Here is a 60021-nt window from a genome sequence, read left to right on the forward strand (position 1 = left end):
AGTCCCTTCTAAACGGGAGGTTCCAACTTTCCAAGTAAGAGAGGACTATTTTACTGATTTAGTAATAGCTCACTCAAAAACAAAAAAAAAGAACATGGAAATTTAGGATCATAATTTCACACACTCTACATCCCCACCTGTGGCCCTAGCAGGGTTTTCTCACGTTCACGCTGTCCTTCATTGTGCCAGAGACTTTTGGGTCTGAGCTTCACCCTTTGTCAGCTCACCCAGCATGGCAGTATCCCAGACTGTAGCTCCGTTTTATCTAAAATAGCCCATGAGCATCAAAGGATCTACAGGGAAAGGAATGATCTTAGGTCACTAAAAATGGAAGAGTCCATAAAACAGATAAACAACAAGGACCTACGGTGTAGCACAGGGAACTATACTCAACACCTTGTAATAATATATATAGTGGGAAAGAATCAGTAAAGAAAAAATATACATGTATGTTATGTGTATAACTGAATCACTTTGGTACACCTGAAACTAATTTTGTAAATGAACTACACTTCAATGCAAAATTCAAAAAGCAATAAAAAAAAAAAAAGCCCAAGAGTCAGAAGAGGTGGCATTTAAGGACTCCATTCGCCTCTCACCAAAGCTACTGAGAGTCACAGTTCTCAGCCCTGGCAGGAAGTGATCACACATACAGTTAGTTCCCAGATGGGGACCACACCAGGAATTCAGGTGACTGCAGCTGTGTTTTATTGAAAGAAGCAGTGAAGTGGGTAACATGGGCCCCAACTCAGAAGCCACTCCTCGCCCCCTAAACCATGCATGGGCAAGCCTTAGGCCAGGGAAACTTGTGTGCATGCTGGATAGTTGCCCTCAGGGCAAGTAAGCAAGAGGGGAGAGAAAGATGCCTTGGTGATGAGGTGGGGTATGTCGCTGCTCAGGCCTCAGGTGGGCATCTACACAAAAGCATCCAAGTGCACTGGCACGGACACGTTCCCCTCACAGGCCACAATGATGCGCTTCTGCAGCTTGGTAGTCTTGTATACACAGTTGGGGTACCTGGAGCTGCCTGTCTGGCGGCAGTCCGTGATGTTCATGGTGGAGTTGCTCTGGTGGCAATTGTACTGCCCATTTTTGCAGGTGATGTTTTTCTCAGAGCAGATGGCCTTGACGTCTTCCAGGGACTCATGCACAAAGGTGTTCACCGGCTTGCACCATCCACGTGTCATCTTCCGACGCTTCATCATTTGGTTGCAGTAGTTGGTGTTGTTGCCGGGGGAGTTGCCGCTGTCCATGTGCTGCCGCTGGAACTTCTTGGCGGCCGATTCCCTGCCCAGGGAAGGCTGGACCCACCCCAGCACCAGCAGTAGGGACAGGAACAGGAACAGGAACTTCAGAACCATGGTCGCCTCACACTCCTGGAGGAGCCGACCCGGGAAAAGAGGGGTGGGGGGTAAATCATCACCAGAGAACCCCAGCTGCCAACTGTAGCCTCCCTGGCATATCGTCTCCCACAGGTTAACCAGAAAGATGTCCCTCTTCCAGCAAGTTCTTCCAAGTGATGAGACACTCACATATACAATTCTTCATTAGCATGTGACTCCCACTCCTTACACAGAGGCCATCCTCCCTTCTGGGTAGTGACCCCAGAAATGACCGAAAACCCTAGCAGTCCTGTCTTTGAATGCAGAAGTATTTTTCTTTTAAAATACACTGGAAAAATAAAGCAGCTTTCTCACATTTGTACCCAGTGCTTACATGGCTCATTAGAAGATTCATTTGAATAAACCATTAAATAAATGAGCCAAATTTTGAATAAGCCAAATTGTATACCTGAGATATCACCCAGTATTCATCCAGGACCAGGGCTGACAGAGCCCTGCTGTCCTGCAACACAAGGGAAACTCTGCCCCACTGCCTGACGCTGGCACATAAAGGGAAGCCATTGTATCCCAGAGGAAGGCGCTCTCCTCCCCCAAGCTTTGGGGGGCTGCTCCTTCTCTAGCCCCATGGGTCCGCGGCAGCCTGCATGCCCCATCCATGACCCCAGCTGTGCCCCAACTGATGTTTGCCTGCCCCAAGCTTTCTCAGGCTGCCCTCACCCACTCTGCTTCCCTCCTCTCCAACCCTCAAGCAGAAGCAGCACCTGAGACCACCTCTTGGTTTGCTTACCTGGGTCTCTAGCTCGGTCTCTGAGAGAGAGCGTGGAAGGCAGTGTCTGCAACACCCAATCCTGGGAGTGTGGACTTTATACAGACTGAAAAGGGGCTTGGCTTCTGAGAAGGGAGGGGTGGGAGGAGCATCTTGGCCCCGGTCCACAGGCTAGCAAGGACAACGTGTGGAAGGGGTGGGGAATTACACAGGCCACCCTCTTTTCAGGGCTGCTACACAGAGTAAGCCTTTGCCTATGAGAGCCTTTCTTTCCAAAGGAAGCAGAGAAAGCCCCTATAGCAGTGATGCCCGAACCTCACCCGAGCCCTACTTGTCTCCTTGGGAGCCACTTTCACCAAGTAGCCCTTGGAGGTTAGCAAAGGGCGCGTGTGGTCAAGGGAGAGGGAGGGGAATGGACCTGCTCTCTCTCCTGCCTGGAGCTGCTTAGGCCAGAATTCCACATCTCTCCCGGGGAAACCAGGGAGAGGCAGCCAGCTGCTCCCTGCTGGAAGGCGTCCCAAATCTGGAGAAGAAATGGGAGAGTACCTGAATCCCAAGAAGAAGGACACCCCTGCATGACTTAACCCCTTTTGGCCACTTCGAAAGTCCTGGGCTGTTAGAGGAGGGTGTGTAGCTTTTCTCATCTACAGTGACCTCTCACTCTGCAAGTCAGAGTGGAGTAGAGGAACTAAAGTGAAACCAAAATGCAAAATCCCCTTTAGACACTATATAGACAGCATCATATTTCTTACAAGTAGAATTTCCTCCAGGAAAGAGCCCTGTATTTGCTGGAGGACAATTTTATTTTTATTTATTTTAAAAAATACCATTGATTTACAATATTGTGTTAGTTTCAGGTGTATAGCAAAATGACTCAGATATATACAAATTTTAATCCCTTGGGAGTGAGAATTGTCAAAATATCTCTCCATGCTCTAGGTTTACACCATCTCAGGCCAAATTCTTGCTTAGCATCTTAAGAGCTGGGCAAGTCTCCTCTTCTCTAAAATGGGGATGATAATAATATGGTCCTCTTTAATCTATTGTTAAGGCAAAGTAAGGTAAGATGCAGAGGGCTAGGAGCAGTGCTTAGAAAGCATCAATAAATGTTAGTTCTTAATATTGTTCACATGGGGTGAGGTTAACTTCCTCCCAAAGACTGTTTAAATAACACTTGGTGATCTCTGATTTGCTTTCTCCAGGAGGTGGAGTCAAGTAACTACCAGGCTTTTGTTCTGCTAAAATCCAGAGCTAAAAAGAGCAGGCAGTTTGAAAGCCCAGGAGAGGGAATGGGAGGGGGAAGAGAGAAGAGAGGTAACTTGGTGGGAAGAAGAGAATTCTTTAAGGGAACATTTTTAGTTGGCTTTTTTTTTTTGGTGGGTGGAGATACTTGGGATTATTTATTTATTTTCAGTGAAGGTGCTGGGAATTAAACTCAGGACCTGCTGCAAGCTAAGCACCCACTCTACCACTGAGCTATACCCTCCCCACTAAGGCAGAATTTTAAAATTGCTTTGCCACATGATATACAAGAAATCTTTGGTAAAGTTGACACTATTTGCTCATGTGCATAAATTTGGAAAAAGTGATGCCGAGGAAGTCGTGGTGTGTTAGTTCCATGTTTCCCTACATTGCAAACCTCCGACACTCCACCCAGGTATTTTTGTCTCATAGTCTTTAGATGATACTCATACCCTCCTGAGTAGTGTTGGAAGGAAAACTTTTCATCTCCCTACTTGTTGCCGAGTCCAAACTCGTTCGGCTCACCGCAGGACAGGCCAGTAAATCGGGAGACGAGGTGTTGGGCAAGGAATAGCAATTTTATTCGGAAAGCCGGCAGACCAAGAGGATGGCAGACTAATGTCTTGGAGAACCATCCTGCTCTAGTCAGAAAACAGGCTCCTTTTATAAAAAAAATAAGGGAGGGGGAGGAAAAATAAGGGACGGGGGTGGTTGATCATTGTAATCTTCTTGCTGCAGGCATTCTTTGTTCTTGCAGGCATCCCCATGGGCTAGGTCCTGGTGTCCCTGTAAATCTCCAACAAAACAAAGCTTATTCTCTACTACATACTTATGCTCAGGTCGAGGGTCCTGCAAATTAACTGACAAAAGACAGGTTAACAGAAGAACTGACAAAATTTATTCATATGCACATGAAGGAGCGCAAAAGAAGTGATTCCCTCAACAAATTAATAGAGGAAAGATGGAAGTGGCATGGGATCGGGACAGATACAGATGGTATAGGAAATAAATGTGTTTGTTTTTCTTTTTTTTTAAGGAAAGATAAATGAGCTTTTAGGGGAATAAACAGGATGTAAAATAGTTTGTGATAAGGTATGTCTATTCAAGTGCAAGTGGTCTGTTTTCTTCCTGAATGTAAAACTCCCCCGAGAGGCGATTTATAGCAGCTTTGCTCTCAGAAGACCTTGCTTTTATTCAGATAAGGGAAGCTCTGAGAAAGAATCTTTGGCATCTGCTGAGGCTCAAATATCTTCCGTTTAAAATAACCTTCATATCAAATCTATGGTTCTGAGTGGGTACCCACAGTGGCCAATTTTGAACTTGTTCATTCATTCATTTAAGAGGGAAATACAGAGATAAATTACAGGGCCTGCCCTCAAGGTGCCTGATGGGATGGTTTGTCAGGTGAGTCCCACCAAGTTGTTGGGTTTGGCTGCACACAAGTAGTGATTCTTTTGGCACCTTTCCATTGCCAGAATTCCAAGGAGTTGGTCCAACAAGATTTCAGAATCACAGTTCAAATATGAACATGACTTCTGTCACCCAAATACGATTCTTCAATAGCTTACCCCCTCCTAGGCTTCCCGAACTATACCAAGTCATTTTACCTATTTGTGCGTGGCAAACTGGACAGGCCCTTGGGGTTTTCATTCAGCTTCATGGAAACCCATCAAAAACACATCCTTCCTATACCCTTACCCTTGATTTCCTTTCCTTTGGGCAGGAGCTCCAGCTTCAAAACTTCTTGAAGCTTCTGATTCAGGAAAACACATGTGGGGTATAAGAAGGGCTGAGTCCCAGATCTCAGCTGAGCTGCTGGGACATGCCCTGCCAAGTATGTGTCAGCATTTTTTAGTAGTAAAGTATTTTTAATTGAGACAGATCCCTTTCTTTAGAAACAATGCTGTCCACACTTTATTTATAACTGCCAAGATCAGGAAGCATCCTAAGTGCACATCAATAAATGAATGGATAAAGAAGATGTAGCATATATATGTAATGGAATACAACTCACCCATGAGAAGGATATTTTGCAATTTGCAGACTTTCATTCACTTTTCTTTTTCACTGCAAAACCCAGAATTTTCTAACTGACACAAACATATCCATTGCATCAAAAACAACAAAATACCTAGAAATAAATTAACCAAGGAGGTTACCTGTACTCTGAAAACTGTAAAACATTGATGAATGAAATTGAAGATGATATAAAGAAATGGAAAGATGTCTTGTGCTCTTGGATTGGAAGAATCAACATTAACAAAATGGCCGTACTATCCAGAGTAATCTAAATATTCAACGCAACCTCTGTCAAAATACTCACAACGTTTTACAAATCTGCTGGAAATTCTGATACCATCAGTGAGGCCACAAGCAATCACAGCTGGTGACATTTCTACCTGCATGTAGATGGACAATTGACTGTAAACAAATCAACTGGTGATTTTGCTAGTGTCCCTCTCTCCCAGGGGGAAGAAATTATTAAAATTTCATTTCCAGACTCAAGATAATTCTAAATTTGAGCTCAGCCTCCTTTGTAAGGTGATGAGCCCAACTCTTAACACCTGGAAGAGAGTAGCAACAATCCAAACATATGATGTAAGGCCTTGGTTCCAACCTCAAGTTATGAACAACTCCCTTTTTCCTGGATCTCCATGTGTCCCCGCTGGATACTACTTCCTTTGGGATCAGGATGCATGGTCCTGTTTGCCGCAGACTAATACCTCATGAACGTTAGGAACAGTAATCCAAGATTTGCCTGTATACAGAGACCCTAACTCTATAAATCACCAAGGCTGGAAATTCCAATTTAGGTATCAAATCCATATGGGGCTATTCTGCAATATTCAAGAACAATATTTGGGGGATTGCTGGCTCAATTTTTATGTGAATAATCAGAGTAGTGTTCTCATCAGTGGGAATCATAAAATAGAAGACTTTAAGAAACCTACTAGTAACTCTGACAGAAGTTATGAATGATACCACGTCTGCCCTAGATGGAATACACGTCAGTCTCAGCTCATCGGTATGAGCAGTGATGGACAATCACATTGCTTTAGATTTCTTGTGGGCCAGTCATGGTGATGGCTATGGCATTGCTAATGTTTCTTGCAGCACTTGCCCATGAAATAGGCAAGTCTAACAGGCTATCCATTGCCCTAAAGAAGAAGACATTTGGATGTCTAAGGTTGATCCTCATGGTCTGTGGGATTTGTTCTGTTGGCCTGTGTTGGCCAGTTGGGCTTCCTGGTCTTGAAGTACCTCAGAGGGACTATTAATTATTCTTGTTTTAGTGAGAGTGGTCAACATTCTGGTCTGTTACATTTTAACCAGAATCTTAAATGCTTCTCCACATCCCCTCTCTCCTTAGATGAACACCATGATGATACAATACAAGGATCAGGAAGATCTTGCAATCTTGCAATCTAGACTATGATGTTAACCAAACTGTTTCTGGACACTGATGATCTGGAATTCTAGCTTTCCCTAAATTGGTCAACTTGTTGGAAGTGAGAGAATAAACAAAAAGAGGGTCAGAGCGATGAAATGGGTAAACAAACAACGGCCAGATTATACATGAAGGTAAACTTTGACCCCAAATCAGCAGCAATAAATTCAGAAAACCAACCCACTCTACAGAGCACACCAGCCCAGAAAGCCAAACAAGAACCCCCGTGGCAAAACAAGTTGGCTGCTGGCCTTTGGGTTAGCCAGGACGTGATGAATAACTGAAAGTTTCCCTAATTTTTGTCCCTAAAACCTCAAATTAGGACCAACTGGAGAACACCAAATATGCACGTCTAATCAATCACAAAGTTGTCTGGCTTCTGGGCAGCCCACCTCCAGCTCCATGCGAACAGCCTCCACTCAGGGCACACCTTCTGAAGGCCTCCCGTTTTTCTACCATGGAGCTTTCCTAATTCCTCACAACTGAGTCTTTGCCAAACACAAGTGATACTGGTTGACTTCCTTCTATAGTAAGTTTACTGAATAAATGGAGTTTCTTTGTTCCCACCTGAGTGGTTTTCTTCATTTCCACATGATTTTGACAAAGCAAGGAAGACTTTAGGTAGAGGGTGAGGCTGTTTTACAAGGAAGGTGCAGAAACTCTCAAGGACGTTCTGTCATTAGGCTGACACCAAAGGCTCAACACAGCCCCTACAAACACACACACACACACACACACACAGACATACACACACAGAGAACAGTGTCCCAGGGTTCCTTGTCAAACTCAGAACAAAAGGAAGCAGAAGAAAATTAGAACAGGAAAGGATAGAAACATGGAGGCAGCAAAAGGGGTTGACCAGTGATCGAAAGGGGAGGCAACAAGGGAAGGATGGAGGACGTATCCAAAGAGATATCTGAAGCCAGTGCTGCCCCTGACCCCTCCCACCGTGGTTCCCCACAACCCAGGTAACCACAGAGGTGAGGTAAAGGAACCGCTGTGATGACATCCTACAACGCATCTTTCCCACATGTGAGTCTAAGCCTAATATGTAAGATTAGTTTTTTAAATGATTGATTGTATGGAGAGTGGGAAGGACAGGGATGGAGGTTAAGCTGAGATGATGACCAGCACTTCTCCCACCACTAGCTCTTCCTGTCTTTTAGAAAGCTCAGTCCTGGCCGCAGGCTCCTCTTCCCTGACTCTCTGAACTCAGGCCACTCCCTGGTGAACACTGATCAATAAGGTCATAGCGCGGAGCTGGGCAACTGCAGGGAGGAAGGCAGAGTCAGAGAACTATTTTTTTTTTGATTAAAGTATAGGTGGTTTACAATTTGTGTTAATTTCTGGAGATCACTATCTTCAGTTCCCTTCATCTGGGGGCTTTTCCTCTCCCCTCCCTCCCTTTGTCTCAGACACTGAAAGTTTTTGGACATACCCACTTGTGAGTTGATTCTCAGACAATCGTGTGGAGGAAGTAGTCTGCGGGTATTTGCGGGCACAGGAAGGGCAGGGGTGTAACTTCTGCAAAGCCTTATTCTGCCTTCAGGTCTCAGTTCCTCTATCTGAGCTTCCTCCCCTTCTCATCTCCTCCACACATCTGTGCAGAAGCTCCTTCTTCCCTCTCTTCTTTTATCTTTAAAAATCCAGAACTATTTGGAATTCAGTCAAATTAAATATATATTTTAAGACTTATTCCAAATACAGAATATAATTTTTTAAAATCTTCTTATTGAAGAACTTCAAGAAAAAAGGTGGATATAGATGTATTCTTTTTTAGAATAGAGGGATACATTTCCTGACACCCCAAAAACTCTCCAAGGAAACTGTGCATGAGCATCTGCATGGAGGGGATATTGTGTGGGGAGATACCCAGAACCAGGCAGGTGAGAAACAACGGGAAGATGAGTCCAGCAGGTATGAAGGCCTCTGGCATCCCAGGCCCTTGGGATGCTGGGCTGGTCCTCCTAGAGAGAGGACTGTGCAGGGCCAGGGAGAGGGGGGTTAGGCAGGTGTACTGACCCTGGCTAATTAACACCAAGGGGAAGGAAGTGCCCAGCTGATGGAAAGGCAGGGCATTTCTCTTATCTTACAGCTGGCTGCTTCATCTCCAAGGACAGACCCCAGTACCTCTTTCTTTGTTCCCACGCAAGTTTCTGCTATTTCCTGTTGAGCTCAGGGAAGACCTACAAATGAGAAAACAGAAAGGCTTTTGTACCCAGGAGGGCCCTGAAAGGTTCTGCTCAGGTTCAAGCAGATAATCATCATAATCCGACCTCTGCCAACCTCTCTAAACTCGTCTTCTGTCACTCACTTTACTTATTCTCTTAATAGCAATCTTACCGGCAGTTCCAGAAATAGGCGGGGCACATTCCAGCCGTGGAAACTTCAGTCCAGGAGATAAAAACAAGGAAAAGGAGGGCACGGTTTTCCCTCTCTTGCATTGGCCCGTTCTCTATTCTCAGGAGTGTTCCTTCTTTCACTATTGTATTTACTTCAGTAATCAAAGTCTTGCTTGTATCATGATTTCTGTCTCTCCTCAAAAATCTATTTTCCGGTACTAAGAACTGAGGTAATTTTTATTTCCCTTTTCCGGTAACAATTTCATTTTGCTATGTTTCGATTTTTAGACAGCAAGTCGATGGCTTTCATCAAATTCTAATAGAAGTTTATGTCCATGGGTCCAGTGGCTACCATAGAAATACCACACATATGCACCTAACCACAAATGATACCATTAAAACTAGTCAAAACTCATTTTACCAGCTAGGATTGGTGGTCCCAAAGTAATTTATATTAAAGTAGGGACACTCCAGCTGGCAAAATTTCAGCTTTCATTGGCCACCTGGTATAGCCCATATGTCAGGAGTTGGCATTATCTGGAACAAAGACATTGTTCGCAGGACTTATTTGAAGATAGATGTTTTCACAACATGCATCAAAATGATAATAGCTGCATGTATCCTGTTACACACAGTTTATTTCTGATCTAACACAGCACTGTGATCACATCCATGCTGCTGGTGCTGAGTGGTGTGCCAGGGGCGAAGGAAGAGGTGGCTTGCTGCACCATCTTTCCCTTTTGTTCTGTATCCTGAGAAAATGTCTATCCCACCTTGCATTGTGAATGTTACATGTTATAATCCTCAAATCCTTGCCCTCAAATATTGAAGAAATCTGCTTTTACCAGCCATAAAGTCATTTATACCTGAAGAAGGATTAATACAATGGTCACATTTAGGCTAAAGGATTGCTTAGTCCTATGCTCGCCCTTACAACGGTCAACTGACCTGACTGACCGGTTGCTACTCAGAGTTTCAGGCCCACTGTTAACACTAAAGCTATTGATCTGACTGTTTCTATTTTATTCCAGTAATCATGCTGTAATCATGCTTGGTCTCTGAGTCCATCTCCAGGGAGAAGGTCATAGAACTGCTGCCTTACAAAGCAGGCTAAATACCAAGAAGACCACGCCTTGGGTGCTTAGGAGATAAAGAGATGGAAAAAAGTGACAACCGCTGGCCTCTATAGAATGGGTCACCTGGAGGTATCATGACGCCATTCTAAGTCTTCTGATGAGAAAATGGTTCTGTTGATTGTGATCCATGCTTTATTGTTTGAGCTATGGCTTTATAACCACCCACCCCATCCCCAAGGTGGGTTCACAGTTTTGTAGGCACTAGCCTGCTGTGAGGCTGATCTTCCGACAACATACCGAAGATCAAAATCCCTAAATTTCCATTCCAGATGTGGGAGGTATGCTTTCCTGTTTGCTCCATATGGTCTTGTGAGTACCTGAAAGGAAATTTGCCCTACAGAGAAAATCTAACTCAATTAGAAGTGGGGAAGGGACAGTTCAGTGATAGAGTATATGTTAGCATGCATGAGGTCCTGGGTTCAACCCCAAGTACATCCACCCAATAAATGAGCCAAATTATACCCCCCTGCCCCACCCAAAGAGACCCTTCCCTCAAAGCCAGCAGGGAGCTCAAGTTAGAACTCAGTTAGAAGGAAGGAGGGAAAAACCTTGTGTAAATGTGTGGTTAGTGAAAGTCATCCTGCTTTGGAGAGCTGGAGCAAAGAGTAGAAGAATGAGACAGCAGATCTGAAGTCTTCTAGCCAAATTTACCCTTCAATTATACTTTGCTATATTTCTCGTTTAACAATAAAATGGAATAGTGAGTGCTAGTAAGGCCTGATCAAATTCAGGCTGGGAGAGCTGCTCTGTGCCTGGAGAGGGGACAGCTCAGGAGAGGATATTTGAGAATGTAACTAAACAAAAGTTCATGTATCTGATGCACAGTGAGGCCAAACACACTGAAAGATCGGAGTTTGAGCAGAGAATGGTTTATTGCAGAGCCAAGCAAGGCGGACAGGCAGCTCCTGCGCAAAAAACCCAACTTAATGATGATTTTCGGGGAAAAGATTTCATAGGGAAAATATGGGGTTCAGGTTCAGGGTGTGGGTCTTTCTTCTGATTGGTCGGAAGTTAGGTAACAGGGCAGTGTTCCAGGAATCTTGTGCTCAGCTTGAAGTTACCATCCTCCACCTGGGTGGGGGCCTTAGTTCCTGCAGAAGGACTCAAAGATATTGTTATATATTCCTTGAGGTGGAACCAGGTCCCTGTGGCAAGGCTGTGCTATTATTTCTTGACTCTTCCTCCCCTGTCTCTGCATTCCCTCCATTCCCTGATTAGCAACTGTTGAATCTGCCCTTTGGGTTCTGTGTGGCTAGGGGAGGGGGCAGACATACGGCAGCTCTCTATACTTTCTATTTAATTCTTCTTTACATCTGACATTGCTGTGAACAAATAAGTCTTTTAATCTTAAAACATTTTTTTAAGATTTTTCTAAGAAGGGCACAGAGGCTGAATGAAGTTAATTTTCTGCATCAAGAAATGGGGGACACACAAAGGATTTGTACAAGGAAGGTCCCCACAGGGTCCTGCTGTTTCAAGCACAGCCTAGAAAGATGGGTAAGCAGCCAAGCAGATGAGGTGAGAAAGGTATTCCAGAAAGAAGAAATAATACCTGTAAACATATCCAGTGTTAAAGAATAAATTTTTTAAGTTAAAACTGTGGCTCTCATGAAAGTTTTAAAAAATAAAGTCATGTCATCGAATAAACTGATAAATAAATCCATTTTATTCAACTCACTAACTTATGAGGAAATCAGTAAGATGCCAAAAACAGTTCAAATGTGATTTTGCTTTACGGAAAATGACAGTCTCTGCTGGACTAAGTACATTTGCACTGTTATTAACAGGATATACATGCATTGTTATCAGCTTTATACAAATTCATTTCTACCCTGCAAGTCAATCGAAGGTATAGGCCGGCACAGTGTCTGCTCATCCCCTGAGTGTCTGCTGGATAAATCCTCACACTCCACTGAGAGGACTCCCAGTAACCTCTTTTGTCCATTTCCAAGTCTTAGGAAATCTTTCCTGTCAGAAGATACAGAAAATTTAGGACTTGTTCAAAAAATAGAGGTCCTTATGACTGGTGTGAAAAGGACAGAGGGAGTCACAAGAAACAGTATGACCAAGCAATTGGACAAAAATGAAATGGTATCACATGCCCAAACTGACCAGTGGGCTAAGGGTTCGAGGCCATCTTGAGTGTCAGAAACTCCACATAAACAATAAAACAAAACTCACAAAAGAACTTGGAACTCATCACTTGGCATCAGCCTGTGACTCACTGTTCTGGGCACTCACTGGCCTGATGCCTGACACAGAAATACATCGGCAACCATGGGAGAGGGAGTGTTCTGAGGGGTCTGAATACGACTGATAATTCTTGTAAGAAGTAATTGCTAGATTAAAGAAACTAGTCTTCTGTTATTTCAGTGACAAGGGCTTGAGACTGTTACTTTTGCCGTCAGCAACATGTGAAGGTCTAGTGAATGAAGTAGACCAAGTAACAGGCCCGAGACCTCGTCCCCTCCCATCTGAGCCAGGATGTGCAGAAGACATAGATATGTCTACACAGAGACTCCAGAGTGGAGACACGGCAGATGCCCTGAACTTGCTTTAGAACTGCAGGGCTGGCACAAGGGCCAAGCCAATACCAGGGTCCATTCCCTACACAGGGAGCGTCTGATGGGATTCAGGACACATTGCTCCAGAATGTGGCAACTTGCCAGACTGAATATTTCAAGCTGAAGGAATTCAAGAGATGGCAGGTAGTGCAGCAAGCATTTTCCGACCTGCTGAAGCAGATCATAAGATCTTCATATGTGAGGAGCCCTCCCTATACCTAAGGGGCAAGGAGCATCCTTATCTCTGAGGACAGAATCTCAGTGAATAGGCCTTGCAAGTTTCTCCCAGTTCACTACACTTAGCTTGGACCCTTTATTCTTTCACTTCTTTCCATGACTTCCCTTTCCTTATAAAACCTGGCATTAAATGGCTCAGGTTTAACCACTTCTTTAGGAAGGTTCCTGTGTGACATTAAGCTTATGTGAAATAAATACATATGCTTTTCTGCTACTGATCTCTTTTGTTACAGGGGGCTGGCTGAGAATTTAGAAGGGTAGAAGGAAAAGATATTTTTCCTCTCTTACACCTCCAAGATTTGGGATAACATATGAGAGACAGATAACAGAGTTAGATTCTCCCATTCTTACCTTTTCCCATCTCTCCTACACCTAAGTCATTATAGCGACAGGAAATCACCTGCCTGATTTAAGACAAAGTGGAAGCTGTATCTCAGGAATCAGTTACAACCTCTGTCTTGAGAACTTGGAAATTGGGTGAAAATCAGTATCAGCCAAGAAGAACAGTTCTCAACTAAGAATGGGTAACAGAATCACTGTGCAGGTAACCAAACAAACATATGGAAAGACCTCAGTGCCCAAGACTCTGATACAGCAGGCCTGGGGTCTGGGCCTTTAAATGATTTCATGGTCAATTCAGATGTGAGGCCAAGGTTAGGAGGACCCCTAGCCAGGGATGCTGATGCTGTTTTCTGCTGCAGTGGCCTCGGGGTGCTATCAAGCTGTGGAACTGTAGGGAGAAGGACGTCTGTCCTAACACATAAGACTGCAGAAGAAGACGGGTGAGTGCTCGGCAGACACACATCTTATAAAAATATTATAAGATTAAAAGAGTTATTTGTTCAGAGCAATGTTAGATTCAGAGAAGTATTGAGTAGAAAGTACAGAGAGTTCCCATATGCCTGTCCCCCTCCCCTAGCCACACAGCACACACTTTTCCTATTATAACATTTTACGTTACTTTGGTACTTTTCTTATAATTGATGAACCAATATTAATACATTATTGATTAAAGTCTACAGTTTACAGTAGGATTTGTTATTCATTTTGGATAAGTATTGACAAGTGCATAGAGTCATTGTCTGAGAAGAGAAACATTTCCTCCACACACTGTGCAGGTCCCTGGCTGGCTCTGAAAATTAAATTAAGAAAGGCAGATCAATAGGAGGAAAGCACACATATTTTATTAAATGTGTACATGTCCGTGGGAGTGTTCAGACGAGAACGAAAATCGAAATAACTGGATAGAGCAGGAAGCTTTTATATCTTTTTAACTAGGAAACAATACATTTATGAAGACTTTTCATGACAAGGTGTGAGCTGGCCTTGAGACGAGTTAACCTCGTGGGACCCAAGGCCATGGCCAGAGCCTTGAGATAAGTTAAGGCTGTGTGACCCAAGACCACAATTACAGAGCATCTTTGTCGTATGCAGTAAATAATTGCTCCACGCGTGCGTCAATTATATAAGATTTAGAACAAAGAAAATAGAAGTACGCATGTGCTAGAGATATTCTGTAAGCCTAGTGAACAAAGAAACTCAGACCGCGCATGTGCTGACAGGAAACAGATAAAAGCAGGACAGGTGCATCATAGGCGCGCACCTCCCTGTGGCAACAAAGTGTTGTTAACCCCATGGTGTCTCCGGCTGAGGTCTGCCCGGCAGTATGGCAACTCCTCGTGCATTTTTTCGTTTGGGCCGCTCACCTCCTAAAACCACACATCAGCCTCCCTCGGCTGACACAAGGGGTTTGTTCTATGGGTAGGAAATGACTAAGAAGGAACTAGAAAGATAAGGGTTAGTTTGCTCTGGCGCCCTCTCTAGGCAGATAAGGGTCCATCTCCAGTGAAAGAATTAATTTTTTTGCCATTAGACAAAAAAGGAGATTTTTCTGTACTTAATGGTTCTTACTTGCCTTCAGTGCAAAATAATTTTTATGTCAAAGAGCCATATGCTGGGGTGATATAGTCTGGTTTCCTTTAGCATAAACATGGGCTATCTCTCCATTTATTAAGCTCAACTTTTGACTTATTTCATCCGAATTTTATCATTTTCCTCATATTAATCTTGTACATATTTTATTGGATTTATACCTAAATACTTCATTTTTTTTTGTTGCTAATGTCTTCGGTTTTTTTCTTTCAAATTCCTGTTATTCATTGCTGGGATATATGAAAGCAATCTATTTTTGTATATTAGCCTTGTATCCTGCAACTTTACTATAAACAAGCAGCTTTTATCCTAAAGATAATTGGAGCCATGAAAAGCAGGAGGCAAGAGTGTGTTCCACTGTTATCTTCATGCTCCAAGAATACCAATCTGGAAGGAATATGTCGGATAGATTGGAAGGAGAAGAGGTTAAAGGCAGGAAGTCCAAGTAGGAACCTTTTATGTGAGCCCTTTAGGAGACAATAAGATTCTGAATAAGGGGATTTTAGCACCAGTGGAAAGGTAAGTGCAGATGTACAAGGCAGATCTCCTACGTTTGCCCTTTCCGTTCATATGTGTGGTTCTCTTCACACAGCTTCCTCTTTGGGCTGCCCTTACCATCCTCTTCATCGAACTTCTAATTGATCCTCAAAACTCGGTTCCAGTGTTGTGCTCCTCTCTCCTGTCTCCTCACACTTCCTGAGGAGCTGCAGTTACCTCCATCACAGCTGCAACTGCTGCTTATGTTGATTAATACATAACCGGGGAGGTCAGAGTTCAGTGCCAGAGTGCATGGCTGCCACGCACGAGGTCCTGGCTGCAATCCACAGTACCTGCATGAAATACATAAATGAATAATGTAATTACCTCCCTCCCTACAAAAAAAATTTTACAAAGAAAGAATAAACAACGTTTAAAAATACATATGCATATGTGTGTGTGTGTATATATAGTGTATTTTTTCATTTGCCTCATTGTTTCTTTCATTAGATCCTGAGCTCCTGAATCTGAGTAGCCCAGTAACTGGCCCAAGAAACATACACATAAGTGAATAATTCAAATCTCTTGTTAAAACACACATTACCAAGTACAGGGCAGTTATTATATCAGATTTTTGTGTATATTTTCTCCTAAGGAACTGAAATCATAAAACTTCAAAAACTGAAACTTCATGTCTGGAAGGAAGCACCCACCCATATCAGGAAGTGATCAGGTCTTTAAAACTCTGTTTTGAGTCTCATCGTTTCTTAAGTAGCCTTATTCTTCCTGTGTCCACAGTGTTACGGATACTATGTTAAACAGCCAGTTGAAAAGGCTAGGAGTCTCATCCCCACTGTGCACAAGAAGTTCATCTTCCAAGCCCTGGGCTTCTCTCGCCTGGGGCTCAGAGCCCCTCCCCTGCTGCACGCGGGCAGCCCGGGCAAGCCTGGGGGAACAAGAGACAAGCCTCGGAGCCTGGGACTAAGCACCACTTCTGGCACCGTGGGAGCCCCAGCGTGGAGACCTGGTAAGAGGAGGAGCCCCAGGGCTGGGGAGAGTGGGCTGTGAAGGTGGCCGGGAGGTCCGGGTCAAACAGCTGGAGGTAAATATTTCAGGAGCAAAGAGGGAAGAGACAAGGTTTCTGACATGGGGACCATCAAACGCAGGAGTACAGGACAAAGAGAAGAGTGAGTTCTACCAATCAGGAAAGGTCATCTTTCCTCAAATGCCTCCTCACTGGGCTCCAGTTTCTTCACAGAACTGTGAGACTCAACTGAGAAAGAAGACGGTTTAAAAACCAAAAATTCATGAAATGTTAAGAGGCAGAATAAACATCTAAACGGTTATGAGTAATAATTTTGCTTCTATGGCTTTGTGAAAGAAAAGCCGGGCTGGGCTTACAAGCTAACTCACATCTAAGTGTAACAAGTGTCGTATTACTGATCTAAGTCCTACTGGGCTGACTCGCAAATCTAAGTTACTTAGTGTTGGTTTGCTGATTCTCTGTTCATGTTTTTTTTTAATTTTTTTTTTATTTTTGTGCTAGCCAGCTGGATTTTCAGAGAGACATATTGGGCCTTGAAATGTTGGTTTGCTGCCTCCCTGCCTCTACTTTTGTGATAATGATGCTGCTAAAGCTGTTCCATGCCTATTGGCCGAATACCCCAAGCTTGTAATTAACCGGATAAAACCTCACACGCACGTCTTGGAGATGCTCAGGGCTTTGGAGCAGAAGCCCCTCTGAGCCCGCTGGTGTAATAAATCTGAGTACTCCAACCCTCCGAGTGGTGCTTGTTTCTTGGCTGGCCTGTCATTTCTGTAACAGCTTCTCCTCTTCTTCTCTGTCACCATTATCTTCTCTCTTCTTACGCAGAAAAGATGGGCCCATGGCTTCTGGGACGCCTTCTCCTCGTGTTGCTGCTGGGACTGTGGTGGGCAGTGCCTCCCCTTTGTGCTTTGCCTGAGGGTCTCACCAGGGCTCGATGGTTTGAAATTCAGCACATACAGCCGAGGCCTCTCCAGTGTAACAAGGCGATGAGTGTTGTCAATAGTTACACCCAGCACTGTAAGCCTGAAAACACCTTTCTGCACACCTCCTTCCGGGATGTGGCTGCTGCCTGTGATCTGCCAAACATCACCTGTAAGAACGGCCAGAACAATTGCCACCAGGATCCGAAGCCCGTTCCCCTGACTCAGTGCAGCCTCACTGCGGGGAGGTACCCTGCCTGCCGCTACCGAGAGGCTGCCCAGTACAAGTGCTACATTGTGGCCTGCGACCCCCCTCAGAAGGGCGACCCTCCCTATGCGTTGGTTCCTGTGCACTTAGATAAGGTTGTCTGAGGTTTCCATCACTTTCGTTCTCACTTGGCACAAATTCTCTTTTGATGTTTTCTGATTTTTCTTTGCTTTTGCTGATTTTCCTGGCTCCCAGAGAAGGAAAAGGGAGGGCGTTGAAAGAATTAGAGTGACGAGGATATCAGACAGTTTTCTGCTTTGGAGCTCAGTGTTTTGAAGGCAGACAGAAGGGAAGAGGGCAAAGAAGGGTCCAGGCCTCCGTATTTTCAGCCTTAGAGCTTTGCTGCGTTACAGGAGAAAAGCAATTTTAATTACACGTGTACGTGTGGGATCCCTACAAACACATGAGACTCAAAAGACACGGGAAACCCGGGAGGGGCTCAGGGTCCATGTCTGCAGCGGCGTCCCGAGACCAGGCCTGGGGCCGGGAGGGTTGCCCTGGCTTAGAGACGCCACGATTCCCAGGGAAAATGAGCTAAGTAGACAACCCAGTACATGTCTCCTTCCCACAGGGTGTGGGAAAGGCAATTGAGTGTCAGGTCTGAGGACACTGCATTTCTCAAATGTCATACTGACCAGACGATGTGAGGCCACTCCTTCCGCTTTTCTTCCTGCCTTAGTTGGTACTTTACTTAGTTCCACTGGGGAAAAGAACTGTACAGTCAAAAAGAATTTTATTGATAAATTCAATACTGTGAATATTTTTGCTTAAGTCGTCTTCTTAACTTGTGAATTTTTTAAAATGCCATACTGTCTAGACAGGGCCAATAGAAACAGAATGGTGCGCTCCCCTCCCCAGCACGAAGACTAAAATTACAACGATTCAGAGATTAGCATGACCCCCTCACAAGGATGACACACAAATTCCTGAAGCCTTTCATATTTTGTGAAGTAAGTCAGACAGAGAAAGACAAACATCACATGATATCATTTATATGTGGAATCCAATATATGACCCAAATGAACCTATTTACAAAACAGAAAGACACTCACAGAGATAAAAAAACAAATTGTGGCTATGGGGGGAAGGTAGGGAGGGAGGGATAAATTGAGAGTTTGGCATTGGCTGATGGAAAATACTATGCATAAAATAAATTTAAAAAATCAGGTCCTACTGTATAGCATGGGGAACTGTATTCAATATCTTGTAATAACCTATAATGAAAAAGAATCTCTCTCTCTCTTTCTGTATATATATATATATATATATATGGAATAAATGGAATCACTATGCTGCAATCACTGTGCTGTACACAGGAAACTAACACAACATTATAAATCAAAAAAATAAAAATTAAAAAAAAAAGGAATATTAGTCAATCAATCAATCAACACAACCAGAAGAAGTGATGTGCACGTCTGAGGCAAGCCTACAGGGGTGCTGGGAGGCAGAAGCAGGGCCAAAGAGCCGCAGGGGAAGGCAGAAGCAGATGCTCGTGAGGAGGGGAAATCCAGAGAGCCTGACACTTCGTGATGGACTTTATAAAGGCCTTCCCTTGCCCTGTCTCATGCACTCGTGTCATTTTTAAAGTGATTTATTACTTTTCAAAAATTAAACAATGTAAACCAATACAAACTAATATATGGTGCTCAAATGAATAAATACTGTGTTCCACATGCTTACTCTTAGATAAATACAAAAACACTGGAGTCCATTATATTCCTCCCTCCACTCCCATTCCTCTTAACTCTTCTTAAATGAAATCATAAATTTAGAGTGTCTCCAGCCCTATTTGGACACTTTTACTTCATAAACATTATACAGTGTTTCCATGTGCAATTTAAAAATAAATTTATCCAAATGCCATTCTATGGTAGAAATCATTCTGCACCTTGATTTTTTTGTTCACTCAACAGTGTTTTTAAGACACATTAGTTTTAAAATGTGTCTTTCTTATTTTTTTATTTTTTCAGATGTATTATATTTTTCTTTGTATTAATAAACCATCATTTATTTATCAGTCGTCTCTTGATGGATATTTGGGATGTTCTCAAATTTTCACTCCAACCAGCAGTGTTGCAACGAATGTCTGTGTACATTTCTCTGTGTGCACATGTGGCAAAATTTTACCTCTGGGTGATTCCATGTCTATCATAGGTACACCAAGATGTGGAATTTCCAAGTCATACATATTTTTAATTTTGCTGTCTTGTTATATTTTCATCATACTTGGCAATTTAAAGAAAGACACACAGCAGAAGGGTTGTATGTTTCCGTTTTATTCAAGGTGTCACTGAGGACTAGAGCCTGGGAGACAGCCACTCAGGTAGCTCTGAGGTATGAGATAGCACACCATTGTTATGTAGCTTGTTCATAAGTAAATAAATGATGTAAAAACGCATAATCCAAATTCAGTCATACGGGAAAAAGTTTGATGTGTCCAAATTTAGAGACATTTCATAAATAAGACCCGCCAAGAAGCCAAGCATGGTGAGGCTTGTATGTACTGAGGTCTTTCATTGCACTTTGCCTGCTTTTCTGAGGTAAGCATACAACGTATAAAGTGAACCTGTAGCCTGCTCTTATGACAACAGTTATTTGGTGCGTACCAGAGGCTGGGGGATTTTACAGACAGCAGCTGTGTAAAGAAACGTGTGGGGGAAAGAACTGATGGTGTTTTATATCTCCAAGTGTCTTGGCTGACTGGAGGAATTGCAGGAGTACATGCTCTGTGAGGGCTGAATCAGCCCAGGGCGCCAGAGCGGGGACTGGGAGCAGCCTTTCATTCACAGTTAGAGAGGAAGCTCAAAGTGCAAATACTGGGGAGGGGGCACTTGGAAAGAAAGAACCTGATGGGGTGATCATTTACTGTGGTAATTGAAGGACTCATCTAAGGTGTGCATGGTGGATGCATTCTGATGTGGGGAAGGGCTGGGCTGGGGGACTACCGGCTGCTGGAATTGAAGGGAGAATTTACCACACAGAGAGGCAGGAGAAGACCAGCCCAGCAGGGGCAGAAGACACTGTGATTCTGTGGGTACACACAGAGCTGCGGGGCCACAGGGGAGCTGGGATGCTGCGATGTGTTTACTTGTCCACTGAGAATGCAGAATCTGGAAGCGTGTTTGGTATGAGGAAGCTTCTGAAAATTAACAATATACTTGTTTGAAGAATCACTGGATATGATCATTTGTGTCTTTAAGCAGGAACCCATCTTCCCATGTTAGCATCTCAATTGTAAGATTCACCTGCCTGGGTTAGTCTCCTGGAACAGGCTAGTACTCCTTTCCTTGTGGGGAACAATAGCTGCCTCAAGGAACAGACACCTCTGGTTTGTCCCCAGATGACCCTCCTTGACTGTGTGTGACCGTGTCTGGAATAAGCCTTGGCCTTTCCCCTCTGAGTGTCCTCCTTTCCAGAGCACTTCCCACCCACCGCCCGCCACCCACACCAGCTCCCTGGCTGTGCAGGTCTGCTCCTGGACCATCTGTCATCACCTATCAGTTTATTCCCCCCATGGAGGCACATTGTGGTCCCGTGGCCCACAAGGTGCAGGGACCCAGAAGCCAGAGCTGGTGAATGTGCAGAATAGATGCAGCAAAACTGCAAGTGTGTGTTCAAAAAAGCTCCACTAAAGTGTTTTCTTAGCACTAGCACGAGGGAAAATGAGCTCTGAGTTCGGGAACAGGGGGGAGATGAATGTAAGAAATATTCTGTCTTGAGGAAACAGATCTAGAAATTTAAAGTTTCCTTTTTTCCCCTCCTCCATCCTCACTGCTTGTAGGAGAGAGATCCCCATTGCCACAGAAATGCAGGGAGAGCTGGCCGACCCCTCTAACCTGCAGGCTTTCTTCCTCTTACTGAAGCCCCCAGGGCTAAGCATTCCCTTTACCTAAAAACACAGTCACTTTCAACCTTTACAAATGTAGTACGCAAAGACAAGGACAGAACTGGTCACACTGGATGGAAGTAGGACTTTCCTCTAACTCTATAATTTTGTCCCAAGGCAGATGCAAGTGCAATCAGAGGGTCATATGAAATGAGTACGTGATGACAGAAGTCGAGTCTAGTCTTTTCAGTGGATGTGAGGAAGGGTGGCTCAGAAGGGAGCTGAGTCACAGGCCAAGTCCACTGGGAACCTGTGAGAGCCCCCAGCGAGCTGAGGCAGAGCAAGCTGTGACTCCAGGGCCCACGGGGAAGGAAGGACACTGGGGAATATTCTCCCTGAATAGAATCTAGTCTCAGCCATGTCACTAAGTAGCAGTGACCATGAGCAGGTCACTTAACCTTTCTGAGATTCCGGTTGCTCCTCTATGAAAGTTGGGGAGGTTACACTAAGTCAGGGATGTCACTGGGTGGCACCTACTTTCTCAACTCCCCCCCCCGTGCCTTCAGGGAGGTACCGCTCCAGCACATCCTAGCGTAGACATTTTTCTCCAGCATGCTAGGCAGGCATTGCCCAGTGAGAGTCAGTACACAAGCTGAAATCTGCTTATCCTCCCTCCTTCTGATGATCCCTGAAGTTCCTGCTAAATGGAGGTTCCAACTTTCCAAGTAAGAGAGGACCATTTTTCGGTTTAGTAATAGCTCACTCAAAAAAACAAAAAATAAAAAAAGGAACATGGAAATTTAGGGTCATAATTTCACACACTCCACGTCTCCACCTGTGGCCCTAGCAGGGTTTTCTCAGGTTCACACTGTCCTTCCTTGTGCCAGAGATTTTTGTGTCTGAGCTTCACCCTTTGTCAGCTCACCCAGCATGGCAGTGTCCCAGACTGTAGCTCCCTTTTTATCTAAAATAACTCACGCCTTAAAACGATAATTGGGCATCAAGGGACCTACAGGGAAAGGAATGATCTCAGTTCACTAAAAAAACAAGAGTCCATAAAACAGATAAATGACAAGGACCTACGGTATAGCACAGGGAAGTATATTCAACACCTTGTAATAATATATATAGTGGGAAAGAATCTGTAACGAAAAAATATACATGTATGTTATGTACATAACTGAATCACTTTGCTGTACACTTCAAACTAACTTTGTAAATGAACTACACTTCAATGCAAAATTTAAAAAGCAACAAAAAATGCCCAAGAGTCAGAAGAGGTGGCATTTAAGGACTCCATTCGCCTCTCACCAAAGCTGCTGAGAGTCACGGTTCTCAGCCCTGGCAGGAAGTGATCACACATACAGTTAGTTCCCAGATGGGGACCGCATCAGGAATTCAGGTGACTGCAGCTGTGTTTTATTGAAAGAAGCAGTGAAGTGGGTAACATGGGCCCCAACTCACAAGCCACCCCTCTACCCCTAAACCACGCAGGGGCAATGTGAGGCCAGGGAAGCGTGTGTGCGTGCTGCGTAGTTGCTCTGAGGGCAAGGAAACAAGAAAGGAGAGACAGATGCCTTCATGATCAAATGGGATATCTTGCTGCTCCGGCCTCAGATGGACAGCTACACCGAAGCGTCGAAGTGGACTGGCACGTACGGTTTCCCCTCACAGGCTATGATGATGTGTTTCTGCAGATTGCTGGCCTTGTATGCACAGTTGGGGTACTTGGAACTGCCCGTTTCACGGCAGTCTGTGATGTGCATGGTGGATGTGCTCTGGTGGCAGTTGGTCTGCCCATTTTTGCAGGTGACGCTTTCCTGGGAGCAGACGGCCTGCACATCTTCCAGGGACTCATGAATAAAGGTGTTCACTGGCTTGCAATATCCACCTGTCATTTCACGACGCTTCATCATTTGGTTGCAGTAGTTGGAGTTGCTGCTGGAGGAGCCGTCGCTGTCCATGTGCTGCCGCTCAAACTTCTCGGCCGCCGTTTCCGAGCCCAGGGAAGGCTGGACCCACCCCAACACCACCAGCAGGAACAGGAGCTGGAACTTCTGAACCATGGTTGCCTCACACTCCTGGGGGAGCCTACCTGGGAAATGCGGTGGGAGGAAGCATCACCAGAGAACCCCAGCTCTCACCTGTAGCCTCCCTGGCTTACCACCTCCCACAGGTTAACCAGAAAGATATCCCTCTCCCAGTGAGTTCTTCCAAGTAATGAGACACTCACATATACAATTCTTCATGAGCATTTGACTCCCACTCCTTACACAGAGGCCATCCTCCCTTCTGGGTAGTGACCCCAGAAATGACCAAAAATCCTAGCAGTCCTAACTTTGAATACAGAAGTACTTTTGATATAATACATTTGAAAAATAAAACACCTTTCTTACTTTTGTACCCAGTGCTCATGTGGCTCATTAGAAGATGCTTTTGAATAAATCATGAAATAAATGAGCCAAATTTTGAATAAGCCAAATTGTATACCTGAGATACCACGCAGTATTCATCCAGGACCAGGGCTGACAGCCCCGCTGTCCTACAACACAAGGGAAACTCCGCCCCACTGCCTGATGCTGGCACATAAAGGGAAGCCACTGAATCCCAAAGGAAGAAGCTCTCCTTCCTCAAACTGGGGGACTTCTCCTTCCCTAGCCCCATGGGTCCGAGCAGCCTGCATGCCCCATGCATGACCCCAGCTGTGCCCCAGCTGATGTTTGCCTGTCTCAAGCTTTCTCGGGCTGCCCTCACCCACTCTGCTTCCCTCCTCTCCAACCCTCAAGCAGAAGCAGCACCTGAGACCACCTCTTGGTTTGCTTACCTGGGTCTCTAGCTCGGTCTCTGAGAGAGAGCGTGGAAGGCAGTGTCTGCAACACGCGATCCCGGGAGAGTGCACTTTATATACGGACTGAAAAGGGGCTTGGCTTCTGAGAAGAGAGGGGTGGGAGGAGCATCTTGGCCCCGGTCCACAGGAGAGCAAGGATAATGTGCGGAAGGGGTGGGGAATTACACAGGTCACCCTCTTTTCAGGGCTACTACACGGAGTGAGCCTTTGCCTATGAGAGCCTTTCTTTCCACAGGAAGCAGAGAAAGCCCCTATAGCAGTGATGCCCGAACCTCACCCGAGCCCTACTTGTCTCCTTGGGAGCCACTTTCACCAAGTAGCCCTTGGAGGTTAGCAAAGGGCGCGTGTGGTCAAGGGAGAGGGAGGGGAATGGACCTGCTCTCTCTCCCACCTGGAGCTGCTTAGGCAGGAATTCCACATCTCTCCCAGGGAAACCAGGGAGAGGCGGCCAGCTGCTCCCGGCTGGAAGGCGTCCCAGATCTGGAGAAGAAGCGGGAGAGTACAAGAACACAGAGAAGGACGCCTCTGCGTTCTAACCCAGTTCTGGCCACTTCAATGCTCCTGCGCTATTAGAGGAGAGTGTGTGGTTTTCGCATCTACAGTGACCTCTCACCCCACTAGTCAGAATGGAGTAGAGGAACTAAAGATAAGTCAAAATGCAAAATCCCCTTTAGAGAAGAAATGGAGAACATTATATTTCTTAGCAGTGTAATTCCCTCCAGTATAGAGCCTTTGTTTGCTGGAGGACAATTTTATTTTTATTTATTTTAAAAATACCATTGATTTACAATATTGTGTTAGTTTCAGGTGTATAGCAAAGTGATTCAGATATATGTATATATATTCAGATATGTGTGTGTGTGTGTGTGTGTGTGTGTGTATATATACACATAATTTTAATCCCCCTGGAGTGAGAATTATCAAAATATCTCTCCATGCTCTAGGTTTACACTCTCTCAGTCCAAATTCTGGTTTAGCATCTTAAGAGCTGGGCAAGTTTCCTCCTCTTTAAAATGGTTATGATAATAACATGGTCCTCTTAGATCTATTGCTAACACAAAGTAAGATAAGATGCAGAGGGCTTGGAGCAGTGCTTAGAAAGCATCCATAAATGTTAGTTCTTAATATTGTTCACATGGGGTGTGGTTAAGATCCTCCCAAACACCCTGTTTAAATAACACTTGGTGATCTCTGATTTGCTTTCTCCAGGAGGCGGAGTCAAGTAACTACCAGGCTTTTGTTCTGCTAAAATCCAGAGGTAAAAAGAGCAGGCAGTTTGAAAGCCCAGGAGCGGGAACGGGAGGGGAAAGAGAGAAGAGAGGTAACTTGGTGGGAAGAAGAGAATTCTATAAGGGGGAATTTAAAATTTTGGTTTTTTGGTGGGTGGAGGTACTTAGGTTTTTTTTTTTTTTCCCAGTGGAGGTGCTTGGGAATGACCCCAGGACCTGGTGCAGTTAAGCACCCACTCTACCACTGAGCTATACCCTCTCCACTAAGGGGGAAACTTAAAATTGTTTTGCCACATGATATTCAAAAAATCTTTGGTAAAGTCAACATTATTTCCTCATGCATATAAATTTGGAAGTGGAAGTGATGTTAAGGAAGGCGTGGTGTGGCATAATCCTTTAGTTTCATGTTCCCGTAGTTTGCCCACCACCTGACTCTCCACCCATGTTTTGTTTCTCTCTTAGTGTGTAGGTGGTATTCATATCCTCCTCAGTAGTGTTGCAAGGAAAACTTTTCATCTACCTACTTATGCTAAAGTCAAGGAGTCTGCAAATTAACTGACAAAAGACAGGTTAACAGAAGAACTGACAAAATTTATTCATATGCATATGGAGGAGCACAAAAGAAGTGGTTCCCTGAACAGCTAGGGATAAAGGCTTATACACCAGCTTAATAGGGGAAAGATGGAGGTGGCATGGGATTGGGACAAGTACAGACTATATGGTAAAAAAATGGCGCTTTTTTTTTTTTTTGAGAAAAGAAAAATGAGCTTTTAGGGAACTAATAAGATGTAAAATAGTTTGTGATAATGTGTGTCTATTCAAGTGCAAGCTGTCTGTTTTCTTCCTGACTATAAACCTCCCCTGAGAGGGGATTTATTTATAGCAGCTTTGCTCTCAGAAGATTCTGCATTTACTCAGATAAGGGAAGCTCCAAAAAAGCTTCTTTCAGCATCTGCTGAGGCTCAGATATCTTCCGTTTATAATAACCTTCATATCAAATCTGTGCATCTGAGTGGGTGCCCACAATGGCCAATTTTGAACTTGTTCATTCATTCATTCAACAGTGGAATGCAGAGGTAAATTACAGGGCCTGCCCTCAAGGTGCCTGATGGGATGGTTTGTCAGGTGAGTCCCACCAAGTTGTTGGGTTTGGCTGCACAAATGTAGTGATTCTTTTGGCACCTTTCCATTGCCAGAAGAATTCCAGGGAGTTGGTCCAACAAGATTTCAGAATCACAATTCAAATATGAACAAGACTTCTGTCACCCAAATACGGTTCTTCAATAGCTTACATCCTCCTAGGCTTCCCGAACTATACCAAGTCATTTTACCTATTTGTGCGTGGCAAACTGGACAAGCCCTTGGGGTTTTCATTCAACTTCATGGAAACCATCAAAAACCCGTCCTTACTATAGCCTTTCCCTTGACTTCATTTCCTTTGTGCAATAGCTGTTGCTGTAAAAATTTCTGAAATGTCTACTAAACTGGTTCTAGGTTCCTTGCTTGATTCATGGTTCCTCACGCAGTAAGACATTGCTACTGACTGAGAACACACGACACTTTCCAGCCCATCAACCAGTCCCTTATAGAACTCTCTTACTCTCTCCATCTCATGTATTGTTCACCACGGAAGCATCCTGAATCCTGCCCTTCTCCAGCTCAGTGCAGAAGAAGGGGAGCCTCAGGATCCATTTATCTCAGGTAAGGAACTTCTTGTCTCACTTAGATTTATTAGAGACTGCTATTGAGAACCCTGCCTAATTTTGTGTACTGATGGATCATACCTCAAAACTGAAATTGAAGGTTAAAAAGCAGGATATGCCATCACTAACCAAGCTCTTCAGAATATAGCCCTCTACCCGAGGTAGAATCAGCTGAGGTGGCAGAACTTAATAGCACTTACTCGAGCTTGTGAACTAGCCAAAGACCAGAGAGTAAACGAGTCAACGAGTCAACGTACATACACACAGCAGGTCTGCTTTTGGAACAGTATGTGATTTGAGGATGCTTTAGAAACAAGCATCATAATAGCAAGTAAAGGAACTTTTAGATGTATTCCTACTCCGTAGAGGGTGGTTACTATAAATACTGAAGCCACATTAAAAGAGAGAATATGGAAGGAAAAGGGTTGTTCTAGCAGACTATTATAGCAAATAAGCTGCTCTAACCAAGATTATGATTGTATCTAAACTTCAAGGAATAAATCTCTGGAAGGATTCAAATGGTCATTATAATATATCAAAATTCAGTCCCTGATTTTGGAAAAAGAAGAATGGAAAAATTCTACTTGCTTTCTTCACTCAAATAATCCCCAAAGCTCTCAAGACCACTGCTTGGAGGCACCAGATGACTTCAAACCGGTATTATGTGAATTTCTCCAAGAAATATCCACCATGAAATTGCCGAAGACTTAGAATGGCATCATGATACCTCCAAGTGACCCATTCTATAGAATCTTTGTCTGAGCAGTAGCTCTCAACAGGGAACTTAAAATATTCAGTAAGCCATGATGTAAGCAGATGTGCTGTCTTCCAGGGTTTACTGTCCCATTTATAGAGCACAGGCTGAGTAGATTAAGCATCATTCTTAAGGGCTCCAGATTTGAAGAATGGTAAATGACCATTGGATTCAACAGAAATTCCCCTGCTGCATTAGCCCCTATTAAAAGTCAGTCAGTATTTTGAAGCTCTGTGGCCAGGCATTGACTTCTCCTCTGTAGCTATGAAAGTCCTAGCTGGCATCTTCTACCAAAAGAAGGATGTTGTCTACACTGAAAAATCTGTTACTTACTGTAGTCACGTTGATGAATGATCTTAGCTAGCTCTTCTGGATAACTTATTGAAGCTTCTCCATCACCTGCTTCTCCATCACCGTGCTGCTTCACCATCACCGTGCTGCTTCACCTTGCAGTTTTGTGTTGTAGAGACAGTTTCCTTCCTTAAACCTCATGAAGCAGCCCCTGCTAGCTTCAAAGTTTTCTTTAGCCACTTCCCCACCTCTTTCAGCTTTTATAGAATTGTAGAGAGTTGAGACCTTGTTCTGGATCAGGCTTTGGCTTAAGGGAATACTCTGGCTGGTTTGATACTCTATTCAGACCACTAAAACTTTTTCCATATCAGCAATAAAGATGTTTTTCTTTCTTATTATTCATCTGTTCACTTTCTTTTTCTTTTTTTTTTTTTTTTTTTTACTTTTTTAAAAGTAGCACTTTTAATTTCCTTCAAGACCTTTTCCTTTGCATTCACAGCTTGACTGGCGCAAGAGGCCTAGCTCTCTGCCTGTCTTGGCTTGTGCTATGCCTTCCTTGCTCATCTTAATCACTTCCGGCTTTGATTGAAATTGAAAGATGCGCACGACTTTTCCCTGTTCCCTTGAATACTTAGAAGTCATTATGAGATTATTAATTGATCTAATTTCAACATTGCTGTATGTGAACAAAAATACTGCCATGTGAATGAAAATACTGCAACCACATCAGTAAACAAAGAATGCTGAAACCAATTAATAATCTCATGATGACCTCTAAGTCTTCAAGGGAACAGAGAAGAGTCCTGCACGTCTTTCATTTTCAATCAAAAGCTAGTAAAGAATACACATTCAAGAACTAAAAAAAAAAGAAAAAAAAACGTCGAGCCTGAAGAGGTGATTTAATTGCTGCAGTCTCATGAGAAAACTTTAACCAATGGATGAGCAAAGGAAGCAGTTTCCTGAGATGGGATCTACTCCTGGTGAAGATTATTGATATGATAACAAAGGATTTAGAATACAACCTAAACTCAGTTGATAAAACAGTGGGTTGATAGGACTGACTCCAGTTTTGAAAGAAGTTCTACTGTGGGTAAAATGCTATCAAACAGCATTCTGTGCTATAGAGAAATTTTTCCTGAAAGGAAGAGCCAATTGGTGCAGCAAACTTCACTGTTGTCTTATTTTTATAAATTGCCACAGCCACCCAATCTTTAGCGCTCACCACCCCGATCAGTCAGCTGCCATCAACATCGAGGCAAGGTCCTCTATCAGCAAGAAGACTGTTACTTGCTGAAGGTTCAGGTGATGGTCAGCATCTTCTAGCAATAAAGTATTTTTAATTAAGGTATATACTTTTTTTTTTAGAAACAATGTTTTGCACACTTAAACTACAGTATAGTGTAAATGTAACTTTAATATGCACTGGGAAGCAAAAGAATTCATGTGATTTGTCTTATTGTGATATTCACTTTATTGTAGTAATCTGGAACCAAAGCCACAGTATCTTCAAGGTATGCCTGTATACATTGTATTCATTTTTTTTAATTTAACCAGTTTTTAATTTGGTTTTAGAAAGACAATTTGCTAAAATCTTTTTCCTTCAAGTATAGCAAACTCAAAGGATCCATATCTGCCCATCAGTGAGTAAGATCTTATATTAATCTCAAATAAAAATTCAAATGAGTAAGTCTTTTCATGGCTTAACCAAAGACATTAGTCCTCTCACAAAAGAGTATGCAGCCCTCACAAGATCCAGAAAGTTCACTCTCAGAGTTAGTCTAAGAAAATAAAAGCCTTTGTTGGTACAGGCAGTAAGAATGCAGTAGTGAAAATGGCGTCTCCAGTTTCGCACAAGAATGTGGGATGCCTCAACTCACAGACCTGCTAATCTGTGAAAACAGATATGTGCTCCTCGAATGGACTATTTTCAAACATTAAAAAAGCAATGAAAGTTGAGATGACAAAAGCACCTTATGGATCGAGACTTCTTATGACAAACTCCCCTGGGGGCTGGAATGGCTGATCATAGAGACGGCCACTGTGCCTTTGTGTCTTGCAACCCCAGTCTATTCGACTGGCCACCAAGGTGCACCCTGGTAGGTGCACCTTCCCAATGGTGGAGACCAGAGAGAGTATTTGATCATAAAGCCAAGCTCTCAGGATAGAGAACAAGACAAAAGGAAAAACCTCATCTTGTTTTTACGTAGAGGACCCACAGCAAAGTTTGTCTAAACAGACAGCAGTCTAGTGAGAACCATTAACTCAGCAGTCTGTGAGGCCAGTTTGAAAAGCAAGTTCACAGGGCCTTTGCCTGTGTTCTGCCCTCAGGTTTTTCCTCCATGTGACAAATGACAAAAGAGAAAGACAAAGAAAAACAATGATCATCTCTGAGAGAAAAAGGATCAATATCAGAGATACTATGTCTGAGGAACTAATTCCAAAAATAATTTTTCTCCCACTAATTTAAATTTAGAAAGAGAGAAAAAGGACTCCCACAACTTTCTCTTCCACTGAATCCTGCAGCTAGACATCCAGGAGGCTGATGTGATGAAAAATCTTACCTTCTGCCAGCCTTTGTCCGATATCCCAAGGTCTCCTGGCTGCAGCAGCCTTAGGCGAGAGTGAGGTCCAGCCAGTATCATGCTGACTATGACAACTGTCAGTCAGGGAATATATCCCTCCTACTCTTCTTGAGTTCTTTTGATTGGGTTATTAATTAAAGACAGATTAACAGGAGGGGAAAAAAATCAGTTCATGTACACAGAGGTCTCTTAGAAGTAGGACCAAAGCCATGTCCAAGGCAGGCAGCTTTTTATACTTTTCAAACAAAGAAACAATAAATTGGTGAGGGATTGACAGGTCAAAGAAACTTAGGCTTGGGTGCTCAACTGGTGAAGAATCTAAGCAGAGTTTGGCTCTGACATAAATCTCAGTAATGTTCTCCTGGACGGTCTACCCATGCAATAGAAACATAAGCAAAAATAAACAAATGGGACCTAATTAAACTTAGAAGCTTTTGCACAGCAAAGGAAACTACAAACAAAACTAAAAGACAACCTACAGAACAGGAGAAAATATTTGTAAATGATGCAATTGACAAGGGCTTAATTTCCAGGATATATAAACAGTTCATACAAATTAACAAAAAACAAACAACCCAATCCAAAAATGGGCAGAAGACCTAAACAAGCATTTGTCCAGTGAAGACATACAAATGGCCAGTGGACACAAGAAAAAATGCTCAATATCACTAATTATCAGAGAAATGCAAATCAAAACTACAATGAGGTATCACCTTATACCAGTCAGAATGGCCATCATTAAAAAATCTAGAAATGATAAAAGTTGGAGAGGGTGTGGAGAAAAGGGAACCCTCCTAAGCTGTTGGTGGGAATGTAGTTTGGTGCTGCCATTATGGAAAACAGTACAGACAGTCCTCAAAAAACTAAAAACAGACTTACCATATGATCTAGCAATCCCACTCTTGGGCATATATCCAGAGGGAACTCTAATTCAAAAGGGCACATGCATCCCAGTGTTCATAGCAGCACTATTTACAATAGCCAAGACGTGGAAACAACCTAAATGTCCATCAACAGATGACTGGATAAAGATGTGGTATATATATATATATATATATATATATATATATATATATATACACATACAATGGAAAACAACTCAGCCATGAAAAAGAGTAAAATAATGCCATTTGCAGCAACATAGATGGACCTGGTGATCATCCTACTAAGTGCAGTAAGCCAGAAAGAAAAAAAAAATACTGTATGATATCACTTATATGTGGAATGTAAAGAAATGACAAAAATGAACTTATTTACAAAGCAGAAACAGACACACAAACATAAAAAATAAACTTATGGTTACCGGGGGAAAGGGTGTGAGAAGGGATAAATTGGGAGTTTGGGATTGCAGATACTAACTACTATATATAAAATAGATAAACAATAAAGACCTACTGTGTGGCATAGGGAATTATATTCAATATCTTGTAGTAACCTATAATGAAAAAGAATGTAAAAAGGAACATATGTATGTACATGTATAAGTATTATGCTGTACACCAGAAATTGATACAATAGTGTAAACTGACTAGACTTCAATAAAAATTAAAAAAAAAAAAAAGACAGAGTTTAGGCTTGGGGCAGTAAATTAGTACAGAAAGAACAAGATTTGTTTGCAGCCTTCTCAGCCTTGAAATCCTTGTCTCTGTGATAAGGATGTCTTTCTACCTCTTGGCACAGGGATGGTACCTTTCACATGGGAGACTTATTTCCTGCTTTCAGGGAGACAAAAGGGAGCAACAGAGTGTCTGTTTTGCACTTACGTTTCTTAAGTAAATTTAATTCAAAATAATCAATATAAAAAAATTAATATGGCACCTTGGCGTATTTTGTGCTAGCCTGCCCTGAACCCCAACAGGGTCATCTGTTACCTGCCAACAATTCAATTCTGGAAGAACTGTAAAGGTGGGACATGGCCATGAATGAAAGCTGCAAGTGCCCTTTGGACATCTTTTAGACATTTACCTAGCTTCCACCTTCCATGGAATTTAAATATGTTTTAGCTATTGTATGTCAGTTTTCAGGATGAGTTGTAGCATTTCCTTGCCCAAGGGCTGTAGCCTTTACAGTCATTAACAACCTGCTTGTTTTAGTGTTTTCAAGCTGGGGCATCCCAACTTTTATATCAAGTGAAGGAGGCATTTGTTTCATGGGAACTATTATCAAAGAACTCTGCAAGTTGTTACCTCTTACTCAAAAACTAAAAACTTACTACAGGAAACTAAAAAACAACAACAACAACAACAAAAAACAACCTCAAAAAAAATAAAAATAAAAAAGGGGAAAGCTGTCCTTTCCACCCAGTAGCATCTTTAGATTAAAATTAGCAATATTAAAATCAGCAATATTTTCAGAAATTCTTGAGCTCTCTTGCCCACAGCAACTCCCACCCACTCTCCTTATGACCATACAGGCTGCTCTCTCGGGAATACATAGTTTATCCCCCTATGAACTGATAACAGGAAGGCACACGCATTTGGAGTTCACCTCCAAGACTAATCTCATCCTTCCACATGCAGACATGACAAAATATTGCGAGGCACTGATGTGCTATACCCAGTCCTGTTACCGACAGGTTAAGGCCACCTTCCTACAACCTCTTTCTAAACAATTTCTTCGCTATCTTCAACCAGGGGATTTTACCTATGAGAAGAGACATCAGAGAAAAACTATTCTTGCACTTCACTGGAAGGGACCTTATCAAAATACTGTTAACAACAAATATGGCAGGGAAATTCTAGGAAATCAGTCTTTGGGTTCACAGTTCACAACTAAAGAAGCAATTGAGAATTCCACATAATTGGAAGGCTATTTCAGTACAAGATTTCAAACTTGGGATTCTCAGAGATCCTTCAGAGGCTGCCAGTCTTCAGAAGTAGACAGCTAACCTAAGACCTTCGGAACAAGCAGATGACGGCAGATAACAGATAGCTTCTACACAAGACCAAAATTCAATTTGTTTTCATCTTTTTGCTTATAATTCTTCTTTTATTTTCTACAAGCCCCTTGTTGTCATCCACCCATAATGAGACATTTTCTCTTTTCTTACTCCTTATTACAATTGTTAGGTCGGAACATACTGGTTCTAAAAAGGTAAATATATGAAGTTATGCATGTTATGTAACTCAGTGGAAAGAATCCTTTCACAATGCATACGTTTATCAAATTGTCACGTTATAAACTTTAAGGATCTTACAGTTTTATCATTTATACCTCAATAAATTTAAAAAGACAAAAAAATACTCATTCTAATACCATTTTTAGATTATCCCAAACCATACCCACTGTTACCAATCTTACCACTGACGGATATACCAACCATCACCAGATCCCCATGATTAAAACCTGTGGGCAATTCTCTTTTTTTCCCCCCATTTTTCAGTTTTATTAGGTATAATTGTTACAATTTGACTGCACATATATAATATATTGCATGTAAATTGGCATATACAATATACTGCACATATTTTTAAATTTCCATATATGTGCTGTTTGTTGTTTCTAAGAACATTTAGAGCTTTAGCTTTTTAAACTTACATAGTTGTCAAAGGAATAAAGCCAACCACAAGATAAGAATTAATTAAAAAAGATACATACACCCCACTATTAAAAGCCACAATATTTATTTATTTATTTATTTAGCAACATTATTTATAATTGCCAAGATATGGAAGCACCCTAAGTGCACATCAATAGATGAGTATAAAGAAGATGCAGCATATATATGTAATGGAATACAACTCACCCATAAGAAGAATATTTTACAATTTGTAGCCCTTCATCCACTTTTCTTTTTGACTGCAAAAACCAGAATCTTCTAACTGGCACAGACATTTCCATTGCATCAAAAACAACAAAATACCTAGAAATAAACTTAACCAAGGAGGTTACTTATACTCTGCAAATTGTATAACATTGATGAAGGAAATTGAAGATGATACAAAGAAATGGAAAGATATCTTGTACTTTTGGATTGGAAGAATCAATATTAACAAAATGGCCATCCTACTCAAAGTAATCTACAGAGCCAATGCAACACCTGTCAAAATACTCATGACATTTTAAAAACCTGTAGGAAATTCTGATACCGTCAAATGACGCCACAAGTAATCATAGCTGATGGCTTTTCTACCTGCATCTAGATGGACAACTGACTCTAAACAACTCAGCTGGTGATTTTGCTAGTGTCCTTCTCTCCCAGGGGAAAAACAAACAAACAAAAAAACAATTATTAAAATCTCTTTTCCAGACCCTAGATAATTCTAAATTTGAACTCAACAATCTTTGTAGGGTGATAAGCCCAACTCTTAACACCTGGAAGAGACTAGCAGCAATCCAAACATATGATATAAGGCCTTGGTTCTAACCTCATGGCATGAACAACCCCCTTTTTCCTGGATCTCCATGTGTCCCCGCTGGATACTACTTCCTTTGGGATCAGGATGCATGGTCCTGTTTGCCACAGACTAATACCTCATGAATGTTAGGAATAGTACTCCAAGATTTGTTTGTATACAGAGACCCTAACTCTATAAATCACCAAGGCTGGAAATTCCAATTTAGGCATCAAATCCATATGGGGCCATTCTGGATTATTCAGGCACAGTACTTGGGGGAATTGCTGGCTCAATTTTTATTTGAATAATCAGGGCAGTGTTCTCATCAGTGAGAATTCTACAAATAGAAAGAAGTCTTTAAGGAACTTACCACTAACTCTGGCAGAAGTTATGAATGATACCACGTCTGCCCGAGATGGAATACACATCAGTCCCAGCTCATCGGTATGAGCAGTGATGGACAATCACATTGCTTTAGATTTCTTGTGGGCCAGACATGGTGATGGCTATGGCATTGCTAATGTTTCTTGCAGCACTTGCCCATGAAATAGGCAAGTCTAACAGGCTATCCATTGCCCTAAAGAAGAAGACATTTGGATGTCTAAGGTTGATCCTCATGGTCTGTAGGATTTGTTCTGTTGGCCTGGGTTGGCCAGTTGGGTTCCTGGTCTTGAAGTACCTCAGAGGGACTATTAATTATTCTTGTTTTAGTGAGAGTGGTCATTATACTGATCTGTTGCATTTTATCCAGAATCTTAAATACTTCTCCACAGCCGTTCTCTCCTCAGATGACCACCATGATGATACAATAGAAGGATCAGGAAGATCTTGCAATACAGTTGACTATGAAGTTAACCAAACTGTTTCTGGGCAATGAAGATCTGGAATTCTAGCTTTCCCTAAATTGGCCAACCTCTTGGAAGTGAGGGAATAAACAAAAAGAGGGCTGGAGAGACTAAATGGACAAACAGACAATGGCGAGACTATACGTAAAGATAAACTTCTGACCCACAATCAGCAGCAATAAATCCAGAAAGCCAACCCACTCTACAGAGCACACCAGCCCAGAAAGCCAAACAGGAACCCCTGAGGCAAAACAAGTTGGCTGCTGGCCTTTGGGTTAGCACGATTTGATTAATAACTGAAAGTTTCCCTAATTTTTGTCTCCAGTGGCTCAAATTAGGACCAACTGGAGAACGCCAAATATGCATGTCTAACCAATCACAAAGTTGTCTGGCTTCTGGGCAGCCCACCTCCAGCTCCATGCCAACAGCCTCCAATCAGGGCACACCTTCTGAAAGCTTCCCTTTTTTTCACCATAGAACTTTCCCACTTTTCCGGTTTTGAGTCTTTGCCAAACGCAAGTGATAGTGGTTGACGTCCTTCTATAGTAAGTTTACTGAATACATAGAGTTTCTTTGTTCCCATCTGAGTGGTTTTGTTCATTTCCACATGATCTTTGAAAAAGCAAAGAAGAAGGTAGGTGGAGGGTGAGGATGTTTTTACAAGAAAGGTTCAGAAAATCTCAAGGATGTTCTGCCATTAGGCTGGCTCCAAAGGCTCAACACAGCCCCCACAAACACACGCACACACACAGACATACAGAGACATACACACACAGACAACAGTGTTTCAGGGTTCCTTGTCAAACTCACAACATAAGAAAGTAGAATAAAATTAGAACAGGAAAGGGTGGAAAAGTGGAGGCAGGCAAAGGAGTCGATCAGTGATCGAAAGGGGAGGCAGCAAGGGAAGGATGGAGGACGTATCCAAAGAGATATCTGAAGCCAGTGCTGCCCCTGACTCCTCCCACCGAGGTTCCGCACAACTCAGGTAACCACAGAGGTGAGATAAAGGAACTGCCGTGATGACATCCTACAACGCAGCTTTCCCACATGTGAGTCTAAGCCTAAGATGTAAGATTATTGTTTTTAATGATTGATTGTATGGAGAGTGGGAAGGACAGGGATGGAGGTTAAGCTGAGATGATGACCAGCACTTCTCCCACCACTAGCTCTTCCTGTCTTGTAGAAAGCTCAGTCCTGGCCGCAGGCTCCTCTTCCCTGACTCTCTGAACTCAGGCCACTCCCTGGTGAACACTGATCAATAAGAGGTCATAGCACGGAGCTGGGCAACTGCAGGGAGGAAGGCAGAGTCAGAGAACTATGTTTTTTTTTTTAATTAAAATATAGTTGGTTTACAATTTGTGTTAACTTCTGGAGATCACCATCTTCAGTTCCCTTCATCTGGGGGCTCTTCCTCTCCCCTTCCTTCCTTTGGTCTCAGACACTGAAAGTTTTTGGACATACCCACTTGTGAGTTGATTCTCAGACAATCATGTCTGAGGAAGTAGGCTGGGTCTGCGGGTATTTGGGGGGCACGGAGGGGCAGGGGTGTAACTTCTGCAAAGGCCTATTCTGCCTTCAGGTCTCAGTTCTCCTTTCTGAGCTTCCTCCCCTTCTCATCTCCTCCACACATCTGTGCAGAAGCTCCTTGTCCCCTCCGTTCCCTTATCTTCCTCCTTAAGAATCCAGAACAATTTAGAATTCAGGAAAATTGAATATATATTTTAAGCCTTATTCCAAGTGTAGTATAGAATTTTTTCATCTTCTTATTAAAGAACTTCATTTGATAAGGGTGGATATAGATTGATTTGGAGGGGGGATAGTGGGATGCATTTCCTGACACCCCAAAATCTCTCCAAGACTGTGAATGAGCTTGAGTATGGAGAGGATGGTGTGTGGGGAGGATATCCAGATGCAGGCAAGTGAGAAACCAGGGGATGATGTCCAGTGAGTTCCGGCAGGTATGAAGGCCCCTGGCATCCCAGGCCCTTGTGAGAGGACTGTGCAGGGCCAGGGAGAGAGGGGGTTCGGCAGGTGTACTGACCCTGGTTAACTAACACCAAGGGGAAGGAAGTGCCCAGCTGATGGAAAGGCAGAGCACTTCTCTTATACAGCTGGCTGCTTAAAATCCAAGGACAGACCCCACTATCTTCTCCTTTGCTCCCATGGAAGTTTCTGCTAATTGCTTTTGGTTTCAGGGCTGATGTCTGAGGGAGGATCCTGTCACAGAAAATAACTAACACCACACTGGAATGAAGACAAGGATGGCAGAGCCTTCTAATAAAAGGCCCTATGACCCCATCAGGAGCTGGAGCCTTCTCTATCGGCCACCTTGGGTGACAGCTCCTCGCTGGAGCGCATCCTTTCCCCGCTCCAGGACCTTTCTTTCCTTCTCTCTGCTGGAGCACATTCCTTCCATCTCCCCTTCTGAGCAATAAAGCGGCTCTCCACTTCATTCCTCTGCATCTGCTGTGTCAATTCTTTCACAGCTGGAGGCAAGGACCCACACTTTGGTGGGTGAGCTTTCTAATTTAGGGGTCCCTCCATGCGCTAACATCGGATTTCCTGCAGCTCTTTCCAACCGCTCTGCTGCCACTGAGTGTGGCTGAGCTATCCAGGTCCCAAGTCTGCACTCTTGGGAGGGGTGGAAGGGGAATGCACTCGAGTGTTCCAGGCAGGCTCCCAAGACCACATCACATCACAAAGCTGCGTCAGTGACGCGCCTGGTCCCAGGCCCAGGTGGGAAAGTGAAGGAAGTGCATTTTTGCCCCCGTCACAGAATGCATGGAAACGAATCTCTGAAATCCTTTTAAATTCAAAGGCAGCCCAGGAAGATTAGAACTACGCCACACCTGTGGGCTCTGGGCCCTAAGGAGCCTGCTTAGAGACAGGCTGTGACAAGGGCCCCCGACGCCCCGCAATCTCTTTGCTCCAGTCGGGCACCTGCCGCCCTCCCACATTAAGCACAGCTTTCCTGGCTCCTCTTCAGGAGTGAGGCTCCAGACCCTGGACTCCCCGGATCTAGCTCCACGGAGACAAAGTTCCCTTTGGATAGTGGTAATCGGGGGGTCTTTTTAGGAGTCAAAGGGCACAACCCCTCAAGCCTGTCACAAAGTGATATATTTATCAGCCTCAGTTGAGAAACCCCTTCTCTGGTGAAACATTGTGCATGCAGTCTTCTCCCAACTTCAGCCTCCTGCCCACACCCCAGCAATTCACCTCACATGACAAGTCAACTACCAAAGGGCAGGAAGTTTTCCAGGCCATGCGGGTCTTCGTCCCTGTTGATTTCTCCCATTATATAAGACTTCCCATTTCTCTTTTTGCCCATCTCGCCCTCATCCACCCAGCAGTGCAAACTTGGAAAGAAAGGGGTTCCAACACCTGAGCCCATGTTTGAGGCCAACTGGGCACAGGCTGCACTTTCCCAGAGGGTGGCTCTGAGTCGCCTGTGAGCCCACCAGGTGCAGTCAACAGTCTGGTCTCCAGAATACACAGAGACGGCCCCCCCTCCCGCCTCCACCTCCTGGCCTCCCGGACACTGTCACTGTTTCCTCAGCCCCAAGGACAGACCATGTTCTCCATATGTCCTTTCTCACCCCAAGAGCCGCTCTGGGTCTTCTTAAATCAAGGTCAGATATTGCTCAGGTTGTTTGAGACGATAGAAACTTGGATGTCTGCGGTTCCTGATTAGAGAAAAACTACCTTACAGTCTGGGTGGTTCAGTGGTCTCCTGGTTTCATCCATTTTAGAAGACCCCCCCAACACACTCACCTCTAGAGCAAGCACCAGAGCCCTCAGCCCTTACATAAGGGACAGCCACTTGTGCCAGCTTTTCTGGTGGTTTATCACAGAGGCATTAATTACTGACCAAGACTCTTATATGAAAGAAAACAGCTGATAACATAGAAGGCACCTGAGGGATCTGGGAACCTCAAATCTGCAGTCTCCCCCAGAGCCACCTGCTTTGTCTCCTCCTAAGAGCTGAGCAATTAAATCAAGGATCGAGTTTAAGACCCAAGTGCTGAGAATTCTCCCAAACAAAAGCAGCCTCTAGAGATGTAATACAAACCAGACCTTGGTAAGAGCTCCAGCAGAGCTGAGGATGGAGTTCTTAGGAAGTAACAGGAGGAAAGGGGTGGAGAGGGGGGAATAAGGGAAGGTTTCAGAGCAAATGTTACCCTGGGGAGGACTTTTAAGGATAAATAGATGTGGGGTTTTTTTTCCTCTTTTTTTAAGGGGTGGGATAAGGCAATGCAGACAGAAAAAAAAAGCCAGAAGAAGTAGACGCTCAAGGCAGAGCACTGTGTGCTTAGAAAATAACAAGTTTCTCCATGTGGCTAAGAGGAGGCAGGGGATGACACAGAAAAAAAAATTTTTTTTATTTTGCCAGAGTAGAAGTGTCTTGAATGCCATATGAAAGACTTCAATTTGTAAAAGATATGGATAGACAGTTGCCTTCAACTCAAGGAATGGAAGGATACAAGCAATGGAAGGGACCTTCTTCCAGGCGTCCCATTACACACACGAGGTGACTGAGGACCAGAGCAGGGTCAGACAGCCACGCCTTGGCAGCGGAAGTGGAAACCAGTCTCAGGTCCCCGACTTCCAGGGCAGCGTTCTCACTGCACCAGGCTGCCTGGTGTGCCATGGGAGAGGAACCCGCCCCCGAGATGGGCACCCAAAGGGCTGCAATTTCCTCCTGTGATATTGACCTCTTCCTCTTCTAGCTCTTTCTGCTGTGATGTGTGGTGGGAGAAGGAGAGATGGCTTTGCTGCCACCCCACAGTGGAGTTGGGGGACTGGGGACTCATACTGAGGTACAATCAGGGGCACTTCCAGTGGAGCAGCTGGAGTGAGGGGAGAGGAGGCAGGGAGAGGAAGTGCGGGACAGGGGATCATGGGGAGCCTGTTTAGGAAGAAGAGACCCCGCAGGAGGATGGTTACTCCAAGCAATAGCCCCCTCTGCTGGTTCATCACATGCTGGCATCACATGCTGGTTCCACCAAGGAAGCAAGGTCTTGAGAAAAGTCATTTGCTTAGAAATTTCTTGGATCACACATCTTCCGTCTCCTGCCCGCCTCCCAGTGCTGATCATTAGGATGTTTACAACCAGCATAACTGTGAGTCTTTTCCCACAGGCAGGAGATATGGTCAAGGGACAGACCGTGTGGGTGGGGAAGTTGATGCAGGCATACTGAGTGAAGAGAGTCCAGCCTTCTCCAGTTTAGGAGACAAGCCTCATGTGTACTTAAGTGGAATCTCTCATGGGGTCACTAAGTCTGACCTCCTGACCCACTGGCTGACGTGCTTTTGAGCTCTGAATTAAACAGTCCCTTTGAATCAAACAGGGGAGGGTATAGCTCAGTGGTAGAGCACGTACTTAACATGTATGAGGCCCTGGGTTCTATCTCCAGGATCTCCTCTATAAATAAGTAACCCTAATTACTGCCCCCACAGCCCCCAAAATTGATTAAAACAACAACAACAAAACCAGTCCTGATGCTTTCCCAAATGGCAATCTGATCCAGCCTGAGTTTCCGCTCCCTGAATATGGGTCTCACTTCTCTGGAAAGGCTAATCCTTAATCCTGCTCTGCTTTTCTAGTTCTGCCCTAAACTCAACTCTACCTTTTCTTTTTTTTTTAAGCCATTTTATCTCTCATAAATGAGCTAGAGAAGCAGACCTCAGCAGGGCTATGGTTGAGCAGCAGAGGCTACCCCACACCCAGCGTACAGGTGTGTGAGGAACAGTGTGGGTGTTTCCCCCACCAGACCTGGGCCACCAGACCTCTGTCGGTGGAGCAGGATGTGACTGTGGCCAAGTCCTGTACCTCTCTGGGCCTCACTATTGCTTTCCAAGAAATGAAAGAGCGAAGAAAGATGATTTCTAAGATCACCCTCAGTTGAAACATTTTGTTTCTTTAAAAGTGTTTTCTTTTTCTAAAGCTCTTCCTCTCAATACTTCTCGGAAGAAAGGCAATATAAGATCTCAATATAGGGGGTCGTCATTCTAAGTGAAGTAAGCCAGAAAGAGAAAGAAAAATATTACATGATATCACTTACATGTGGAACCAAAAAAAGCAAAATACAAAAAAAAGACACCAGTGAACTTATTTACAAAAAAAAACAGACTCACAAACATAGAAAACAAACTTAGTTACCAGGGGGGAAAGGGTGGGAAGGGATAAATTGGGAGTTTGAGATACTAACTACTATACTAACTACTATATATAAAATAGATAAACAACAAGTTTTTTCTGTATAGCACAGACTATATTTAATATTCGGTAGTAACCTATAATGAAAAAGAATATGAAAATGAATCTATGTATGTATATGTATGACGGAAACATGATGTTGTACACCAGAAGTTGACACAACATTGTAAACTGACTATACTTCAGTTTAAAAAATCTCAGTATAAGATCTGTTTTCTTAAGACTTTTATGTTTTTCACAGGGTCAAAGTTGCTTTTATGGATCTATTCACCGATTGCCTTTGGTCTAACTGAAAAACAACTCACTCACACATCTTAGTCCAGAAACAGAGATACACAGAAAGGGAGAGGCAAGTTCTCACCTACCACCCCCATCCTCATCCTACTGAATTCCCGTCAAATGCCAGCAAGAAGTGGATTTTTACCCCAATATGGATTTGGTGTGTTTTCACACAATACACAAACTCTTATCTTCCTATGAAAAGATTAAGTGTCCTCAGTGTATTTACAGATAAGGGGAGCTCAGAGGAAGACTCTTCCAATGTTTGTTGATTCCCAAATATCTTCAATTTAAAATAATCCTCGTGCCATCATGACACATTCTGGAACTCTTCAGGGATTTATCAAATAAATAATTATTTTAAGAAAAGTTGGATCCAGTTTTCTCATTTAGGAGATGAGAGTTACAAATGTGGAAGACAAGAAAACTAGAAGAAACCGTGTGGTATTGGAATGAAACTGGAGGTGACAGAGTGAAGTCATGGTTTTCAGTTCTGATATAAAATAGAGATGTAAAGGGGTGTGTGTGAATTTACATTTGTATATTCCCTTGATCTGCTCTTCCCTTGAGAGAGTCTGGGAATAGCAACACTTCAATAGTGACTAGCACCCTTAGCACCCAGAACTTGGCTTTTAAATATCATACCCTTAAAAGAACCTTGGAGAAATGGCTCCTTGGGCTCCTTGAGGAAATGGCTGATCCCAGGGCTAGGGTGGGGAGCACAGAAGATAAGACTGGACCATCTTGTACCAGAAAGCAAGGAAGTACCCAAAGAATGATGAGAACATGTCAAAGGACACAGAAACCAATTTAAGGAGCTCCCAATGGCCAAATCTGTGACAATTTGAGCACCAAAGTAAATAATGATAGTGACAGATTATACAACCTATCAAAAAATGAGAAACCGTGAGGCTACACTGATATAATAAATCCAGGAATAAACTGAGAGTTTGATATTTACATAGTTTCAAAGTACGGTCTCCCCCAATACTTATTAACCACAAAGGAGAAAAGAGTAACTACGCCGGAGAAGCGTGGGTGACACTAACTTAATAAAGGATCAAAGTGGATAATGTAAGTTGAAAGGGCAAGTCTAAATGCCATGCGCCTCCCATTAAAGGCACAAGAAGAGCACAGTGTCACTTCCCTGATATTCCTCTGAAAGACGCACAACTTAAATTTAACCATGAGGAAACATCAGGCAAACCCAAATCAAGAGATACGCTGCAAAATAACTGTCAAAGTCATGAAAGGCAAGAAAAGGCTGAGGAATTGCTCCAGACTGAAGAAAAATAGAGACAGGACAACTAAAAGCAGCATGTTATTCTGAACTTCATTTTTTTGCTATAAAAACAGTAATACTGAGGCAATTAGCAAAAACATGAATGCGACTCTGAGTATTAGATGGTAGTATTGACTAAAAATTGGCACTTGCCATCTGTCTCTACAAAGACTGGATCACATTGGCACTTGGCATCTGACTCTGCTTGAACGAGCTGCTGCAGCCGCTGACCTCCAACACCCCATGAAAGGAATTCAGGGTGGAGATCAGGAATGATCTGTGCTCTGGGAAAACTGACTGAACAGGCCTTCAGAGAGTTAGATATTTTCAAGAGATTTTATGAGCCCAAATTCTTGCATCTCCTCATATCTGGAAAAGGACTAAAATCAGTAACGGTGACATCTGCCCTTCGTGACTAGCAGCAAGTCTCTGCCTAAGTGTGTGCTTGACCGCACGTCCCCCTTCACTAAAATCATACATGATACTGAGTTTCCCCCCTGCTTCTTCTGTCTCTTGACAAGGTAGGAAATGCAGGGAATATTTTTGCATTTTTAGTTCAGCAGATAAGAGTCTCAATACAATGGCTGCTTTCCCAACTGGCTAATCCAGACCTGGTGATGCTGTAACATGGGGCTGCCTCCTCAGACCTGTCTTGTTCACTGTATTTACAAATGACTTGGATGTTGCAGATACTAACTACTATATATAAAATAGATAAACAACACTGTATAGCACAGGGAACTACATTCAATATCTTGTAGTAACCTAGAGTGAAAAAGAATATGAAAAGGAATAAATGTATGTATATGTATGACTGAAACATTATGCTGTACACCAGAAATCGACACAACATTGTAAACTGACTATACTTCAATTTAAAAAATGGGGGGAAAAATTTCATCACAGTAGCTGGCATGACAGACAGATGTCAGACAGGACAGAGAGAGAAAATTACACCGATGAGGGAAAAGCTCTCGCTAGGCTGAAGCAGCAGATAAAAGATGAAACTTCTTAGGTATGAATTTTTTGTCCTTGGGAGCAGAAAACCAATTGTGCAAATACAGGACAGAGAGGGGGTATGGGCATCACCTTTGTTCACGCTACATACAGTGAGCGCTTGCCCTAGAGTGAATCAGACAGAGCTCCTGCCCTCAGGGACCTTGCCGTCTAGTGAGAGATATAAACAAGTAAACAGGAAGTTAAAACACTACCTGACAAAGACTGTTAGTGCTTAAGAGCACAGAAGAGGAAAAGCAGTGGAAGTCTGACTCCTGCAGAATTCGGAAATGGTTCCCAGAGTAAGTCACAGCTGAGTGGGGACCGGAAAGACGAGTAGGAGTGAAGGAACTTTGAGGGAAAGCATTTTGCAGGCAAATGTAGCAGCAAATCACAGATGAGCAGTTGAGGGAGGGCGTGGCTCATTGGGCCATGGGAGCCCTGGAGGTTCCTGTCCGGCTGAGTCAGAGCCTAGAGGAGCTGCAGAAGACAGCAGGGAAGGGCCAGAAGCAATTACAGAAAATGATCTAGGGGAAATGATGATGACCTAAAATAAACAGTGGGAAAGAAATGCGGTAGACAGTAAAAGAAATAAGAGGGGTGAAATGTACAGAACTTGGTGACTGGTTTCAGGCAATGAGGAAAGGGAGCCATGAAGTGGAACACCAGGATGACACTGGCCTGTGTGGCTGTTTAATTTTTCATTTAATACTCCTGAGACTGTAGGGCTGCCCCCCACAGGCCTGCAAGCCCTGTACTTGTCCAACCTTAAGACCAAAGAAAGAGCCCGGAGTCAGTTACAGAGACGGCAGTGGCTTAGTGGATAGGGGGTCTTACAAATCCCAAGCAAGGTTGTGGAGCAGCACCTCTTCTTGTGCGACCAACCGCAGGCAGGATACGGCAGCAGTCCGGTGGGGAGGAAGGTTACCACTTATAAGGGGAATTGACGTCAGGTTGGCTCATCAGTTACCAGGGTAACCAGTAGAGAAGCATGACCCTTTGATAAACTATCACAGTGAAGACAGTTCTGATCTAAAGATTAGAATACTCACTAGCTGGGGCCTGGTGAAGTAAATGTAGGCATTTACTGATTAGGCTCTACAATGAAGAGGAAAGGTCGGTCATGTGAGTGGGGTGTAGGTGAGGCAGGTCGAGCAGAGGGACGTACAGCGAGCAAGAGAACAGACTTCTTGGGTGGCCTGGTCATACGAGATATGATGATAGACTCCATTATTATATCTACGGATGACCATAACTTGAAGCTAAGTAACTTGCCGGAGTTAAGGCTAGAAAGTAATAGAATGGTTTTCAAACCCAGATTAACAGCAATACAACAGACTGGGCATTTATTTTCACATATCAGGCATAAGACATGAATAAGAAATAAAACATTGTAAGATATCAATTCCTATTTAACCTCAAAAGTTTGTGACTATGCTGTTTTGAGTTTCAAGTTTTGTCCATAGATGTCCAAAAGTGTTGACATTTGAATGTTAGACCATAGCAACAAGAATCCTAAAACATCTTCTAGGTCCTCCTTTGTTACTAATGGAATGTCCAACAGCAGAGGAGAAGCGGAGTCCTCAGAAGTGATGACTCCAGGGATTCTCACTGAGGTGGCTCATTTACAAAACAAAGAACACAGGAGGAATATTCAGTACAATAAGAAAGACAGACTATCTTCAGAGGAATGACAGGCTGACAGCTGACTTCTCATCAGAGACTAAGGAAGCCAGAAAACAGAAGACTACCATGTTTAAAGTACTGAAAAAAAACATTGCCAACTGAGAATTATTTACCCTGTTACTTAAAAAATAAGGTAAAATAAAACCTTTTCAGACCAAAAAAAAAAAAAAAAAAACACCCCAATGGAGTTATAACTAGCAACCTTTCACTAAAGGAAATTTCAAAGTATGTATTTCAGAGAACAAGAAAATCTACCAAATGGAATTCTGAAATTCAGGAAGGAATTAAAAATCACTGCTGGGGGAAATAAGATGGAGAAGATTGTATAAAGGAAACAAAGGAGTGGATGAAGGTTGGAGGAAAAGGCGTCAAAACAGTGCAGCTGAAGGATGCCTTTGCATACTCCCTTCTGTTTGGTACACAGAAGAGTAGCCAGGAAGAGGGAGGGAGCAGACCCAGAGCAGTAGCACACCTTCAAGCCCTGTCCTGCCCTTTCTCCTAAACTCCCGTTTGGGAACACTTAATCCCTGTTAGGCAAGGCTGGTGGAGGGGGCAGGAGTTGGTAGCTGCCTTATTGTGAAGCTTCAGATCAGACCATTGCAAAGAATATTTCAGAGCTGGATGCTAGTCAGCCAGCTCAGATGATTGGAGTTGTATACCTTATTCACTGGAAGAATAAAATCATTATTGACTTAAATTCTTGGGGAACAATGGAGTATTTGTTTAACATTTCTGAGCTGCTGCTGATTGCTCAAGTTCCAGAGAATGTCCTCTTCCAGAGAAAAGCATTTAAAATTAGATGGTGAGTAAAGAGTTGGGGGTAGAGGGGGGCGGTCTGAGGTTTGCAGTGAACTTTCACTGACCTTCCAACTTCTTAGGTTGTGTTCCTTGTAATCCATCCGTCCTGCCCAGTGGCTAGCCCTTGTCAGCCTGCTTCCTTGTCTATTATCATTTCAGAGTCTAAATCACTTCCTGCTCCTGATTCTAGGCGCACTTATTCTTCATTTGCGACCTTGCAGAACATCATGTAGTGAATAAAAATGTGGGCTCTGAAAGTACACAGACATAACTTTGAGCTCAATGCCACAGTACCACCTAAGGCTAATAACACTGCTGGTTGTCTATTGCTGCAGTCCACACTTATTATTAAAACAACAGTATTTTATTCTTTCTTCTGATTTTTATGGTTTAAGTGTAAACCTTCAGTCTTACACAGAGTATGGTAGGGGTGAGGGAAAAATTGCAAACACATCCTAAACTTTTTTAGTAGTCTTGTTTATTACAGTGGTATGGGCAAAGCCATTCAAACTATTTTAGATGTATTATAAAGATGAACAAATGAGTACAATGGTTAATGTTGTGAAGAACCAGGATTCACACCGTCGAAGGGACATGGAATTACAGAACAAGGGGTTTGTAATCACAGAACAAGGGAAGGCAATGTAGGGGAGGAAGAAACTTTTTCCCCTACCCGTTAAGATTCAGTGACTGGGAACCTATAAGTCAAATGATAAATTAACAAGGGAAAAACATATATTTAATTGTGTACATACGTACAACACCAAGAGTGAACCCTACTGTAAGCTGTGGACTCAGAGAGATTATGATGTGTCTGTGTAGTTGCATCACAAATGTCCCCCTCTGGTGAGGAATGTTGACAGTAGGGGAGGCTGTGCATGTGGCAGAGGGTAGGGGGTGATGGGTAGGGGGGTTGGTGGGCACAGGGGTATATGGGAACTCTCTACTTTCTGCTCAATTTTGCTGTGACTCTAAAACTGCTCAAAAAAATGATGTCTGTTTAGAAGGAAAAGTTAAAAAGGGAGATGCTGATTTCTTCAAACATTTCAAAGCCCCAAAAGATAAAGAAAGTCTATGGAAATGTGACAGTTTAAAGGTGGCGAAAGAGACATGCAACTAAATGTGACACCTCCCACCAGGCTGGAACCGATACTAGAGGGAAATATGCTATTGAGGATATTATTGGGCCAATTGACAAATTTGCATACAAAACAGATTTGATAAAAGCATTGCATCAGGGTGAAATTAGAGTTGTCTATTCACCATTGTCTGAAATTTCCTTTTGAATCATTTGTCATTCCTGCTGCCTAGGGTGCTTTTGCCCATCCGCTCAAGGCCTACTCACCTTCAAACTTCAACTCACTATCCCATGACCACCCACAGACTCGCCTGGCTGTTTCAGCCCTAAGTAATCTAATCTTCCTCCGACTCACAGAACCTGTTTCTGCACCACTTACATTATGTTTTTGTGGCCTTGAATTTTCAGTTGTCTTCCTATATAGATTTAGTTTCCAGCTAAATGGAAAGCAAACTAATACAGGGATGCTGTGTTACGCTTCCTTTTACCTCACTGGCCTCTCTTAATGAGAGATGTTCACTGTAATGAACTTATTTGATAATGAGCTATCAAGCATCTACTATGCAGTAGTCATTATTAACACCCAGATAGATGAGACACGATCCCTGTCCTCAAGGGACTTACGGTTCTATATGCGGAGCCAAAGTATAAACTAGAAGTTTCAAATGTGCAAACAACATAAAGAAAGGGATAAGAATTGTTCCAAGGAAGGCTCCACGGAGTAGCTGACACTTAAATTGAGATCTGAAATGTGTGTAGGTGTTCATAGATGAATAGGTGGTAATATGGCACACAGATGAGAGAGCATAGATGACATGGGAAATGCTTCTGCATAACCTCCCAGCCTGTGCCTCCAGCCTTTTGCATGAGTGGCGCAAGCCTCATGGGACACCATCCCCATGGCTGGAACGCACATGAAAGAGAGGCGCAGGTGGGTGACCTCAGGGGACTGAAGCCATTGCTGGAGACAGGAGGAGCTACGGGAGGCAGGGGCAGCTTCGGGGTTTGCCTCAGGCAGAAAAATGAGAAGGAAGCCCTGATGTTAATCAGGAACACATAGAAGCCTGTGAGACTGACAGGGTTCCGTGAACCCATCATGAGAGCAAGGCACTTGGACAGGCTGTGCATAGTGGCCATGTACCCAGAGAGGAGGCACTGGGTGCTCTCTGTATGGACAGACTGATTCAACCATGATAAATGGTGCCAATAAAGGAGGAAATTAGGTCCCTAAGAAAGAAGGGGGAAATCAAACAGAAGTTCTTTATTCTATCAGTGATCTTTCATTACCACTAATGTGCAGGATGATTGATTAATTTGAGGATTAGTCCAGCTCTTCCTCTTTTCTGGCAAAAGGAAAACTACATAAGGAACCAATGAAGCGAGATTCAACATTATCCTTAAGCAATCCAGTAGAGCATCTCACAGCCCTTCTCTGCAGCTCTATAATAATGGCCCTAAATCTCCATGTTTGCACTTTGAATGCCATTAATCTCTCTCTATTCTTAGCACTTACGATAAATTGACATCTGTACAGAATTTGTCATTGCTTAACACAATTTGTTGTTATGGCTGATGCTGTTCTTTCAATAAATACTCCAAATTACGGCTGCTGACATCAGAAGGCTTTGGGTGGCGTCTCCAGGGAGAGCATCGCCCAGACTCTGTCTAGTCATGAGGCTCATTACATCACCCCTTCCTCTGCAGGAGGAGCTCAGAACCTCAGAGACACTCTTCTCAGTGAAGAGAGACAGCTGTTCACCTGAGATTTTGCTGCTGCTTCTGTTGCTTAAGTTGGAGCTTGCATAATTCCTCATGGTGAGCTCATTTCATTCAAATGATAGTCTGCAGTCAGTGCGCTCTCTTTCTTTAGGAAATTGGGAGTTTCCCTTGATCATTTTCCTGAGGCTATGCTAACTCTATGACGGGAAATCCTGGGAGACTCCACTGCTGGCTTTTCCACATATTCCCTTTCCATCTCTTCATCATCACCTCACACCCACTCACTTCACCTCAGCCACACCACCTCTATAAGGCACCTAAAAGATGTCAAGCCTTTGCCAGCCTCAGGACATTTGCACTTTCTATTCTTTCTGCCTGAAGTGTTCTTTTATATGATACCAGGTTTCAGTTTCAATTTCTCCTCATCAGAGGTTCTTTCCTGACCACCCTGTCTATAGTCCTTGTCTAAGTCCCTTCAGTCCCACAGCCTGGGTGGCTTAAAAACAACAGAAATTGATTTCTCACAGTTCTGGAGGCTGGGAAGTCCAAGATCAAGGCACCAGCAGATTCGGTGTCTGGAGAGAGCCTGCTTCCTGGTTCAGAGATGGCTGTCTTTTTGTCATATCCTCACGTGGTAGAAGGGGCCAGGGAGCTCTCTGGGATCTCTTTTATGTGAGTACTAATCTCATTCACGAGGGATCCACCCTTATGATCTAATCACCCCCAAAGACCTCCCACCTCCTAATGCCATCACATCTGGGGGTAGGATTTCAACATAGGAATTGGGGGAGTGGAAATATTAGGTCTATAGCAATTCTATTCTTTTCATCCACCAGTCCCTCTATCATATTGCCCTTACTTTTTCCTGTATAGTTATTATTATAATCTGTAATTATTTACTTCTTACTTATGTAACGCTTTCCTGCCTCCACTAGAATGTATGTTTCAAAAGAGTAGGACCCTGCACTGTCTTTTTCAGAACTGAGTCCCAGTGCTTAACACATTTCCCACAGTTCCTGGCAAATAGTAGGCATTTAAATAATAGCTGATGAATGAATGAATGAATAGTGAAAATTACCCTCCATTAACTCTCTGGCAAGTTATTTTGCAGTTAAATTTATCAGTCTTATAGAATCAATGTAATCCTTGATTAAAACTTAATCAAGGCTTCTGATTGTATAGGACAAGAACAACTATTTATAGTATTCTCTTGCTAAACTAAAGACAGGTACTTGAAGGCAGGGATCATATCTAATTCACATAAACATAATAGCGTGCATGTGTCCCACAACTGTAGTGATTCAAACCATTCAGTAATAGGTGGGACTAACAGAGTTTTTTTCAATTATTAGTAGACCTTCCTAAGCATGGTGGCCTTTGAAGTCTTTCTGAGTTCTCTTTATAGCCCTATGGTCATCCCTGCCGCCTCCACCCCACCACACACACACTTGAATGTGCTGATTCATTCCTCACCCTAAAAGAGGTTAGGTCAACATGCATTTTCTAGGGGGAAAAGAGCCTTATCTTTTACTTATTCAGAAGGAAAGGAAGACACCAGAACTCTGATCGGAGAAGTGAAGATTATATACTCACCCTTTATCTAAGACTCGATCTGCGGCAAGCATTTTATTCTAGAACTTTCCTTGGAAGGGAAATGCTAAAGAGAAGAATGGGAGAGGATATCTGTTGGGGGTTCCCAGAAAGGAAAAGATAGGACCCCCGGCTTCAGTGCCTGAGAAGTTGCTTCTTCCGCCAGGTGGCTCAGCGGCAGGGACCGCAGGCAGGCAGGCTGTGCTGCGTGGCGTGTTACTACCTGTGCGTTTGCCACACTTAACTCAGGTCTTTGTTTTTCCTTTGCTAGTAAAGATAGTTTCCAAAATGCCAAATGGATTTTCTACCCAGCCTGAGGTCTGTGGGGGTTAATGTGGGAGAGAGAAAATGAGATAGAGGTAAATGAAAACCCTGGGGCAGAGTTCACAGGTCTGAAGCTTCAACCTGGAAGAATTTTTTTTTTAGGGAAATGATTCTTTTGTACTTCTAATAATAAAACATTACCAGGTTGGAATTATATTTTAAATTGTTGAGTTCTAAGTTACTGAAAATCATATACATATATGTGTGTGTGTGTGTGTGTGTGTGTGTGTATTTTTTTTTATATTTCTGCATCAAGCACCCCTATTCAGAGAAAGTCCTCCCTTTGACCATCCTTCCCTGGATGGCTCCTATCTATAGACAGAGGCCCATACAGCTATGGAAGCTTGAGGAGAGGCTTTCTGGGAAGGGAGGGGAGAGCTCAGTGGGAGAGTGCCTGCCTAGCACACATGAGGTCCTGGGCTCAATCCTCAGTACCTCCATCAAATAAATAAGTAAACCTAATTACTGTGCCCCCCCCCCAAAAAAAAGAATTTAAAAAACTAAGGATAAAGAGAAGAAAAAGAAGCTTTCTGGACTTGGAATGCTCACTGGCATCAGGGAACAGATGCACATCAAAAAAGAAAGTTTGCACAAAATTTCACACGGGCTAGCTTCATTCTACAACTTCATTCACAAGCCCCCACGGTTCAGACTCTTCCCATCATTCCGACAAACAGCATCTCAGAAGAAGCATAAGACCTCCATCAAGAGAAGAGTGGAGGGTAAGCTAGCGTGCTTCTCCTGGAGAAAGGGCCATAAGCAGCTGCTTCATGTTATTTTTGAGGGTCCTTGTGCATGACTTTTCCGTCAGCATTTGAAAGCTCCTATCTGGCAAGGCTCTTGTGATCTATGGGCACCATCAGTTCTGTTTAGAACCGTGTGTCCTCCCTGTTTTCAGGTTCACTGCCTAGTGTGACATCCAGATTACCCTGCCACTTAAGAGCAAGCATGAGAAGGTAAAGACTTCCAGCACCCAAAGGAGATCAAAAATATTTCAAGAGCATTTTCCAAAGTTTATCAGGAGTCATGGGGAAAAGGGTTTCCAGAGCCCAGACATTTGGAGATAAAAAGCAAAGTAAAGTTAAATAGAATTAAAAGAGAGCTTTTCATGTTCTAACATGAAAATATTTTAGAACCAACTATGATAAACAGACTTCTTAAACCTTTCTTAATCCATAGAAACTACACTTTCTCCCCAACAGAGCAACCAGTAAGACTAGTGTTCCTGCAGTACTGGTTTTCTAAGATACAAGGTGATTAGAGATCCTTACACGTCACTGACAGGAGAATGAAAAGGAAAAGAAATAAAGGTCAAAGGGAGAAATAGTTTTATTAAATTTTACCTCCTCCGAATGGCCTTAGCAATGGTTTTAATAATTCTTTTTAAAAATAATTAATTATTCTGTAACCATTAACTAATGCGAATCAGTTAAATTGCTCAATCCCTTTCTCTCCCCTTCAAGCACCTTGTGGAAGCTTTGTTCTTGCAATATTGATCATCTAAGATAATGGGGAATTAAAGACCTTTGAGATGCACTATCCAGAAGAAGAAAAGAAATGCAAACCAAATGGATGTGATGGTTCCATCATAACTCCCCTGGATGGGTCTACTGACTTTTTAAGACAGCCCTCTCTGTAAAGCTCTCTTAATCATAGTAGCTGCGCATTACTGTGGCTTGGAATCAAACGTTGTGTCACAACACCAGTTCCCAGGGGATTCGTTTGGATACCTAAGATATTCACAGATGCATCTGCCAGCTGTCCCTCTGTCATGTCTCTATTTGACTATTGGTCACATGGAAACCCCTGAGATAGGCCACTGAGTAAAAGAAGCAGCCGGGTTTTGTCAGGATATACCAAGCTGGCCAAAGGGCTGGTTCCCAAGGAAAGGGGCCAGGAATCCAGAGTAAAATGTCTGGTTGATTCAGACTGATGTCAGAATTCTAGAAGAACCAACCCAATGGGAAGGCAGGAACTCCTGGGGGTTCCAAGCACTGGCTGACACTCAAAGTCAGGTGGGCGCCACGGTAATGTTTGCAGTAAACTGTGGCGAGAAGGCTCCAGTCGGCAGCTGGAGGGTCTGGGAAACAGGAGCCAGCTCTGATGGGGAGAGCACGGGTGAGACATTTGAATGTCTGGGCTTGCAGACATGGCTCCAGTCCTAGAGGACAACAGAGTTCAAAGCAGGGAACATAGGCAGGTGATCACTGAGATACAGAACAGAAAGATAACATATAATCGATAGAATATTCTGACTTACATATTTAATGACTTTGAGCAAACTCACTGTGCTGGGTCAGATGTACAACACATCCCTCCCTTCATCAATCAAACATTTCTGAGCATGGTCTCTACTCCTGGTGATGGGGGTTCAAAGAGACACCCAGTCCTAGGGAGCCTCCAAGTCCTGTGGACTCGACTCAGGAGATGTGGCCAGTCATCTGCCTCCACGCACCACCAGGTCCAAATAGTAGGATTTCCTTTTTAAGGCTGAATAATACTCTATTGTGTGTATATGAACATTCTGCTTGTTTCCATATCTTGGCCATTGTGAATAATGCTGCAGTGAACATGGGCAGGCAAATATCTCTTGGATATGTTGACTTCAACTCTTTTGGATATATATTCAGAGGGGGATTGCTGAATCATATTTTAAATTTTTTGTGGAACTTCCATACTGTTTTCCACAGTGGCTGCACCATTTTATGTTCCCACTACAGAGTACAGGGGTTCCAATTTCTTTTTTTTTATATATATATATATATTTTTGAAGTATTATCAGTTTACAATGTTGTATCAATTTCTGGTGTACAGCACAATGCTTCAGTCATACGTAAGCATACATATATTCATTTTCATATTCTTCTTCACCGTAAGTTACTACAAGATACTGGATATAGCCCCCTGTGCTAAACAGCAGGAACTTGTTGGGGTTCGAATTTCTCCACAACTTCTTCAGCACTTGCTATCTCTTAGCTTTTTGATAACAGCCATTCTAACAGGTGTGAAGTAATATCTCAGTACCTGTTGGCCACTTGTATGTCTTCTTTGGAGTAATGTCTATTCAAGTCTTTTGCCCATTTAAAAATTAGATTTACTATTATTATTATTATTATTATTATTATTATTATTATTATTATTGCCATTGAGTTGTCAGAGTTCCTTATATATTTTGGAAATTAACCTCTTATCAGATATATAGAAAGAAAGGAGTAAAATTATCTGTTTGCAGATGACATGACCTTATATGTAGAAAACCCTAAACACTCCACAAAAAGAAAAAACTGCTACCACTAATAAATTCAGTGAAGTTGCAAAATGCAAAATCAATGTATGAAACTCAGTTGCATTTCTATACACTAACAACAAACTATCAGAAAAGGAAATTAAGAAAACAGTCCCATTTATGGTAGCACTAAAAAGAATGAAATACTTAGGAATAAACCTAACTAAGGAGGTGAAAGACTTGTACACTGAAAACCATAACATACTGATTTAAAAACTAAAGCAGATACAACTAAATGGAAGACATCATCCTGTGTTCATGAATTGGAAGAATTAATACTGTTAAACTGTCTATACTATCCAAAGTGATATATATATTCAATACAGTCTTTATCAAAATCTTGAGCAAAGATTGAGCAATGAAAGAAAGAAGTATTGAAGATAGCAAAGAATATTTAATATATGGATGATGGGAATTCCTGAAGGTAAAACACCCCCAAAGATGGAAACAAATACTAAAAGCTATAATTCAATAAAGCAACTGAAGTTTTAAAAAGAGATTTGCAAGTGCAAATTGAAAGTGAATACCACATACCTGGGAATATCGATGTAAAACAACCAATACCAAGATGTAGTTTAGTGAAATGATGAAATTAATGAATAAGAAAAAAATCATTTGGGCAGCTAGAAATAAAGAAATGTGACTTATATGGAAAAGAAATTTCAGATATCCGAGGAGAGAAATTTTAAACAAGAATTTTATTTTTAATTTGGAGGCAGTTTTACAATTTGACATTTATAAGAAGGGTAAATAAATTATGTTATTGGGGCTTCTGCTTTAGAAAATAAACATATTCCTTCGTGGAGAACAAAATGCGGCATTTTAGAGTTATAACTCAAAATTTCCAAAGCTTTTTCCACGCACTATTCCCAGGAGTTACGCATACTGTCATGTAATTACAACTTCCAATGTCTTCATTTTTGTGTAGGTTCCTGTTTCCACCTGGTGTCCTTTTTCCTCTTCCTGAAGGACTTCCTTCTTCATTAAAGATTATGAAGCTTTTCATATATGAAGATTATAATGATTACTATAAAAAATTAAAAGCTAATTCCTTTAGCTCTTGTATGTCTGAAATAGTCCATTTAATAAATCTAATAAAATAGGCATTTCTCATAAGTTTTATCAATTTTAAATGATACAAATAAAATGTCAGAATAGAAATAAGATGTAAAAACAGATGCTGCAAATATTTTAAAAGAATGTGATTAATTTTGTGCCAATATATTGAAACACTTCAGATGAAATGGATAAATTCCTATGGGAAAAAAAACAACCTGTCAAAGTTATCTCAAGAAGATCTAAGAATATCACTTATGTATGGAATCTAAAACATAATACAGACAAATGTATATGCAAAACAGAAACAGACTCACAGATATAGAAAAATAACTTGTGGTTACTACCGAGGTGAAAAGGAAAGAGGTAAGTACAAATTAGGGGTATGGAATAAACAGATTCCAACTACTGTGTATAAAATAGACAAGCAACAGGGATATACTGTACAGCACAGCGAATTGCAGCCATTATCTTGTAGTAACCTACAATGGAGTGTGATCTGCAAAATACTGAATCTCTATACTGCACACCTAAAACTAATATAATATTGTAAATCAAGTATACTTCAATTTAAAAAGAACTAGAAAACTCAGCATAACTGTAATCGTTAAAAAAAATTGAAACAGAAGTTAAAAATAGTCTCAAAGAAAATGTCAGGGCCAGATAGCCTTACAGATGAGTTCAGTAAATAATAAAATAACATATAATTCCAATTACAGAAAATAGAGAAGGACTATTCCTTAACTCATTTCTGAAGGCTAATATATAATCTGGATACCAAAATCAAACATGGTAATAGCAAAAAAAGAAATTTCAGACCAATTTCATTCATAAACATGAATGCAAAAAAAAATCCTTAAATATTAGCAAACTGAATTCAGTTATATAAAAAAAAGATAATTTAGCGTAACCAAAATGAGTTTATACCAAAGTTGGTTTAATATCTAAAATCAGTTACTACAATTCACCCCATTTATGAATTAGGAGAGAAATACTATATAATTATATCATTAGATGCAGAAAAAAAAAATCAGTAAGATTCACAATCCACTCAAGAGTGGAAACCAAGAGTAGAAGGGAAGGAAGCTTTTTTATCCTTTAAATAGGAATCTACCAAAACTCCATAGCACCAGCGGGTCTACCACAACGGCCCTTGAAAGATTTATTGGAAGCACTTTTATAGCAAGCATTAGGCTAAGTGCTGAAGGTCACAAATAAAGACAACACGACTACAGCTCCTGGCATCAGGGGAAAAGATGAAAGTTAAGAGTCCCAGTTTTGTCACCATTGTTGCAGGAGGGTAAAATCCCCACACCGGTTTACTCCATGGGCACTTGGCCAGTCAGTCAATGGATAGCTGCCCTAAGAGTCAGGTGCCCTCTTTTGATTCAAAGTCCTGCCATCATTTTGATGGAGTCTCCGAGTAGAGAATTCGGTCACCTATGGCTGCTCCCTCTTGTGGGTAGACAAACTTTCTTCAGAAGGGAGTGGATTCCAAGAAAGAAATAGGCTCATTTCCAGTGCAACCAAACTGCAAAGCTTATAACACAAGAAAGTGCTCTGCACATATCTCACTCCCTTTCATTCATACCTGCGATGCTAGAGTGTGAATCTGAAGGTGGCTTGTTAATACTAAAGAGCACGAAAGCATGAATGTTTTGGTAAACTCAGAAATCTGGTCTTTGAAAGTTGGCTGTATTTATGCTGGCTGAATTTTCTGTTTATTCATCTATTATCTTCCAGCCTCGTGATGATAATTAAGAAACTTCCAACCCATTTCCCGCTGTCTTAAGGGGAACCCAGGAAGACGGTCTGCTCTCCGCTTGGCCGAGGGGATTCAGATGGCGCAGCGCCCCCTGCGGGCCGGTGCGGGAGACGCGGAGGGGACCACGAGGTGTAGAGTCACCCGCTCTGCCACCTCTCCTCCGGGTAGCTGCTCCTTCCGGTGCCGTGCTCTGCGCCTTAGGGCCTTGTTTCTATTAAGGAAATTAAGGACATCCCTCTGGGGATTTGGGGTGTCGTCCCAAATCCCCTCCGCAGGAGCCCATTGGGGAGAAAGGAGCTGAAAGTCCAGCAGGAGGACCCTGCGAACCAGGCGAGAGTTCTTATTGGAGAAGCTCGTGGGTAAATCACCGGCTTGTGTAGTTGCTAGATGGGAGCAAGGCTTTTCCAGAATAGAAGCCCCTTGAGAGGGCTTTATTCTCTGACATCCCCATCCCCATCTTGTCTTGCATCCAAAAAACCGACACCGTGTCAGAAGTGCGGGGTGGGCTGTGGAGTTAGCGTTAGGGGAGAGGCTGTAAGAGAGATGACTGAAAACAGTAAGCGAGCCATACACCAGAGAAGAAGCACTTACAGGGAAGACTTTGGCAAAGTCTCAAAGACTTTAAGATGTAGGGTGCAATTCCTTGGCATTACATGTCAGGGCTCGGAGGAGCCTAGCCGTCCAGATGAACAGGTTCCCCCTCCTCACAGCCCACACGGATGGGCCTGGTGGAGTCCTTCTTGTGGTAGTGGCAGTAGGGGGGCCGGGTCCCTGCTCTGGCAAAGCAGTCGGTGACACTGACGTCATGAGTACTGTTGTGGCAGCTGTGCAAGGAGCGGCTGCTGGTGCAGGGCACCGCTGGAGTGTTACAGAAGGCTGCTACGGTGGCCAGGTCCTCATGAATAAAGGTGTTGATCTGCTTGCATTTATCCCTGTGGATCAGCCACCGTCGCCTCATCATCACGTCACAGTATCGGTGGTGTCCCCCAGGGACCCATGATGTGGAGCTGTCTATACGTCGTCTTGAGAATGGCAGGCCTGGAGTGAAGACAGTTTGCTCCAGGAGGAGGAGGAGAAGAAGGGTCCATGTCAGATTCATGTTCCCTGTGAAAGCAGGTCAAGGAAGAGTGGGGTCAGGGAGTGGGCCAAGGTCCCCATCCCCCAAGATACTTAATTCTAAGAACTCTTGGTCCAAACACTTAATGTCCCCTCTGCCCTCTACCTACACTTATTCTTCTTGTAGTCATGGCAACTGCTGTTCTTCCATCCTCCTTCCAACTCACATCCCTTCTTTTCTCTGGATAAGATGTGAGGAGAGAAGGATTTGCCAATAAATGAGGTGCCTACCACCCCCTCACCCTTTATGAGCCTGTCATACAAAGGTATTTTCAAACTCCAAAGCTGTTCTTGCCTCTTACTTGAGCAGTTAACCTAAAAACTGACATCTCTAAAGTGTTTACCTCTATCAGCCTGTGAGTGAGGCAGGTGTCTCTGCCAGACTCTTTCTACAATGGGTGAGCCCCGAAGGGAACTGACAAATCCATATGCCTCGCATCTTAGAAAATATTTCCGCTTCCTTAAATACATATGCCTGTTTTAAACACAGTTAAGAAGAAAACAGGAGAATCTACAACAAGAGGAGGCAAGGATATACAATGGAGAAAAGACAATCACTTCAATAAGTGATGCTGGGAAAATTGGACAGCTACATCTAAAAGAATGAAATTAGAGCATTTTCTAACACCATATACAAAAATAAAGTCAAAATTGATTAAAGAACTAAATATAAGACCGGATAGTA

The 60021-nt window shown here is 42.9% G+C and overlaps 4 protein-coding genes and 1 non-coding gene across 7 annotated transcripts in view; 3 read left to right on the top strand and 2 right to left on the bottom strand.

Moving 5' to 3' along the window:
* Positions 1-685: 685 nt before the first annotated feature.
* Positions 686-2224, bottom strand: LOC140697102 (ribonuclease pancreatic-like). Its single transcript, XM_072963951.1, has 2 exons — positions 2131-2224; positions 686-1376 (listed from the first exon to the last, which is right to left on the bottom strand). The coding sequence occupies exon 2, from the start codon at positions 1359-1361 to the stop codon at positions 915-917; it is 447 nt and encodes a 148-aa protein (XP_072820052.1). The 5' UTR covers positions 1362-1376; positions 2131-2224; the 3' UTR covers positions 686-914.
* A 14041-nt stretch (positions 2225-16265) lies between these two features.
* Positions 16266-18791, top strand: LOC102543555 (ribonuclease K6-like). 3 transcript variants are annotated; one of them, XR_012073413.1, is made up of 2 exons: positions 16266-16514; positions 17034-17345. XR_012073413.1 is itself a non-coding variant. In XM_072962758.1 (2 exons), exon 2 carries the CDS (start codon positions 17366-17368, stop codon positions 17825-17827), a length of 462 nt encoding a protein of 153 aa, XP_072818859.1. In that variant the 5' UTR covers positions 16266-16514; positions 17361-17365; the 3' UTR covers positions 17828-18791. The 3 variants fall into 3 exon arrangements, 1 of the variants encoding a protein (XP_072818859.1); XR_012073414.1 differs by having other exon boundaries at positions 17038-17345; XM_072962758.1 differs by lacking the exon at positions 17034-17345 and adding an exon at positions 17361-18791.
* LOC116277387 (U6 spliceosomal RNA) lies at positions 18566-18669 on the top strand. The gene has a single exon (XR_004186864.2). It is a non-coding gene; the product is annotated as a U6 spliceosomal RNA (small nuclear RNA).
* A 4098-nt stretch (positions 18792-22889) lies between the features above and the next one.
* LOC102526523 (ribonuclease pancreatic) lies at positions 22890-50835 on the bottom strand. The gene is made up of 2 exons (XM_072963952.1): positions 50725-50835; positions 22890-23647 (listed from the first exon to the last, which is right to left on the bottom strand). The coding sequence occupies exon 2, from the start codon at positions 23616-23618 to the stop codon at positions 23178-23180; it is 441 nt and encodes a 146-aa protein (XP_072820053.1). The 5' UTR covers positions 23619-23647; positions 50725-50835; the 3' UTR covers positions 22890-23177.
* Positions 50836-54132: 3297 nt separating this feature from the next.
* The window catches only part of LOC102526782 (non-secretory ribonuclease), a 12504-nt gene continuing 6615 nt past the window's right edge, over positions 54133-60021 (top strand). The window contains exon 1 of the mRNA XM_006218701.4: positions 54133-54231. The gene's annotated coding sequence lies outside the window, so the exon portion shown is untranslated. The remainder of the gene's footprint in view (positions 54232-60021) is intronic.

The sequence above is a fragment of the Vicugna pacos genome, chromosome 6, assembly GCF_048564905.1.
Source record: "Vicugna pacos chromosome 6, VicPac4, whole genome shotgun sequence".
In the NCBI taxonomy this organism is placed as follows: domain Eukaryota; kingdom Metazoa; phylum Chordata; class Mammalia; order Artiodactyla; family Camelidae; genus Vicugna; species Vicugna pacos.

Coding starts and splice junctions, on each gene's coding strand:
- LOC140697102 (XM_072963951.1), bottom strand. CDS start 1,361: ATGGTTCTGAAGTTCCTGTTCCTGTTCCTGTCCCTACTGCTGGTGCTG.
- LOC102526523 (XM_072963952.1), bottom strand. CDS start 23,618: ATGGTTCAGAAGTTCCAGCTCCTGTTCCTGCTGGTGGTGTTGGGGTGG.
- LOC102543555 (XM_072962758.1), top strand. CDS start 17,366: ATGGGCCCATGGCTTCTGGGACGCCTTCTCCTCGTGTTGCTGCTGGGA.